Genomic DNA, 72089 nt, shown 5'->3' on the forward strand with positions numbered 1-72089 from the left:
GAACCTCTACTTGCTGCCTACGCACAGACTATTCACAAACCCTGTTCTGTCAGTCCTGTTGTTAAAGCTGTGAGGGTACCTCCCTCTCCAAAAAATGTCCAAACCACCCCACTATCACTGCCCCCTAAGGTAGAAGCTGCCATGATTTCTAACCCTGATTGCACCTCCCATTGCTTAATTCCCAAAGATATATCTGCGTTAACCCCTGCCAGTCAGGTCTGTGAGGTTCCCGTGGAGTTTACTTATATTTCAAAAGCTATGGCCCTAGTGTCTGAGAATCTACCCACACTTTCTAACTCAGAATCCCTAACTCCTGCCCTTGAGGTTTTTTCTGCTTTAACCCCTGATAGGCAGCTCTGCGTGCTCCCCATGTCAGAGAACCTTCTAAGTTAGAATCCCTAAGCTCTGTTCCCGAGCTCATTCCTATATTAACCCCTGCGGGTCAGCCCTATGAGCCTCCTTTGGTAATCCCCTGTTCGCCAGCTAAGGCCACATCCTTGGCTCCAGCGGAGGAACTCCTTGTATCCTCAATTTCAGAGGCAAATCTCCCTCTTTTTGACTCTCAGGTACTACCTGCATTGACCTCTGTAAATCCTTGCTGCCCCCAGGCTAATGCATCCTTTCTAGCATCAGAGAATGAATCCCTAAGTCTGACAGCAGAGGTTGCACTGAATGACTCCCCTAAGCTTGCAGAGTCCTTGAAATTTCTTTACTACAATCCCCCTGCTTCAGCTCAAATTTCCGTTGCCGTGTCCCCTGAAACTTCTGCTAATATACTGGTTCCAGTTAAAGGTATTCAGGATCCGGGTTTTTCCCAAAGCCTGTTCGCAGAATCCCCACTCCCAGGTATTTCGCTGACCCAGTCTGTCACTCAGAATGCTGAGATCCCTACTTCAGCACATAGTTCCCTTGTCATGGAATCTGTAGTCTTTTCTGATTTCCCAGACACTCCTTCCCAAGCAACCCCTCCAGAGATCAGCGTTTCTGTTGTCACCCCCTTAGTACAGTCAGAAACCACCCTGCCTACATTACAAATTCAGGTGTATAAATCTGAGCTATTTTGTCTTCCTTCACTTGCTAAACCTCAGTCCTTTAGCACTGCATCTAATTGTGCTCCAGCAACCGTTGGGTTATTCAGGGCTAAGATTAAAACCCCAGTGTTAAAGGGTACCTTCTCACATATATCCTGCAAACCTAGAACTTCCATGATTAGTCCTAAGTCACTTTCCACAGTATCTGATTTTCTTATTAGTGTAACCCAGACACGAACATCACTGGCTAGCAGTTCCGTTATCAGAATTTTTGCACTAGTATACATACCTATTTCTGATTTTGTCATGACAAGTACCCCAGTTAGGGCCCTTGCAGTTTTTGATAAAACTCTTTTTCCTACTAAGGTTTCTGCTGTTAAGAGTTTTTCCGGTTCCAACTTACCGCTTATTGACCCTCTAACTTCCCCAGTACCCGTCACTGATTCCCAAGCGTCAGCTTCAGACGCTAGTTCTCCTTCTACCAGTGTCCCTGTTACAGATTCTGAGCCTCCAGCTCCAGACACTAGCTCCCCTCCCTCCGCTGCCCCTGCACTGCCTGATTGTCAAGTTCCAGATATTAAAGCTCCAGAGCTTATTCCTACTACCACTCCTATGACAAGTACGATGCCCGTGGAGTTCGTTGCAGCACATAATACGCCTCATGCGGTTGCTCAAATCTCTGCAAGGCCCTGTATACCTTCCCCGAACTCTGGTGCCATATCCAAAGTAACCCTTGCCGCGCTCCAAATCCCCAGTGCGGGAGGGCAGTTTCTTTTCACAGACCATTCGGTGGCCCCTGAAGTACCTCAGTATGACTTTAACTATGGGGTTTCTCTCCCTGTTGTCTCTGGCTTGGACTCTGGGAAGTGGAGATCACAGACTATACTGTCTCTCTCTGAGCTTTCTACAGTATTTGGGAGTTCCACTACTGTTTGCTTCTCTGCCTCAGCGAACCCATGGTTATCCCACACAGAACCTTCTGTTGTGCCTGTGTCCTCTGTGTTGGAAATACTCAGTTCACACCTCAAGATTTCGGTCCCTAAGCCTGGTTTACTGTTCACCTTGTCATCTACTATACCCATACCTGGCAATGCACCCACCCACCCTATACCCTCGCTTACCACTACCTGGAAAACCTCTGGAGGAGAAGACCCTCTCAAATTCCCACGTGCTGATGTCAGCAAACACTTTGCCTGTCCGGAGGGTCTCCCTGTTATACCCGATCAATTATCGGTGCCTCTTGACCCGCACTCTGGTACGATTACTGGGGACCGGGCACCCAGCTGGGTCCCCTTTGCCGTTTCTATTCTGGAAACACCTTCTCCACAGCTCTGGATTTACAAGTCATTTCGCGTGGAGAGCCCCGTACCAAAAATGTCTGTGCCACCACTCTCTTATCCTAAGCTTGTACTCGCCCATGAACAGCTGGTTTACGGATCCCCTGCTCGCCTAAAACAATTTAGGAATAACTCCATGTCTCCAAGACCAATGAGTGCCCACGAGTCTCTGGACCACAACTCTACTCTCCATCCTAGACATTTCCGGAACAATTCCAGGTCCCCCAACTCTAGGAGTGGTTATGATCGCCCTGAGGTCGATCCTGAAGGGGGGTACTGTAAGGAATCGGGGGCCACGTCCCTTGTGGCGTGACCCCTCCTTACCCACTACCAGTACTGCAGCAGCTGCTGCCCCTGCCCCCCATTGCTACCCATGCCGCCGCCCAGTGCATACCTTGAACTCTGCCGTCGCCATCTTGGATTCTGGCACTGGTGTTACAGACTCTCAGCTGTGCTCCACTACTTCCTGGTCTCTCAGCCACTCATGAGCAGCTCCTCGACACGCCTCCGCCATGCCCCTCGTCCGGATTGGTCACTGTCGCTTTAAATATCCTGCTTTGGCTTCACTTCCTTGCCGAGCATAGATCCTTTGGGATGTTACCTGTGTTTCTGCCACAAGCCCTGTTCTTTCGTTACGTATCTCTGTTTTTGTTTCCAGTTCGTTGTACTCGTCCAGTTTCCTCCAGGCTTTCTGCTGCTATGCTGAGTTCCTGAGTTCCTGGTTCTTACAGACCTGCTTCGTTTGCGCTGTAACACTGGGTTACTAGTGCTGCCTGGTGGTGTGCCTATTGCGGTCAGTCTTCCCTCTCCTAGACCGGAGCCATGGGTCGTGGACGCCACTCGCGTAAACCTCGTTCCCGACCTGCAGCGATTGCGCTGACGCAAAAGGACCAGCTTGATTTCCTGTTGCCGACTCCCTGCTTGAACTACGACTACCCGGATATCTCCTACCCCGACTCTGGCTTGCCCAACAACTATGCTGTTATCTCCAGTCCTGAACCCGGCCTGTTTGACCATGAACTGCGTACTCCGGACCAGTCTGCGCGGTCTAAGGTCGGTGATTTCAAAACCCAGCCTCAGCCCAGCGGTCCGGTCCCGGTTTGTGGCGAGCACAATCGTGATAGATGGTAAAAGTCAAATGACTTTTCCGAATTTTGTCCTTTCTTTATCCTTTTTTTCCCACAGATACCCAAATTCACCTCTGCCCAATGTTACTTAGTTTATATTATATTGGGGGTGTACACCTTTTAAAAATTAAATTTCAACATGAGCAATTAATTATATTCTCTATTAAAAGCATTTGCAAGTCCCTGAATAGTAATTTTGTATACATACAATAAACCGGTATTCTTATTATACAATGCACATAAAACTTTCACATGGATAGAATTCACTCAGATTCTTACAAGCACACACAGGGATTACTCAATCAACTTTTTTTTTTTATATATTCATGCCTGAAAATGTAATAAAAACATTTAAGGGAAAAAGAAACCTATATCTGTTATAATCTTGTTTTTCCACTCAATTTTGTAATACATAAGACTCCCTGAACTTTTCAATCCAGACGGGGAAATATTATTAATTCAACTTAATATACACTCATACTTGGTTAATGTGGCACAAATAATTTGGGTTTGCATGTCTTAAAATTAGATTGGAAAGATTATATTTTTCTGTCTTTCTCTCTCTTAAGAGCTCTGCTGACTTGCTAACAACATTTCAACAAAAAGAAAACCATCTCTGTAACTTGTCCTATAAAACAAAATTCTTATTATTTCAACTTTTAATTCTTGTCTCTCTTTTTTTTTTCTTTTTCTTCTATGTCTACAACATTCCTGTGCGTTTCTTGTGTAACAAATCACTGGAGAGAAAAAAAAGGTGGGGGCTAGAGCGGCTTATACATGCAGGCAACTAGAGAGGGAGACAGAGCTCAGATTGTCAAAAGGAAGAAAAATATTTTATCTTCCCAGCTTTGTTGCTGTGCTTGAGTGTTAATTGAGGAACCTATGCCACACTGCATTCATCCATAGGGGTTATTTTAACTCATTCTACAGTACATTTCTTCATATACCTATAATCCCATAAACAACTTATAAAGGAATTTTATCTTAACAAAAATACAATAAGGTTAGTCTTATCATTCTTAATATCATCTTAACCTAAACAATTATTAGCTTATCCTAAATTACCATCATATCTGAGACACCATATACAGTACAGCCCGTTTCAATTAAACAATAGGGACTCCAACCCTTTGTTATATAAATCATGGACTCAAACCCTCGATTCTCAATTAAACAATAGGGACTCCAACCCTTTGTTATATAAATCAGGGACTTAAACCCTCGATTCTTCTGCCCTATAAAATTTAGGTTCTTTAGATTCGCAGAGAAAACGGTGAGAAACAATAAAATACGTTTTTTCTCACCTTTTTTCTGTGCAAATCCCACTTTTTCTGACACCATTTGTTAGGTCCATCTACCTTACCAGACCTTAGAGCAGGTACCTTCTTTTACTCGACCCGGGGAGATTCATCACGCAGCTGCTATATGCTTCTGTCTCAGATATGATAGTTACAAGCTCGGAGAAGCAAAGATTCAATGCACACAAGGTGGTTGAGTTCTCACTTCTGTTTTAATATGCTCACAGAGGAATCTTTTATACCAAAGGCAAGGACAATACGTTGTGTGTCAATTTCATACATCTGTTACAAACTGAGTTCCCATGTATAGATCATACATCTAAAATGACATATACCATTTGGCCTAAATTGGTGGAAATAGGGATAAAAGGTCAATAACTACTAATGGGGTCAGAAACAAGACTAGTGGTCTTGTTTCTTATAATCTTATTTCTTATGTAATATATATCCTGGGACAGCTGGTCCACAGCTAGAATACTTTTACCATTTGGTCTCTGAGAGAACAAAGCTTGACACATATTTATTTTAACCTGTTCAGTCCCTGAAAAGAACAGAGCTGACAGATACAGTTTTTAACCTTAAAACGTCTCTTACAGTGATGCTAAGTATGTCTTATCTAAAGGTAGCATTATCCCAAGTCAAACTCTGCAATAGGGATGTAGCTGGAGAGGACAGGAGGAGAGGGAGATACCTGGGAAACTTTTCATTTACCTGGAGTTCCAGCGACATGTCTCCATGGCAACTGGCATCACATGGACCCGCGACGTCATTTGATGCTGGAGTTGTGCAGGGGGGGGGGGGGCACGAGCGCGAGCTGGAGGAGAGTGGAGACAGGGGAGAGAAATGTTGCACATTATTAACCTTAACAGACCTTTTTGGACAGGCGCAGTTAGTGTGCACCTATTTTGCATAGAATTATTACTAATTTTCCATTATAGTTAACGCAATGCCTTTCTGGCTAAAATATAACGCAACATTACGGTTTTCAGCTTTGAAGACACACGTTAAGGCAGTAATGGGAGTAATTCACTTAACAGAGCTCTGCGGATCTGACATAGTGTAAAAGTCTGTCTTCTTTACACCAAAAACGTCTGTTGTCTTGTAAGATAATGAATACAATCTGTATCAAAGGGTCTTCTAAGAAGCCTTGGGTGTCCATTGAAAGTGTTGAGATGAAAATATATTTGATATATTATACTCTGTAAACCAGACTCTTCTTATTTCTTTTCTTCTCAAGTGACAACTGATTTCATTATTCTGCAAAAGGTGTAAACCGTGTTTGAGAACTCAATGTCATCACCATCTACTGGCAGCCTTAAGCTTTACACCTACAATAACTAGTCTCCTCCGGTGGGAATTAATGGCAATAGAGGGGAAAGTACATTTACTTTGCAGAAGTTTTACACATCATTAATTCTTGTCAAGTGGAGCTGGAACATCTGGTAGAGGCTCGGTTTCAAGCTCCCCATTGCTTTTTACAATTAGAACCCATCTAAATATCTGCTTTTTGTCATGGAAAAAATAGAGTTTACCTACATTTTCTGGTGAAGTATTAGGCTTCCATGGGAACTGTAATGCAGTTTAAAAGTGAAGTAAAACCCTTAACATGACATACAGTAGAAATAGCTTTCCCTACCTTTCCTGAAACAGTATGGTCTCCCATAATACAGTTGCCCAGATGTTAACTCCCAGAAAACTAATATTTGTCTCCAGTTGGTCTCATTATTTTCAGATGAATAATAAAAAAACATTCAATAGAGGAATGTCGCATGTGGACCTAATGTTATCATGGAAACCCAAAGGAGAGTTGATTGCAATCTACAATACATGTGATCAGTGATGTCCTATGCCGTTTCTGGATCTACAGAGGCCACGTGTAGGCAAAGTGTTGCCTTTGTGACCAAACTGAGAATGGCATGTAGTTTCCCTCCACTCAGATCACGGAAAATGTCCATGCATGTACAAAGAGAGAATAAAACATGCCATTAGAGTAACACTCTACTTTTAGCTTCAAAATATATGCTGATTATGTACAAGCTTAACTAAACAATGTCTAAAATATTCTCCCAGTGTTAATAACAAATATAGGCACATTCCTTTTTTTGGAATCACATTCCTCCCCTTTAAGGTGATGTCACATTACCCAAAAAAGGGAAGGCATCAGATGGCACATCTACCAATCAGGTTATTTGATGTACCATGTGATGTGCTCAAAGTTGGTTGAGAGGTCATTCTCAACCAAATTGATGGCTGATCACATGGTACATCAACCACTAGGATTGGTGGATGTACCATGTGACTGTAAATGTGATGCCACAAGCCTTACTGCATATAAGGCCTGCCCCATCTCATTTGATATGAAGTGGATGACGAGTTGATGGATGTTGTAGCGGGTGCCCCTGACGATGAAGAGGACGAACTTCATCCTGGCAGGGGTAAATAACACTTTTATTTAGGGTGTTTCTTGATTGGCAATGTGAGTGTGTAGGCCCCCATTAAGGGCTTAGGTAGGGTTTAAGGACTTATGTAGGGTTTAAAAGCTTAGGTAGGGCTCAAGGGCTTAGGTAGGAATTAAGGGTTTAGGTACAGTAGGCACAGTGTCAATCAATGGATTTAATGCCTTATTAGTTAATTTGTAATGTAATGTATATTTTGTTTAATGTTTACTTGTATGCTTTTCAATTAGAAAAAGTCCTATTAGGCACATTTGCCTAATAGGACTTGCTCATTACGGTATCTGTATGTGTGTGTTTGTTGATGGGGGTAATTGCCCCTGGTAGGGATGGAAGGGGTTAAACCCTTGATTAACTTAACGTTAGGCACTAAGGTAAGGAAGGGGAATTATTGCTGTATATTAATGTAACGGTGTTTCCCCCAACCTGTGGTGCGTGCTACCTGTTGGCTCACAGGATGCTGAGTGGTCCTCCGATGGCTGGGGACGTCTGGACAGGCTTCTGGGTACATTACCATTGTTTATTTCTGGGTACACAGCGCCTCCATCTTGTGACGGTTCAGGGGATTCCTTCCCCTTCTTATGCTCCTGACATCACCCTCTCTGTCCCTTCCCCTGCCAACCTCCCTTCGCTTACCTACTCCGGTCCCGCTCCGGCAACCTCTGACGCCATTCCCTTGCCTCAGCGCGTGCCCCGCAAGCCTGGCGCACCCGCACGTTCCCCGAGCACCTACGGCGACACTCCCAGCTCTCAAACCCCCTCAGTGTCCGCTTCCATTCCCTCACCTCTGGTAGCTATCCCCTCCGTTCCTCCGTTCCCCTCCGCAGGTGTGTCCGTGGCGCGGTGCTCCGCGCGTCTCGTGATGCAGCCTGTGCGCGAGCACTCTCAGTTTACAGAGGGCGCGCGCACACGCTCCTTTTCTAAAGCCTGTCAGCCTCTGAACTCCTCCTCCCATGCCCTGCAAGCTATCTCTCTGTCTGACTCCTCTGTCTCCTCCTCTTCTCCTCCTGACCTATCCCTGCTGTCTCCCACTTCTCCCTCTGCTCCTCCTCTCTCTCCTATTGGTGTTCCCTCCTTTATAATCCCTGTCTGTCCTCTCTATCGTTGCACTGCATAGTTCCTGTTATCCCTGTGTGTGCAGTCCTATGCTTTGCTCTCTCTGTGTTCCAGCCTGTACCTGCTCCTACTTTGCTGACCTCTGGAACCCTTGGACTTGGCTTACAAACTTGACTACTCTGCTTTCTGGATCCCTGGACTTTGGCGCACGGACACTACCATTCTTACGTTATACCACCAAGACGTTGCAAGTATTCTAACTATTTTCCAACAGGCCCAGGAACGCCATACCACACTCCGGGCTTGCCCCCACTGCTGTGGGTGTGTGGTAATATCGTTCCCACCTCAGTATTGGGGTCTTGCCAGGTCTGCGGGCACACAGGCGTGACATTATGCAGATCCCAACAAACACAGACCCCCTGAGGTGGGTACAGGTATTTCAATAGAGGCCTTACAATGTGTGAGCAACCAGATGTCCACAGTCTCCCAGCAATTGGCTAAAATCTCCCTTCCGGAGACCCCATGGCTCCAGCACCCTCGGTTGCCACAACCTATGCCAGCTCTGGACCCCGTATTGCTTCACCTAATCGCTATGATGGGGACCACCTCGCCTGCCGCGGTTTCTTAAACCAATGTGAGGTGCAATTCGAGATGTCCCCCTCCCTGTTTCCCACTGGCCGTTCTAAGGTAGCGTACATCTACGCCTTGCTCACCGGAGACGCCCTCGCCTGGGCTTCCCCCCACTGGGAACGTAAAAGCGAATTAACGCAAGATTACCCTTTGTTCAGACGCGAGTTTCAACAAGTGTTTGATACTCCTGCACGGCGCGAGACAGCCGCATTCTCTCTCTTCCATATTTCACAGGCCCGAAGATCTGCTGCCAAATACGCCATTGAGTTCCGCACTCTTGCTGCTGAGAACCAATGGAATGATGAGGCACTCGCCGCCGCATACTGGCACGGACTCTCAGATTCCTTGAAAGACGATCTTGCTACTCATGCCCGGCCTTCGTCCCTGGAGATTATTACCTTGAGCGTACGCATGGATCAGCGTACTCAGGAGCGACGCCACGAGAGGCACTGTTCTCGCTCTCTTTCTTCCTCTGTTGTCTCTCACAGGTCGCCTACAACACCTTTCCTGGCACTAGAGGCTCCAGAGCTGATGCAAGTCGGCAGTCAGCAACTTCGGGCCACGGAAAGAACATGACGCCGTCTGAATAGACTCTGTTTCTACTGTGCTTCTCCGGAACATCGTCTGGGAAGCCGGCACACCCAGTAAAGGTAGAGGGGCTTCTACTGGGTACTGTCTCTCCTTGCCCCTCTCTCCCCGAAACTCTCCCAAAGAAGTTTTTGCTTCCTGCCACTCTGGAGGGTCCTAACCTTTTCCTGCAGGTAAAAGCTTTCATCGATTCTGGATCTGGTGGTAATTTCCTGGGCCAGAACTTCGCTTCGGAGAATCAAATTCCTATGGTCAGAAGGAAAACCACTCCAGCCAGCGTTTATCATTTGGGAGTCTATTCCTCTCACACTGACCTTGGCCGACGGTCATAAGGAGGTAATAATCTTTGATATTTTTCAATCTCCTACTGTCCAACTTATTTTAGGATTGCCTTGGCTTCAACTCCACAATCCGCGCATTGATTGGACCGGTACCATGCCCATCCAGAGGCCTTCATCCGCGGATTCTGCTCCTGCAGTGTCTCCTGTTGCGGTGCTTGCCGGCCTGGATTCCGTTCCTTCTAATCTATCGATCCTGCCAACCGTGTATCATGAGTACTTGGATGTGTTCAACAAGGTACAAGCTGAGGTTCTGCCTCCCCATTGCCCGTATGATTGCCCTATCGATTTGATTCCTGGGACCATCCTGCCTAAGTCTAAGTCATACCCTCTGTCCGTTCTGGAAACCGAGGCCATGACGTCCTACATTCAAGAAAATTTTGAAAAAGGATTCATCCGCAACTCTACCTCCCCTGCCGGGGCTGGCTTCTTCTTTGTGAAGAAGAAGGATGGATCACTTAGGCCGTGCATTGACTTTCGCGGACTCAATAAGATCACGGTAAAGAATCGGTATCCCCTTCCTTTAATCTCTGAACTGTTCGACCGTCTCCAAGGGGCCTCTATATTCTCAAAGCTCGACTTAAGAGGTGCCTATAATCTCATTCGCATAAGGGAGGGGGACGAGTGGAAAACAGCATTTAATACACGGTCAGGACACTATGAGTATCTTGTTATGCCCTTTGGTTTATGCAATGCTCCTGCCGTCTTTCAAGAATTCATGAACGACATCTTCCACGATGTGTTGGGAACTTTTGTCATAGTACACTGGCGACACACTTTATTCGAGCTCGGCTAGTCCCACGAATTCGGGTATACCCGGGTGTATTGAGGTTTGTGACTGTTTTCTGCCCGAGTGCATTGAGGTATTTTTCAGGCAGGGATTGAAGCATTTTATTCCTGCTGGCTGCAATACTGCACAGTATATATATATATACTGCATTACAATTCATGAATTTATGCCATCTGGTAGACACGCTAAGCATTGCAGCCTATTAAATCCTAATCATTATCATTTAACAGATCAGCCGCCCGTCAGCCAGGCATGAACCCAGGCTGGGAAGGCAAACGCAACGGGGCTTGTCAGAGGTGAGGAGCGGCGCATTCCAGGTATCTGCCAGGTACATACTGGGCATTTGCTCGGATAAAGTGTGTCGGTGCAGTATATCTGGATGACATTCTCATTTTTTTCTAAAAACCTGGAGGAACACATGCAACATACCAAACTAGTGCTGTCTAGGCTCCATTCTAACTGCCTATATGCCAAGATGGAGAAATCTTTGTTCCACCAGACCTCTACTGCCTTCTCTATGGATCCAGAAAAACTAAAAGCTGTTCTCGATTGGCCGCTGCCTAATTCGCTCAAGGTTGTGCAGCGTTTTCTCGGCTTTGCCAACTATTACAGGAAATTCATAAAAAAAATTTCTTCTATTGCTCTTCCCATCACCGCATTGACCAAGAAGGGCGCTGATACCACCTCCTGGTCCCCAGAGCCTATTCTTGCTTTTGAGGTGCTCAATAAAGCTTTTGTGTCCGCACCCATGTTACGTCATCCGGACACCTCCCTCCCCTTCACTTTGGAGGTCGACGCCTCAGACGTGGGAGCTGGTTCTTTCCCAGAGGTCTTCTCCCCAAGAAAAACTCCATCCCTGTGGTTTTTTTTCACGGAAATTTTCTCCTGCCGAAAGGAATTATGATGTCGGTAATCGTGAACTTTTGGCCATTAGACTGGCTCTCCAAGCATGGAACAATAGGGGAGCCCCTGCTACTGCCACAGAATAGTGATTGGTGAACGGTGCTTTGGGTATATACACGGGTAGAAATGAGGAAGAGAGAGAACCCAAATGTAGCACTCAGGCTCACCCTCTGGTGATGAGTGAGATAATTAATACATAAACTTTATTAATCTGCAACATATAAATAAAATAATGGGTGTTAAAACAAAACGACGACCTGAAGGTAATCAGATCTCAATACTGAAAGCCATATAGGCTCAGGATCTAAGGTAACAGTGTGTGCTAGGTGATCCAGGTAACATACTAAACAACAGTCCTTATAAGGATCTGTGTGAAGAACAGATCATACAGGGTGTTCTCTAAGGTAAGTACTGAGAACTACAGATCACTAATGGCAGGAACTGCCTAAACCAAATAGTGAATAAATAAATATGGTAGGACTTGTAGTAGCTGGTGCATTGAGGTATCTGGGAGCATGTGCAATATTGTACCAGATTGATGCCAGCGTGCACTAAGGATCTCATCTTATACCTCTCTGTGATAAATATAGCATACACAGTGCTGTGTCAGGTTGACCTAAAGTGACCTGGTGAGGTTTACAGTATTGAGGTGAGTATGTCCTCAAGTAACCTTAGTGACAGAAGTTGGAGATAGTGTATTCTGTGTCACAGACTGATACAGGATTGTAATATCCTTTATCAGGGGAAGCATGACACAAGTGAGAATCACAGATATGGAGGCTGTTAAGGAATCTCTGTTAGTAACCCTTAGACTGCTGTCAGGGAGATCCCTGAGTAGTAGCAGTACTAACCAGCGCAACCTAAATTAGTTGCTATTACCAGGGAAACTAAACTGAGTACTTAGCCCTACATAGAGCACTTCCCTGTATTTGATCTTTTAAATGAGGCTCACAGTGTCTGTCGGGGCACATTAGAAGCCTGTATCGATCGCGTGTGTTTAGCTCTTTTATAGGCTTTTTTAATGCTCCTTTTGCTATAGCCCCTGTCCACAAAGCGTTGGGTCATATTTTGAGATTTTAATTCAAACTCCTGGTCAGTGTTACAATTTCTTCTTAGCCGTAGGAATTGACCAGTAGGTATACCCTGGACCTGGGCTCTTGGATGGTGACTACTCGCTTCCAGAATGTTATTCGTGGCTGTGGCTTTCCTGTATATGGTGGTATTGAGGATGCCATCGGTACCCCTTGAGATCCGTAGATCTAGGAAAGACATGGTGTCTCCATTGTGTTCCAGGGTCAGGTGGAGGTTGTACACATTAGTGTTTAGTGTTCTAATGAACTCTTTAAGAGCTGCCTCTGAGCCTCGCCACAGGACAAGCACATCGTCGATGTAGCGGACCCAGAGGTCAATATGCTCAGTGTGTACCTCCATTTTCTCTGTGAATACTACCTGGGATTCCCACCATCCCAGGTAGAGGTTAGCGTATGTAGGAGCACACTTGGTTCCCATTGCAGTGCCCCTCAGCTGATGGTACAGTTTTTTGTCAAAGAGGAAATAGTTCCTTGTTAACACGAATTTAAGGAGTTCCAAGATAAAAGTGTTGTGTTTAGTATGCCAGCCACCTCTTGTATTCAGAAAGTGTGAGACCGCTCTTAGGCCATGATCATGGTCTATACTTGTGTATAGTCTCTCTACGTCCAGACTCACAAGTATAGTGTCATCACTGATGCATATGTAGCGGTCATGTAAAATGCCTACAGTCATCTCTCCTGCTGGCAGTAAGGCCTGGTAAGTGTGGGCATGCCAGCAGTAATCATGGAGGTTTTCCTTCACACCCTGGTGGGGTGCTCTGTGTATGGCTGGGACTGGTCACATGCTCTGACTCCATGGTTAGTGATGTCAGAGATGTGTCAGCCTCAGAAGCTTACATAAGGCACAGCACTGTGTCTAAAAGTTAGTTGCTGGAAAGTTGCTGTTGCTGGTTAGTAGTTGTTCTGCTGAGGAAGGAGTTCCAGCTCTTGTCAGAGCTGAGGAAGGAGTTAAAGTTCTATTAGAGTGTCAGTTATGTTATAGTAACTCCATGGGAGGCTGTGTCCAGGGACCTGGCACAGGACAGTGATTCCTGCGGGAATAGTGAATCCCTGATCTAGGTGATATACCTATCAAAAGGGAGCACTGGCGGGATGAGCGGCTGAAGATACTACTTGTGGAGGGCAGTTGCCCTGCCGTGTCAATAAAGATGAGTTCAGCCAGAAACCCTCTCGTGTATCTATCAAGAATGAGTGTACAGAGAGGAGCACCACGGAGGAGTTCCTCGCCAGGATCATCCCTTTGCGGACGCAGGGACCCTGGTGAGGTGGAGGCGCTGCACTGGAACTAGGTGAGACTCAGCACACTACCTCAGCTGCCTGTCTGACGGGTCCTCCCCACACACCATCATGCGGGAGACTCAGGAGTCCTGTAGCCAGCAGGTGCACCATATGACATATCCACACTGTAATGGGGTCCGGTTAGACCACAGGGGCCAATGTGAGATTGGGTGGGTCAGGCCGGGCCAGAAATACCGTTACATTTGGAGGCGCTGCTGAGATCAGATCCGTCAACAGGACAGGCTTTTAGCTAGGTCACTGGGAAACAGGGAGAGTGTCTTCTGCCACTTTGTGCTGCGTAGGGACGGACCTAGGGGTGGTCAGGGGGCTGACGGGATATTGTCAGTTCGCAGGGACAACCTAGGGGCCTGAAAGGAGTGAGGGGTCTGGAGCGGGCTATAGCTGACCGAGTCACCTTGAGGCAGTGCTAGTTGGTAGGATGCCAGAAGGGACAGCCTGTTAACTTGGTCAGGAGTCCTGGAGAGGGTCTGCGCTAGGCTGACCAAGACAGGTAGACGCCCCAAGTACTGCATGGCAGAGCCAGCCAGAGTACCTAGCCATTCCAGACACTCACCGTAGGGAGCACAGACTGGGAGGAAGGAGTCACAGCAGACACTGAGAGAGTGAGCCTAGCCTGAGGTAGTGCAACACTGAGTCACACCTAGATAAGGTACACATGTGGTGGTGCATCTGAGCTAATCTTTATTGTACCGGTGTGGTGGCTGCCCCGCAGAGTGGAGCCTCATGTACGACAACTGTTATGAGAGAGTGGAGGAGCCGCGTGGCGCGGAGAACATAAAATGGCGGACAGAGGCTGATGGGGAGGGCACCCGTGGCGTGCAACCCACTGAAGAGCAGACTGTCGCCGAGTTGTCATTGACCAGGCTGCTCTGGAGCGGAGCGAAGGCTATGGCTGCCCCGTTTTTATCCTGTATGGGACAGCGAGGGGCCACCCTTGAAGAGTGTGAAGAAATTGTTATAATTGGGGGAGAACCCCGTGAGGAGAGCGAACGAATGGACTTTTTGGGCGCAAAAAACAACCAAAATGGCGGCTCCCGCTTGCTAGGGAAACCGCATGGGCCAGGCGCAGAAAAAATGGCTGCTGCAGGACTTGCACAGAGCTGGCCGGGAATGGCGCGAACAGCAGAGCCCCGCCCTGAAGGGGGGCATGGCGCGAAAGCTATGGCTGCGCCGGGATGGACAGTGACTAATTCAGCCCCTGTGCTGAGTCAACCGTTGAGTTTATGGGACCCTCCCCTGATTTCTACCAGGGGGAGTGACTTTCAACTATGGCCTGTGGGAATGCACCCACTGGGCCCAGGGACTGATATCCAGACGGCGCCACTACAAAAAGTAGTTCCGGCCGTGGAGGTGATTTGCAAGCAAAGGTACCTTGTGCAAAAAGCTGCTGCAAGGAGAAGGCGGGAACTAGCCGCGGGAAAAGACTCCAGCTCTGAGGAGGAAATTGGCGCGAAAACGCAGACCGCGCCCACCAGGACTGAGAGAGGTGCGGCCTTAATTAAGGGGCATGATATTCCCCTGTGGGACCCGCCCATTATTGCAACCCCTGGGGGCGGGTTCCAACTCTGTCAGAGAAGGGAGGAGCAGAAGCAGGGAGTGGCGGATCCAGCAACTTCCACCAGTCAGTTGCGAGGAACCACAGAGAAGGAGAGACCTGTACAGGAAGTGACTCCTGTACCAAGAATGGCCTGCTCCTCCACTGTGGGCACTATGGTCTCCACCCAGCCCTACTCAGTGCCCGGCGGGGTGCTGGTGGTGAGGGTGGCCAATACAGAGACGGTAGTCGGGCTCTGCCTACAATGCGGGCTGCCCGGAGGTACAGTGAATACGATGGCACGTTGCCCTCATTGCGGGACTTTGTATCTGTGGCCTATGCCCACATTCGTCCCAATACAGCCTGCTGACCCCCCGGTGGATGTGACACGGCGCTCTGCTGAGTCCCAGGGCGCGCTGTGGATCAACCGCGCGAGTCCCGGAGACAGGGGACTGGAGCCGGTCAAGTCGGCTGGGTCACTGGCCATTGAGGCGGCTGGATTAAACCCCGCGACAGGGGCAAAGAGACTTTCACCCCGCCCCGAGACCCCTAGGTCGGGGCGAGGGGACTACTCTGATGAGGACCTCCGTGAGCTGGCGGTAGCAAGAACGGAGCGGAAAAGACAGACGGGGAGAACGACGCCCCGTGGGGTGAGTGACCGGACGTCCCCCGCAGATCGGCGATCCGACCGACGGAGTCCCGCCATCCCAGGACCTGGCGGAGATGGGAGAGAGACGCCTACACCCCTGCGGATGGGTAAGCCAAAAAGCCCTATCTCTTACCTGGTCACAACAGACGGCGAAGCGCTGGAAGGGCCGCGCCAGGCCCCACGCGCACGTGGAGGGACGGCATCACTTCCGGTGGCGACGGCGGAGCAACCGGATGTCGTGGGAGAAGAGATCCCGCATGGGGGTCCAACGCGAGATGGCGACGCTTCCGGTTCCGGGGAGGACGTCACTTCCGGTGGCGACGGCGGAACCCAGGAAGGGGAAGCAGCGACGCTTTGGCGATTGGGGGAAGGTCCCCGACCGCTCGTATTGCCCAGAAAATGGAGAGACGATCTCAGGACTGAGGAGGGTGAGACATCATCCTTGGACCAGTCCACGGACAGTCAAGAGCGGGTAATAACCCCGTGGGGTCCTGTTCCATGCCCCTATACCCAACCCCATGCCCTAGCTAATGCCCCTACCCCTGTCACACGGTCACCGGGTTCACCGCCCAGCTTGGAACTTGTGGACATACCTTTGGGGGGGGGAGGAAAAACGGACTGGGGAGAAGCAGCTCAGTGGAGCTACGGAGGGTGATTCACGGGGAGGAGGAGAATTGAGGGTGGCGGATACAGCACCCCAACCGGCAGTAAAGGCTCCGGGGTCCTCGAGGTAGTTCAACTCGCGATCCACAAGGTCGTCAGGGGTATTTTCATTTGATGACGACCGGGAACCAGGGCCTAATCCCTTTAAGGAGACCCGGTGGTGGGCTCCACTATTTGAGGGGTACTCCGCATGGATGGACCGTACTCGGTTCCTCATCCGGCGGGAGGACGTGGTAGATTTCTGGTGGAAAGAGGGAGAGTTTACACCCGAGCAGAGGGACAGGGAACTACAGAAGAGGTGGTTCCAGCTGGAGCGTAGAGACATAGCGCCCATGGGTCCCGACACACTGTCAGATCCAGTAGATTCTGATGAGCCCCTATCATGGGTGTTACCTGGGAGGGCAGGTAATGCTGATCTGACCCGGGTCAGTAGGGCGGAGAGGGCTATAATAGCCAGATATAAAAAATCCCATGGGTTGGAGTATCCCTATGTTCCGGAGCCCCTGATGGATGAAATTGAGGACAATAGGGAAACGTGGCTCCAAGAAACTATAGAGCTGTACTTAACCAATAGGGGGAGCGACATTGTAGGCAAGAAGGCGGAAGAAAGAATAGACACCCTGATGCGAGTGTGGAGCATAGGGAGAAATGTTCACAAACATAGGGTGACCTATGTGCCAGAGAGAGGATCACCTAGGCATTATTATGTTACGGTCCTGGATATGGGTAACCGGGAAGTGAGGAAACCTGACCCAGATCACTATTATTAAGGGGGTACTGAGACATTACGCGGGTTCGTGGCTGCTGGTCGGGGCGGGCTTGGCGGATGACTGTATTCATGTGTACTGTATTATGAGGAAATTTGTGTGATGTTAATTATGTTTTCCGTTACAGTGCTTCCTGGAAAGAGGTATACAAATTTAGGTCCCAGCGAGGTCGATGGGATTCACCAGGGGGAGAATGTAGCGGGCATGTAAAATGCCTACAGTCATCTCTCCTGCTGGCAGTAAGGCCTGGTAAGTGTGGGCATGCCAGCAGTAATCATGGAGGTTTTCCTTCACACCCTGGTGGGGTGCTCTGTGTATGGCTGGGACTGGTCACATGCTCTGACTCCATGGTTAGTGATGTCAGAGATGTGTCAGCCTCAGAAGCTTACATAAGGCACAGCACTGTGTCTAAAAGTTAGTTGCTGGAAAGTTGCTGTTGCTGGTTAGTAGTTGTTCTGCTGAGGAAGGAGTTCCAGCTCTTGTCAGAGCTGAGGAAGGAGTTAAAGTTCTATTAGAGTGTCAGTTATGTTATAGTAACTCCATGGGAGGCTGTGTCCAGGGACCTGGCACAGGACAGTGATTCCTGCGGGAATAGTGAATCCCTGATCTAGGTGATATACCTATCAAAAGGGAGCACTGGCGGGATGAGCGGCTGAAGATACTACTTGTGGAGGGCAGTTGCCCTGCCGTGTCAATAAAGATGAGTTCAGCCAGAAACCCTCTCGTGTATCTATCAAGAATGAGTGTACAGAGAGGAGCACCACGGAGGAGTTCCTCGCCAGGATCATCCCTTTGCGGACGCAGGGACCCTGGTGAGGTGGAGGCGCTGCACTGGAACTAGGTGAGACTCAGCACACTACCTCAGCTGCCTGTCTGACGGGTCCTCCCCACACACCATCATGCGGGAGACTCAGGAGTCCTGTAGCCAGCAGGTGCACCATATGACATATCCACACTGTAATGGGGTCCGGTTAGACCACAGGGGCCAATGTGAGATTGGGTGGGTCAGGCCGGGCCAGAAATACCGTTACACATACATCATCCAATCTTTTGAGGACATCTTTTGTGTCCTTAAAATATGATGGTAGGGTCATTTCAAAAGGTCTTAGTACTTTGTCAATGTAGGAGTTGGCCCGTTCGGTCAAATTTCCTATCCCTGACACAATCGGTCTGCCGGGTGGGGGAGTCTTGTTTTTGTGCAGTTTGGGCAGGCTATAAAATGTGGCAATCTTAGGGAACTTAACCCAAATGTAGGCATATTCATTTTTGTTAATGACCTTATCTTCAAGGCCTTTCTGAAGGATGGTGTTCAGTTCATTGTTGTAGATCGTGGTTGGGTCTCCCTCCAGTATTTCATAGCATTTGGGGTCCTCTAAGAGTCTCAGATTTTCTTTTTTGTAATCGCAACTGCGTAGGATCACCAAATTGCCCCCTTTGTCTGAGGGTTTGATGACTATGTCATCATTCGTGCCCAGTTCTTTGAGTGCTTTCCTTTCGTGAACAGTAAGGTTGTCCGGTAGTTGGCCCAGGGTCAGATGTTCCAGATCTCTGGTAACCAGATCAACGAACACATCAATGTTAGCAAAATTTTCACTAAACGGTATAAATTTAGAATTGATGCGTAAATCAGTGTACGGGCCCTCCCCCGGTGTTCTGTTACTTTCTTCCAGTAATGCTTCAAGATTATGGTATACCTCCATATCTCATGTGTCGAGAGGTGTAACTTCGAGAGAGTTGGCTATTCTAATTTCTCTCATGCGAAAGAACTTGTGCAGTTTAAGGCCTCGGCCATGTTGCCTGCTTGCTGGCGTAAGCGCGCTGACACGCGCTCCCGCTCAGCACTGAGCCCCTACAGCCGCAATTAGAGCGGCTTTAGTAGGGGCTCACCTGAAGCGCAGGTCTTAGGGGAATTTAAAATTCCCCCGCTTGCCGGAGCGACAGGCCGGTCACGTGAGCGGTTCGCCCAATGAGGGCGAACCAGCTCCGTGACGTCACTGGCCCGCCCCCAGCCAGTGACGTGCCCGCCCCCGGCCTGCCCCCTTACGGCGAGAAGGACAAGCAACCGTAAGGCCAGGGAAAGCACCTGCTTTCCCTGAGCCTCAGCGCGTATCAGCACGCCAGCGGTAAGCATGTCCGAGGCCTTAGTTTCCTCCCGAATAAGTTGGTATCTTTGACCCATTCAAATAGGTCCATGCTTTCTAGGGGTGAGTAAGACAGGCCTTTACTGAGTAGTTTCAAGTGATGTTCGTTCATGATCATATTGGACAGGTTCACTACTTGTAGTTTAGCATTGTCTAGTATCTCGGGGGCTTCCCCCTCTTCTTGGGATATTGTGACCCTGTTGCTCGACTCCTTAGTATCCAGACCTTTCCCTCTTCTGGTTTTCCTCTTCCTCTTTGGCCTGATGCTGTCCTTTGTTGTTCTAAAAAAGGAACCTGAGGAGGGAGGTGAGAGGTGGAGATTTGTCATGCCCTCAGTGAGGAGTGAGTTCGGTCTTTCCTCCTCACTGTCTGATTTTTCCCATTCAGTGGATGAGGCCTGATCTGGTACACTGGTTTTAGATTTCTTTTTGGCAAATTTATAGCGAAAGATCTTGTTTTCTTGGAAATCTTTTTTATCCCTAGCGTACTTCAGTCGCTTACGTTCCCTGAGTTCACTGGCGAACTTATCTAGGTTAGTTTCTAGTTTACCCTCAAGTTCAGTAAATTTAGGGTTAGATCTCCAAGTATCGACCTCTGATAACTTAAGCTCAAGCTCATTTTCTATGGTCTTCAGTTTATCTTTCTGATACTCTAGTAATAAATTCATCAGCATGATTGAACATTGTTTTAAAACCAGTTCTCAAGACCTAATAAAGTCCTCATCCACTATATTGTGCGCTGGGGCAACATTTTCATGTAGGCCTCTAGGGATAAGTTCAGCCATCAGGTAATTTTCAAAGCTGAAGATTTCCCACCACGCCCTCATACGTTGTCTATAGGTGTTGTCAAGCTCTGTAAAGTATTTTGAGATATCTGGTTGTGCTGAAGTATCTTCTCCCTCAAACTCGCTAGAGAAAACATTATCTGCCTCTTTCTGCCATGTTTGGAAATCAGATACACCAGACAGAAATATACAAGGAGGGAATGGGGTACAGAGAGAGTAAACCAACAAGAACCTATTTGCACTCGCTATCTCAAATAAATGGTTAGGAACAATTGAATCCTTCGGTGGAGCCCATACACCATTTAATAATACATATAAAATATTTTATTCAACATCTATGCAAAGACACATAACAACTAGTAGGTTAAAAATTGATCAGGGGGTAGGTGGGGACAGAGGGTGTCTCCTATGTGCATTTGTAGTAGTTTCACACAGGTAATCCTATAGCACCAATGGATGGGTCTGGTAGATACAGTACTATATCTATTCCCATAGTGGGCTGTGTATGCCTCCTTATAGCTCATATGAAAGCAGTGGAGCGGGTATGTAATGTTTACTACCGCTCGTGCATACACTGCACAGAAACACACTTAACCTGCTGTATAATGCAGATATTATACAGGCCTCCCAGTTATCAGTTACACAATAAATGCTTCTCATGTGATGTTGTATTTCAAACGGTTGGTATATCATCAGCATATATATTGTACAACGTGTGTACAGATCTATTCCTTAGTACAATATGCGGCAGGGAAAACCAGCGGATATAAGCAGTCTGCTGCGTCAACCAGTATATGTAGTAAACAACCCAGTCTTAATAAAGGCTAACAATAGGCTCGATCGCACACAGTAACTGCTTCTTATGTAATATTGTATCCCAGCTGGTTGGTATACCATCTGCCACAGCATATATATAGTACCAAATGTGTACAGATATGTCCCTTAGTATAGTGTGGGACAGGGAAAACAGACCGACTCCAGTGGATATAGGCAGCTAGCTGCGTCACCCAGTATATGCAGTATACAACCCAGTCTTAATAAAGGCCTACAGTAGGCTCGATCGCCAGCTTGCGATTCTGCTGGGGAGATGGCATACAACCTGGTCTCTCCGTGTCTCAGTCACGACTCCGACCCCGCGCCACCTGATGACGTCATGGTTGCGACATCTTAAAAGGAAACCGATGTACGTTTCGCGCCACCTGGCGCTTTCTCAAGGTAATGCAGGCACTGCTAGGGCGTCATTTCCCCGGTATTTTATCTTGGTTGGCTGGGGGTACGTCTTTCTTAATGGCCAATCAGATTCGGCGGGGAAGCATGACGCGGGCATATAGAGACCTGCCCATTATTAGTTTGACATTTGTGATGCTCATAATGCCCTATTAAAGGGATATTCCTTAAATGTGGTCCAGTTAATATAGCATAGTAAATGAACCTCATAGGTGTAAGTACACCCATGTTTCAATGAACAGAAGTGGTATGCCATGGATACAGCTGAAGGATTATGTGCTACATGCACAGGTAACAAAATGAAGTGGGGCTAAGATGTATTGAAACAACACTGTGGATGGTGGAACCTATATATATCTATCTATCCTATCTATCTATCTATCTATCTATCTATCTATCTATCTATCTATCTATATATATATATATATACATATCGCATATATATATATACACAAATGCGTGTGTTGGTCGTTTGAATGTATGATCCTTAAATCGGCCGCCTCTAATAGTCAAAACGACCAAAGGGAGTTTTAGAAACTCCGACTGTATACCCAGAGCCCCCAAACTAAAAAACGAGCATGTACACCGTTGCGTGCATATGTAGGAGTGTGAGATCTTAGTATCGCCGCCTCTAACAGTCAATACGGCTATAGTGAGTTTAATACTCAGACTGTATTCCCCGAGCCCCAGAATGTTGAGGTACATTAATATACTTGTGTATATGCAGAGTCAATATGCAGAACATGTACTAATGGTGGAATAAAGTCGTATTGAACTATAAAAACGGGGAATAAATGTACCCCTCATTAAGGCCGCGTGGCTGAAGGGTCTGGAGGATGAATATATATTGGCAATCGTGTTGTAATAGACGCTTATCCCAATTACCTTTTTGGGGGCCCCATGGGAGATGTTCAATCCCACAGAATGTTAAATATTTCGGGTCCCCATTGTGGAGTTCGTTGATGTGGCGCGCGACCGGGGTATCAAAAGTATTACTTATCGCCCCCAGATGTTCCAGGACCCTCACCTTCTGAGCCCTGTGGGTTTTCCCTACTTACCGCATGCCACATCTACAGGTGATAAGATATATAACTCCCACTGTAAGGCAATTGATAAAGCTCGTAATAGTATGTTCTGTTGTATCTATCTTGTCGGGAATGCTCTTCGTAACCCCCATAAAGGGGCACGCTCGGCAGTGACCACAAGGGTATGATCCCACTGGTCTCCTGTCGCCTAGCCATGTACCGGGAGTTACAGTTTGATAATGGCTATGTACTAACCTATCTTTAAGGTTCCTTGCCCTCCTGCAGGTCATTGTCGGTCTGTCCTGCAGTACATGCCTCAAGTCGGGGTCATTCATCAAGACATGCCAGTGTTTTCCGAAAATGCCCTTCAGATCATTCCACTGTTTATTAAAGTTACCAATAAACCGTATGATCTTTGTTTCTTGTGTATTGGTATTTTGTCTCTCAGCGAGTAGGGGTGTACGTGACGTGTCTCTAGCTCGTGTGTATGCCCTCCGAATGGAGTTCTTAGAGTACCCACGATTAATGAATCTTTGCTTCATGTCCACTGCTTGGTCTTCGAACTCTTGTGCCGTACTAAAGTTCCTTCGTAACCTCAGGAATTGTCCCGTAGGTATATTCCTGGTTATGTGTAATGGATGATGGCTATCCGCACGTAGTAAACTATTGGTCGCAGTGGTTTTGCGAAAAATAGTTGTGCACAGCCTACCATCCATTTGTTTGGAGATGGTCAAGTCCAAAAAGTTAAGGACACTTTCATTAACTTCCATGGTCAACTTTAGATTATGGTTATTGTTGTTGAGTATACTAATGAACTCGTTTAGCAATGGTTTGGGACCGCTCCACAACATGATGATATCATCAATGTAGCGGCCCCACCACTCGACGTGTCCTGTGTACTCCTCCAGGGCATCGCTGAAAACCACCGTTTCCTCCCACCAGCCAAGATATAAGTTGGCATATGTGGGGGCACAGGCGGTTCCCATCGCGGTGCCCTGGATTTGATGGTAAACTTTTTGGTCAAACAGGAAGTAGTTTCGTGTCAGTACGAAGTCCAGTAATTGTACTATAAACTCATTATGTTTGTAGCAGCTTATGTCGCGTTGGGAGAGAAAATGTGTCACAGCCTTAAGTCCCACATGGTGGGGTATACTGATGTATAGCCCCTCCACGTCCAATCCCACCAAGAACGTGTCAGGGGCTACCACCATGTCCTCCAACCTCAGGAGCACATCTTTTGTGTCTCTTAAAAAGGACGGTAGTGCATTAACGAAGGGGCGGAGCACAGTGTCAAGGTATTTACTCGCGTTCCCTGTTAAGTTACCGATCCCCGAAACAATCGGTCTTCCTGGGGGTGGCATCTTATTTTTGTGTACCTTAGGTAGGTGGTAAAAGGTGGCAAGTTGGGGACACTACACCATAATGAATTCAGATTCCTTCTTAGAGATCACTTTGTTATCCACACCTGCAGCTACAGTAGTATAGTTGTCAGTTGTGTTTTAAATAGAGTAGTAGGATCCTCAGATAAAACTCTATAGCTCCTGCGGTCAGATAATAAGCGTCGACCAGACAGAAACCCTGACATCGTCAGTGGGTGTAGGGCGAGCAAGGGACAGAATAAGGTAAAGACCACCTTAATATACTGAATGAAACAATAGGGGAGCCCCTGCTACTGCCACAGAATAGTGATTGGTGAACGGTGCTTTGGATATATACACGGGTAGAAATGAGGTGGCTGGCATACTAAACACAACACTTTTATCTTGGAACTCCTTAAATTCGTGTTAACAAGGAACTATTTCCTCTTTGACAAAAAACTGCTGAGGGGCACAGCAATGGGAACCAAGTGTGCTCCTACATATGCTAACCTCTACCTGGGATGGTGGGAATCCGAGGTAGTATTCACAGAGGAAATGGAGGTACACACTGAGCATTTTGACCTCTGGGTCCGCTACATCGACGATGTGCTTGTCCTGTGGCGAGGCTCGGAGGCAGCTCTTAAAGAGTTCATTAGAACACTAAACACTAACGTGTACAACCTCCACCTGACCCTGGAACACAATAAAGACACCATGTGTTTCCTAGATCTACAGATCTCAAGGGGTACCGATGGCATCCTCAATACCACCATATACAGGAAAGCCACAGCCACGAATAACATTCTGGAAGCGAGTAGTCACCATCCAAGAGCCCAGGTCCAGGGTATACCTACTGGTCAATTCCTACGGCTAAGAAGAAATTGTAACACTGACCAGGAGTTTGAATTACAATCTCAAAATATGACCCAACGCTTTGTGGACAGGGGCTATAGCAAAAGGAGCATTAAAAAAGCCTATAAAAGAGCTAAACACACTACGCGGAGATCACTTATCATGGACAAACCACCTAGTCTACAAGATAGAGTGATACGCTTTATAGGCACTTTCAATAGAGAATGGCCTCAGGCACGTAAAATCCTCCAGAAACATTGGCACATCCTGAGAGCCGATGAGCTACTAACAGGGGTTACCAAGGACTATCCATCCATGACCAGTAGACGAGCAAGGAATCTGGGAGATCTACTGGTCCACAGTCATTTCACGGAAGAGGAACCAAGGACATGGCTTCCACCCAAACCCACTGGATCATACACCTGTCAAAGATGCAAAGCATGTCAATACATGAAAATCACCAAACAATTCAACAACTGGAACAGTACTAAAACATACCAAATACGCAGCTTCATAAACTGCTTAAGCACAGGTGTCATATACCAAGGTATATGTAAATGTGGGAAAATCTATGTTGGGAAAACCAAACGATGTCTCAAACAGAGAGTGCTGGAGCATATCGGCACCATCAGGAACAAGGCTGATAAACCTCTGTCTACACATGTTAACCTATGCCATGACGGAGATCTGAAGGCTGTGGCTTTCTGTGGTATTGACCATCTTATCCGAGGACAGAGAAAGGGGGCTCAAAGAGAGTGTAATGTCACCTCTCTCTGTGTAAGTCTGACCAACATACACTCTTATACAAAACAAGTAAATCAGTCAGACCTTATTACCTTCATTGTGCTAGTTATGCAGTCATATATTAGGATATACTCACTGTGCACATTAGCACAGCTTCCCGCATGCCCCAGCACATCAAGGGTTACTCGTGATGTCATAATCCTGGAGGACCTATATATACCTGCTGACCGGCAGGGTACTCTCATGATTACTTACCATTTTCGCCTTGAGAAAGCTTCTCACGAAACGCGCGCGTCAGCGGCTCTGTTTCCACACGTGCACACGCAGGGCTCTGATTTTCACTGCATTCATAGTCTCACACCGCGAGTTGATGCGGTACTCTGCCCGTGCGATCGATACAGGCTTCTAATGTGCCCCGACGGACACTGTGAGCCTCATTTAAAAGATCAAATACAGGGAAGTGCTCTATGTAGGGCTAAGTACTCAGTTTAGTTTCCCTGGTAATAGCAACTAATTTAGGTTGCGCTGGTTAGTACTGCTACTACTCAGGGATCTCCCTGACAGCAGTCTAAGGGTTACTAACAGAGGATCCTTAACAGCCTCCATATCTGTGATTCTCACTTGTGTCATGCTTCCCCTGATAAAGGATATTACAATCCTGTATCAGTCTGTGACACAGAATACACTATCTCCAACTTCTGTCACTAAGGTTACTTAAGGACATACCTCAATACTGTAGACCTCACCAGGTCACTTTAGGTCAACCTGACACAGCACTGTGTATGCTATATTTATCACAGAGCGGTATAAGCTGAGATCCTTAGTGCACGCTGGCATCAATCTGGTACAATATTGCACATGCTCCCAGATACCTCAATGCACCAGCTACTACAAGTCCTACCATATTTATTTATTCACTATTTGGTTTAGGCAGTTCCTGCCATTAGTGATCTGTAGTTCTCAGTACTTACCTTAGAGAACACCCTGTATGATCTGTTCTTCACACAGATCCTTATAAGGACTGCTGTTTAGTATGTTACCTGGATCACCTAGCACACACTGTTACCTTAGATCCTGAGCCTATACACTGGCGACCAACTTTATTCTTACTTGGCTAGCTCCGCGAATTTCAGAAGATCCCAGTAATGTGCGGTTTTGTGTCGTTTTCTCCCGGGGTATATAGCGTTATTTTCGCGGCTGTGATTTAAGCATTTTATTCCCGCTGGCTGCAATACTGCAATGCCGTGTAAAAACGCATGGGGGCGTTTGCGAGCTGTTGTCTTTGAAGCCGAGTAATTCATGAATTGTAATGCAGTATATACTGTATATATACAGTATATACTGTATAACAACAACCCCTATAACCCCTAACATACACATACAGTACTGTATATGCACATCAATGATACTATAGGCCGTCCCCTGGCGAGATGTGTTTGCAGCAGAGAGAGAACCGCTGCTCTCTCTGCGCAAACATCGGCACATTAAAAATTATTTAAAATACATTTTTATTCAGTGTAGATGTGCAGGGGGTCTCCGGAGCAGAACCGCATTGGTTTCAGGTCCGGGGACCCCCTGCTCCCCGAGATACGGCCCCCTTTATGAGGTGCCAGTATCCCTCTGCATTTAAAGGTCCCGATCACATGACCGCGGCGTGTAAACAAAGCAGAGGGATACCGGCACACCCTAAAGGCGCCTGTATCTCGGGGAGCAGGGGGTCCCCGGACCTAAAACAAAAACGTTTCTGCTCCGGAGACCCTCTGCACATGTACAGTATAAATAAAACACATATATAAATAAACACTCGTTCCTTACCTTAGCGGCTATGTGCTATGGTAACGAAGCAGCATTTCTGTATTTTAATAATATTGTACAGTGAGCAGGGGGTTCCCTGAGCCAGAAATTAATGCTCAGGGGACCCCCTGCTCCTGCACAATATTATTAAAATACAGAAATGCTGCTTTATTACCATAGCTGATAGCCGCTAAGGCAATGAAGGGGTTAACACACCGTGCCCACTTTATTGTGGGTAGCGGGGGAGGGTGAAGGGGGTATTTGGCCCTTGGTGTGAGTTTAGGACTTGTGGTGGGGTTGCGGGTGCACTTAACCCCTTCACGGCCGTAGCAGTTAATTCTGTTATGGTCATGAAGGGGTTAACCCCTCCCGCTACCCCCCCCCGCAAGCCCTAAACAACCACCGTTGGGGCTAATACCCCCTTCACCCACTCCCGCTACCCACAATAAAAAAAAACTCACACACAGCAGCCGCCCAAAAAATAAATAAATCTAAATAAATAAATAAATAAATGAATATAAATAAATACATTTAAAATACATTTTTATTCATAGTGTAGATGTGCAGGGGGTCTCCGGAGCTGAACCGCGTTGGTTTCAGGTCTGGGGACCACCTGCTCCCCGAGATACAGGCCCCTTTATGAGGTGCCGGTATCCCTCTGCATTTCAAGGTCCTGATCACGTGACCGCGGCATGTAACCCAAGCAGAGGGATACCGGCACCCCCTAAAGGGGCCTGTATCTCGGGGAGCAGGGGGTCCCCAGACCTAAAACCACAGCGGTTCAGCTCCGGAGACCCCCTGCACATCTACACTATGAATAAAAATGTATTTTAAATGTATTTATTTATATTCATTTATTTATTTATTTATATTTATTTATTAATTGTGCTGCTGCTGCTGTGTGTGAATTTTTTTATTGTGGGTAGTGGGGGTGGGTGAAGGGGGTATTAGCCCCATCGGTGGTTGTTTAGGGCTTGCGGGGGGGTAGCGGGTGCACTTAACCCCTTCACGACCATAGCGGTATTAACTGCTACGGTCGTGAAGGGGTTAAGTGATCCCGCAACCCCCCCGCAAGTCCTAAATTCACACCAAGGGCCAAACACCCCCTTCACCCACCCCCGCTACCCACAATAAAAAAAATTCACGCACAGCAGCCCCACAATTAATAAATAAATCTAAATAAATAAATAAATACATGAAGATAAATAAATATATATGTGTATATATATATATATACAGCCTCGGGTGGTTCCCACGGGGGTCTGGGGAACTCACGGGTGCTCACTACGGGTCCGCGGTGCCCCCACAGAAGTGGGACCACACAGCTTCATCCCCGCAGACTACGAGTCCGCGGTGCCCCCACAGAAGTGGGACCATATATATATACAGTATATACACACACATGATGAACCAATATACAAATAAAAATATAAGGGTTATCAAAACCATACTGTACTACAAATAACACTTCTCCATACAGACACACTACATTACAATGAATTTCCTTTAATAATCCTAACTGATCTTACAATCTAAAACCTCACATTCCAATCCATAGATTGCATTTACATTGTATAAATGATGCATACAATCTATGCACCATATACATTCTGCAAATGAATGTTAACAATATCATTGCATCGCGGACCCGTAGTGAGCACCCGTGAGTTCCCCAGACCCCCGTGGGAACCACCCGAGGCCCCACAGACACCTGTGGGTCTGACCCGGGGCTCCCAGACATCCTTGGGCCTACCGAGGGGACCCAATTGTGGCCCACGGTGCCCAAGGAGACCACCTGGGGGCCATGGTGCTGGCGGGATCCACCAGCAGGCCTCCAGAACCTGTTTGAAAAGGGCTGCGGGTACCCGGTAGGTCTGTCCAGGTGCCCCGCCAGCCCACCGGGGACTCGCGTGGGGCTGCATTATGAACCCTGTTTGTAAAATAATAAATCATGTATTTATGGGGGGGCACAGGGGGTGGGTAATGTATTTAATAAATAGAATGATGTTTATTGGGGGTCACTGTTGTTTTAATTGTGGGTACTGGGGGTGGGGGGGGTGTTTCCCCAACGGTATGTGGGTAGGCCTCCCTTGTGGGTACTGGGTGAGGGTGGTTAGGCCTCACGGGGGGGGGGGGGTTAGTGTGGGAGGGTATGTAGGCATCCCGAGTGGTGGGTGAGGGTGGGTTAACCCCTTCATGACTGTAGCGGTTAATAACCGCTATGGTGATTAAGGGGTTAGGGGACATTACTTTGGATGTTTTAATTTTTTGTGTCTGTTTTGCAGAAGCGGAGGGGCCATGGCCAGGATGGGGGGGGGTAACGGTATGTGGGTAGGGGGTGAGGGTAGTTAGACCTCACAGTATGCACATCGGGTCCCGCCCCCTCCCCACATTTACATACACTGCACTCACAGCAACACAGGCAGGGAGGGAGATTTAACAGAAACATTAGGGGGGAGGTGGCTTTAAACAGATTACACTGAAGGCAGAGAGATTTAACAGAAACATTAGGGGGAGGGGGCTTTAAACAGATTACACTCAAGGCAGAGAGATTTAACAGAAACATTAGGGGGGAGGGGGCTTTACACAGACCACAGTCAAGGAGGTGGGGTTAAAACCCACTCCCCCTCCCCACATTTACATAAACTGCACTCACAGCAACAAAGGCAGATAGATTTAACAGAAACATTAGGGGGGAGGGGGCTTTAAACAGATTACACTGAAGGCAGAGAGATTTAACAGAAACATTAGGGGGGAGGGGGCTTTACACAGATTACACTCAAGGCAGGGAGATACAGGGGATGTACTGCACCGACACACTTTATTCGAGCAAATACCCAGTATGTACCTGGCAGATACCTGGAATGCGCCGCTCCTCACCTCTGACAAGCCCCGTTGTGTTTGCCTTCCCAGCCTGGGTTCATGCCTGGCTGACGGGCGGCTGATCTGTTAAATGATAATGATTAGGATTTAATAGGCTGCAATGCTTCGCGTGTCTACCAGATGGCATAAATTCATGAATTGTAATGCAGTATATATATATATACTGTGCAGTATTGCAGCCAGCGGGAATAAAATGCTTCAATCCCTGCCTGGAAAATACCTCAATGCACTCGGGCAGAAAACAGTCACAAACCTCAATACACCCGGGTATACCCGAATTCGTGGGACTAGCCGAGCTCGAATAAAGTGTGTCGCCAGTGTACTGTACTGTATGTTGTTTATTGCAATGCTTCAATGTGTGTATAATGTATAATGTTTTTTACAATTAGATAGATGTAATCCTTGGTATTGTAAGGGTTAGCTTTGGTTTTAAATTGTGTTTTCTGGTTGGTACTTACAGTATATATTGATTTTTGTTTACTTGATTGGTTAAAATAGTTGACTTGTTTGGAAATGTTTGTATTTAGCTTGCAATGATATTGTTAACATTCATTTGCAGAATGTATATGGTGCATAGATTTTATGCATCATTTATACAATGTAAATGCAATGTATGGATTGGAATGTGAGGTTTTAGATTGTAAGATCAGTTAGGATTATTAAAGGAAATTCATTGTAATGTAGTGTGTCTGTATGGAGAAGTGTTATTTGTAGTACAGTATGGTTTTGATAACCCTTCTACATTTATTTGTATATTGGTTCATCATGTGTGTGTATATACTGTGTATATATATATATATATATATATATATATATATATATATACATATACATATATATATATACAGTATACAGTTTATATATATATATATATATATATATATATATATATATATATATATAGTATATACTGTATATGTATAGGGATTGTTATTATATATATACTGTATATATATATATATATACACATATATTTATTTATCTTCATGTATTTATTTATTTATTTAGATTTATTTATTAATTGTGGGGCTGCTGTGCGTGAATTTTTTTTATTGTGGGTAGCGGGGGTGGGTGAAGGGGGTGTTTGGCCCTTGGTGTGAGTTTAGGACTTGCGGGGGGGTTGCGGGTGCACTTAACCCCTTCACGACCATAGCAGTTAATACCGCTACGGTCGTGAAGGGGTTAAGTGCACCCGCTACCCCCCCGCAAGCCCTAAACAACCACCTATGGGGCTAATACCACTTTCACCCACCCCCACTACCCACAATAAAAAAATTCACACACAGCAGCAGCACAATTAATAAATAAATAAATAAATGAATATAAATAAATACATTTAAAATACATTTTTATTCATAGTGTAGATGTGCAGGGGGGTCTCAGGAGCTGAACCGCTGTGGTTTTAGGTCTGGGGACCCCCAGGTTCCCGAGATACAGGCCCCTTTAGGGGGTGCCGGTATCCCTCTGCTTGGGTTACATGCCGCGGTCACGTGATCGGGACCTTTAAATGCAGAGGTATACCGGCACCTCATAAAGGGGCCTGTATCTCGGGGAGCAGGGGGTCCCCGGACCTGAAACCAACGCATTTATTTATTTTGATTTATTTATTTATTTTTTGGGCGGCTGCTGTGTGTGAGTTTTTTTTTATTGTGGGTAGCGGGAGTGGGTGAAGGGGGTGTTAGCCCCAACGGTGGTTGTTTAGGGCTTGCGGGGGGTAGCGGGAGGGGTTAACCCCTTCATGAAGGGGTTAAGTGCACCCGCAACCCCCCCGCAAGTCCTAAACTCACACCAAGGGCCAAATACCCCCTTCACCCACCCTCGCTACCCACAATAAAGCGGGCACGGTGGGTTAACCCCTTTATTGCCTTAGCGGCTATCAGCTATGGTAATGAAGCAGCATTTCTGTATTTTTAATAATATTGTGCAGGAACAGGGGGTCTCCTGAGCATTAATTTCTGGCTCAGGGAACCCCCTGCTCAGTGTACAATATTATTAAAATACAAAAATGCTGCTTCGTTACCATAGCACATAGCCGCTAAGGTAAGGAACGAGTGTTTATTTATATATGTGTTTTATTTATACTGTACATGTGCAGAGGGTCTCCGGAGCAGAAACGTTTTGGTTTTAGGTCTGGGGACCCCCATCTTCCCGAGATACAGGCCCCTTTATGGGGTGTCGGTATCCCTCTGCATTGTTTACATGCCGCGGTCACGTGATCGGGACCTTTAAATGTAGAGGGATACCGGCACCTCATAAAGGGGGCCGTATCTCGGGGAGCAGGGGGTCCCCAAACCTGAAACCAACGCGGTTCAGCTCCGAAGACCCCCTGCACATCTACACTGAATAAAAATGTATTTTAAATAATTTTTAATGTGCCGATGTTTGCGCAGAGAGAGCAGCGGTTCTCTCTCTGCTGCAAACACATCTCACCCCCGCCGGCCTATAGTATCATTGATGTGCATATACAGTACTGTATGTGTATGTTAGGGGTTATAGGGGTTGTTGTTATACAGTATATATATATACATATACATATATATACTGCATTACAATTCATGAATTTATGCCATCTGGCGGACACGCGAAGAATTGCAGCCTAGTAAATCCTGAACCATTATCAATTAACACATCAACCGCGCGTCAGCCGGGCATGCGCCTGGCTTGGAAGGCAAAAGGAGCCTGGCATGCTCCGGGTGAACAGTGTGGCCTTCCAGGAACATGCCAGGTACAAGCCGGTGATTAGTAAGAATAAAAGCTGCCGCAGTAGTATGGCTTTCAGAATTGAGATCTGATTACCTTCAGGTCGTCGTTTTGTTTTAACACCCATTATTTTATTTATATGTTGCAGATTAATAAAGTTTATGTATTAATTAACTCACTCCTCACCAGAGGGTGAGCCTGAGTGCTACATTTGGGTTCTCTCTCTTCCTCATTTCTCTCCAAGAATGGAGGCATCTTTTGGAAGGTACCAAGGAACCGGTTGCTATCCTCACCGACCACAAAAATTTGCTGTATATCGAGGGGGCCCGACGTCTGGGATCCCGCCAAGCTCGGTGGGCTCTCTTCTTTTCCTGCTTTAACTATACCATTTCATACATTCCTGGTACCAAAAATGTCAAAGAGGACGCTCTCTCCCGCCAGTTCGCCACAGAAACCGAAGCTGTTGAAACTACGGAACCTATCCTTCCTACCAAATGTATAATTTCCGCTAACAACTTCGATGTGTTGGACGAAATCAACATGCCGGTATCCCTCTGCATTTCAAGGTCCTGATCACGTGACCGCGGCATGTAACCCAAGCAGAGGGATACCGGCACCCCCTAAAGGGGCCTGTATCTCGGGGAGCAGGGGGTCCCCAGACCTAAAACCACAGCGGTTCAGCTCCGGAGACCCCCTGCACATCTACACTATGAATAAAAATGTATTTTAAATGTATTTATTTATATTCATTTATTTATTTATTTATATTTATTTATTAATTGTGCTGCTGCTGCTGTGTGTGAATTTTTTTATTGTGGGTAGTGGGGGTGGGTGAAGGGGGTATTAGCCCCATCGGTGGTTGTTTAGGGCTTGCGGGGGGGTAGCGGGTGCACTTAACCCCTTCACGACCATAGCGGTATTAACTGCTACGGTCGTGAAGGGGTTAAGTGATCCCGCAACCCCCCCGCAAGTCCTAAATTCACACCAAGGGCCAAACACCCCCTTCACCCACCCCCGCTACCCACAATAAAAAAAATTCACGCACAGCAGCCCCACAATTAATAAATAAATCTAAATAAATAAATAAATACATGAAGATAAATAAATATATATGTGTATATATATATATATACAGCCTCGGGTGGTTCCCACGGGGGTCTGGGGAACTCACGGGTGCTCACTACGGGTCCGCGGTGCCCCCACAGAAGTGGGACCACACAGCTTCATCCCCGCAGACTACGAGTCCGCGGTGCCCCCACAGAAGTGGGACCATATATATATACAGTATATACACACACATGATGAACCAATATACAAATAAAAATATAAGGGTTATCAAAACCATACTGTACTACAAATAACACTTCTCCATACAGACACACTACATTACAATGAATTTCCTTTAATAATCCTAACTGATCTTACAATCTAAAACCTCACATTCCAATCCATAGATTGCATTTACATTGTATAAATGATGCATACAATCTATGCACCATATACATTCTGCAAATGAATGTTAACAATATCATTGCATCGCGGACCCGTAGTGAGCACCCGTGAGTTCCCCAGACCCCCGTGGGAACCACCCGAGGCCCCACAGACACCTGTGGGTCTGACCCGGGGCTCCCAGACATCCTTGGGCCTACCGAGGGGACCCAATTGTGGCCCACGGTGCCCAAGGAGACCACCTGGGGGCCATGGTGCTGGCGGGATCCACCAGCAGGCCTCCAGAACCTGTTTGAAAAGGGCTGCGGGTACCCGGTAGGTCTGTCCAGGTGCCCCGCCAGCCCACCGGGGACTCGCGTGGGGCTGCATTATGAACCCTGTTTGTAAAATAATAAATCATGTATTTATGGGGGGGCACAGGGGGTGGGTAATGTATTTAATAAATAGAATGATGTTTATTGGGGGTCACTGTTGTTTTAATTGTGGGTACTGGGGGTGGGGGGGGTGTTTCCCCAACGGTATGTGGGTAGGCCTCCCTTGTGGGTACTGGGTGAGGGTGGTTAGGCCTCACGGGGGGGGGGGGGTTAGTGTGGGAGGGTATGTAGGCATCCCGAGTGGTGGGTGAGGGTGGGTTAACCCCTTCATGACTGTAGCGGTTAATAACCGCTATGGTGATTAAGGGGTTAGGGGACATTACTTTGGATGTTTTAATTTTTTGTGTCTGTTTTGCAGAAGCGGAGGGGCCATGGCCAGGATGGGGGGGGGTAACGGTATGTGGGTAGGGGGTGAGGGTAGTTAGACCTCACAGTATGCACATCGGGTCCCGCCCCCTCCCCACATTTACATACACTGCACTCACAGCAACACAGGCAGGGAGGGAGATTTAACAGAAACATTAGGGGGGAGGGGGCTTTAAACAGATTACACTGAAGGCAGAGAGATTTAACAGAAACATTAGGGGGAGGGGGCTTTAAACAGATTACACTCAAGGCAGAGAGATTTAACAGAAACATTAGGGGGGAGGGGGCTTTACACAGACCACAGTCAAGGAGGTGGGGTTAAAACCCACTCCCCCTCCCCACATTTACATAAACTGCACTCACAGCAACAAAGGCAGATAGATTTAACAGAAACATTAGGGGGGAGGGGGCTTTAAACAGATTACACTGAAGGCAGAGAGATTTAACAGAAACATTAGGGGGGAGGGGGCTTTACACAGATTACACTCAAGGCAGGGAGATACAGGGGATGTACTGCACCGACACACTTTATTCGAGCAAATACCCAGTATGTACCTGGCAGATACCTGGAATGCGCCGCTCCTCACCTCTGACAAGCCCCGTTGTGTTTGCCTTCCCAGCCTGGGTTCATGCCTGGCTGACGGGCGGCTGATCTGTTAAATGATAATGATTAGGATTTAATAGGCTGCAATGCTTCGCGTGTCTACCAGATGGCATAAATTCATGAATTGTAATGCAGTATATATATATATACTGTGCAGTATTGCAGCCAGCGGGAATAAAATGCTTCAATCCCTGCCTGGAAAATACCTCAATGCACTCGGGCAGAAAACAGTCACAAACCTCAATACACCCGGGTATACCCGAATTCGTGGGACTAGCCGAGCTCGAATAAAGTGTGTCGCCAGTGTACTGTACTGTATGTTGTTTATTGCAATGCTTCAATGTGTGTATAATGTATAATGTTTTTTACAATTAGATAGATGTAATCCTTGGTATTGTAAGGGTTAGCTTTGGTTTTAAATTGTGTTTTCTGGTTGGTACTTACAGTATATATTGATTTTTGTTTACTTGATTGGTTAAAATAGTTGACTTGTTTGGAAATGTTTGTATTTAGCTTGCAATGATATTGTTAACATTCATTTGCAGAATGTATATGGTGCATAGATTTTATGCATCATTTATACAATGTAAATGCAATGTATGGATTGGAATGTGAGGTTTTAGATTGTAAGATCAGTTAGGATTATTAAAGGAAATTCATTGTAATGTAGTGTGTCTGTATGGAGAAGTGTTATTTGTAGTACAGTATGGTTTTGATAACCCTTCTACATTTATTTGTATATTGGTTCATCATGTGTGTGTATATACTGTGTATATATATATATATATATATATATATATATATATATATATATACATATACATATATATATATACAGTATACAGTTTATATATATATATATATATATATATATATATATATATAGTATATACTGTATATGTATAGGGATTGTTATTATATATATACTGTATATATATATATATATACACATATATTTATTTATCTTCATGTATTTATTTATTTATTTAGATTTATTTATTAATTGTGGGGCTGCTGTGCGTGAATTTTTTTTATTGTGGGTAGCGGGGGTGGGTGAAGGGGGTGTTTGGCCCTTGGTGTGAGTTTAGGACTTGCGGGGGGGTTGCGGGTGCACTTAACCCCTTCACGACCATAGCAGTTAATACCGCTACGGTCGTGAAGGGGTTAAGTGCACCCGCTACCCCCCCGCAAGCCCTAAACAACCACCTATGGGGCTAATACCACTTTCACCCACCCCCACTACCCACAATAAAAAAATTCACACACAGCAGCAGCACAATTAATAAATAAATAAATAAATGAATATAAATAAATACATTTAAAATACATTTTTATTCATAGTGTAGATGTGCAGGGGGGTCTCAGGAGCTGAACCGCTGTGGTTTTAGGTCTGGGGACCCCCAGGTTCCCGAGATACAGGCCCCTTTAGGGGGTGCCGGTATCCCTCTGCTTGGGTTACATGCCGCGGTCACGTGATCGGGACCTTTAAATGCAGAGGTATACCGGCACCTCATAAAGGGGCCTGTATCTCGGGGAGCAGGGGGTCCCCGGACCTGAAACCAACGCATTTATTTATTTTGATTTATTTATTTATTTTTTGGGCGGCTGCTGTGTGTGAGTTTTTTTTTATTGTGGGTAGCGGGAGTGGGTGAAGGGGGTGTTAGCCCCAACGGTGGTTGTTTAGGGCTTGCGGGGGGTAGCGGGAGGGGTTAACCCCTTCATGAAGGGGTTAAGTGCACCCGCAACCCCCTCGCAAGTCCTAAACTCACACCAAGGGCCAAATACCCCCTTCACCCACCCTCGCTACCCACAATAAAGCGGGCACGGTGGGTTAACCCCTTTATTGCCTTAGCGGCTATCAGCTATGGTAATGAAGCAGCATTTCTGTATTTTTAATAATATTGTGCAGGAACAGGGGGTCTCCTGAGCATTAATTTCTGGCTCAGGGAACCCCCTGCTCAGTGTACAATATTATTAAAATACAAAAATGCTGCTTCGTTACCATAGCACATAGCCGCTAAGGTAAGGAACGAGTGTTTATTTATATATGTGTTTTATTTATACTGTACATGTGCAGAGGGTCTCCGGAGCAGAAACGTTTTGGTTTTAGGTCTGGGGACCCCCATCTTCCCGAGATACAGGCCCCTTTATGGGGTGTCGGTATCCCTCTGCATTGTTTACATGCCGCGGTCACGTGATCGGGACCTTTAAATGTAGAGGGATACCGGCACCTCATAAAGGGGGCCGTATCTCGGGGAGCAGGGGGTCCCCAAACCTGAAACCAACGCGGTTCAGCTCCGAAGACCCCCTGCACATCTACACTGAATAAAAATGTATTTTAAATAATTTTTAATGTGCCGATGTTTGCGCAGAGAGAGCAGCGGTTCTCTCTCTGCTGCAAACACATCTCACCCCCGCCGGCCTATAGTATCATTGATGTGCATATACAGTACTGTATGTGTATGTTAGGGGTTATAGGGGTTGTTGTTATACAGTATATATATATACATATACATATATATACTGCATTACAATTCATGAATTTATGCCATCTGGCGGACACGCGAAGAATTGCAGCCTAGTAAATCCTGAACCATTATCAATTAACACATCAACCGCGCGTCAGCCGGGCATGCGCCTGGCTTGGAAGGCAAAAGGAGCCTGGCATGCTCCGGGTGAACAGTGTGGCCTTCCAGGAACATGCCAGGTACAAGCCGGTGATTAGTAAGAATAAAAGCTGCCGCAGTAGTATGGCTTTCAGAATTGAGATCTGATTACCTTCAGGTCGTCGTTTTGTTTTAACACCCATTATTTTATTTATATGTTGCAGATTAATAAAGTTTATGTATTAATTAACTCACTCCTCACCAGAGGGTGAGCCTGAGTGCTACATTTGGGTTCTCTCTCTTCCTCATTTCTCTCCAAGAATGGAGGCATCTTTTGGAAGGTACCAAGGAACCGGTTGCTATCCTCACCGACCACAAAAATTTGCTGTATATCGAGGGGGCCCGACGTCTGGGATCCCGCCAAGCTCGGTGGGCTCTCTTCTTTTCCTGCTTTAACTATACCATTTCATACATTCCTGGTACCAAAAATGTCAAAGAGGACGCTCTCTCCCGCCAGTTCGCCACAGAAACCGAAGCTGTTGAAACTACGGAACCTATCCTTCCTACCAAATGTATAATTTCCGCTAACAACTTCGATGTGTTGGACGAAATCAACAAAGCTCAAAGCTCAAGCTCACATTCCCAGCAGGTTCCGGGCGTTTATACGCAGCTCCACGCTTTCGCCATAAAATTTAACTTTGGGGTCATTCTTCTAGAGCTGCTAGTCATCCAGGCTTCAGAAGGACAGCAGATCTTATTAAACGGACATTTTGGTGGCCAAAGATGAACAAAGACATTTTCGACTTTACTGGTGCCTGTCCTTTATGTGCCCAGAGTAAAATGCTTCACCACAAACCTTCTGGCCTCCTCTTGCCTCTTCCCATTCCGGAACAACCCTTGAAACATATATCGATGGATTTCATTGTTGAATTGCCCAATTCCAAAGGAATGAACACAATTCTGGTCGTAGTAGACAGATTCTCGAAACATTCACACTTTATTCCCCTCAAGGGCCTTCCTAATTCTGCTACTCTGGCTGATGTTTTTTCCAAAGAAATTTTCAGATTACATGGCGTTCCCATTTCTATTGTCTCTGACCGTGGATCTCAATTCATCTCTAAGTTCTGGCGAGCATTTTCCCAGAGACTCGGAATTTCTCTCCTGTTCTCCTCTGGATACCATCCTCAGACCAATGGTCAGACCGAGAGAATGAATCAAACAATAGAGCAATATCTAAGATGCTTCGTATCTGACTCACAGGACAACTGGGTGGATCTCTTGCCATGGGCCGAATTTGCAATCAACTCCCTCAAAAATGAGTCTACCCAGGAGTCTCCCTTTTTTATTAATTTCCGCATCAACCCCAGTAGTCTTCCTCTCTCTTCTTCCCCTTCGGGCGTTCCTGCGGCCGACTCTCATGTTACGACTCTACAGGAATCTTGGAAAAGGATCTTCAAAACTCTACAATTTGCGGTTGCCAAACAAAAGATCAAGGCGGATCGTCATCGTCAACCGGGGCCTTCTTTCAAGCCTGGTGACAGGGTGTGGTTGTCCTCGAGGAATATCAGGCTCAAAACGCCATTGCCTAAACTATCTGCAAGATTTCTGGGCCCATTCAAGATCCTAGAGAAAATCAACCCAGTCGCTTATCGTCTTGACCTACCCCCCACCATGAGGTTTCCTTCCGTGTTTCACGTCTCCCTCCTTAAGCCCTTTGTACACAGTTCACACTTTCCGGATCCCTCTCGTAAACGTAGTCCAGTCTCCACCCTAGGACAACAGGAGTACGAGGCCCAATCCCTCGTTGATTCTCGCTGGTCTAAAAACAAACTCCAGTTCCTTAACCACTGGAAGGGCTATGGTCCGGAGTAACGTTCGTGGGTACCAGCACATCATATCCATGCCCCAAGATTACTCCAACAATTTCATCAAAAATTTCCGTGAAAACCTTGGCTGGATCGCTCGGAGATCGATCCTTAAGGGGGGGATACTGTGACGGTTCAGGGGATTCCTTCCCATTCTTATGCTCCTGACGTCACCCTCTCTGTCCCTTCCCCTGCCAACCTCCCTTTGCTTACCCACTCCGATCCCGCTCCGGCAACCTCTGACGCTGTTCCCTTGCCTCAGCGCGTGCCCCGCAAGTCTCGCGCACCCGTACGTTCCCCGAGCCCCTGCGGCGACACTCCCCGCTCTCAAACCCCCTCAGTGTTCGCTTCCATTCCCTCACCTCTGGTCGCTATCCCCTCCGTTCCTCCGTTCCCCTCCGCAGGTCTGTCCGCATCACGGCGCTCCGCGCGTCTCGTGATGCAGCCTGTGCATGCGCACTCTCAGTTTACAGAGGGCGCCCGTACACGCTCCTTTTCTAAAGCCTCTCAGCCTCTGAACTCCTCCTCCCATGCCCTGCAAGCAATCTTTCGGTCTGATCCCCCTGTCTCCTCCTCTTCTCCTCCTGACCTATCCCTGCTGTCTCCCACTTCTCCCTCTACTTCTCCTCTCTCTCCTATTGGTGTTCCCTCCTTTATAATCCCTGTCTGTCCTCTCTATCATTGCTCTGCATAGTTCCTGTTATCCCTGTGTGTGCAGTCCTATGCTTTGCTCTCTCTGTGTACCAGCCTGTACCTGCTCCTGCTTATCTTCGGATCCCCCTGGTTTTGACCCCTGCTCGTCCTGGACTACCCTGCTCTCTGTTACCCTTGAACCTTGCTACGAACTCTACTTTGCTGACCTCTGGAACCCTTGGACTTGGCTTACAAACTTGACTACTCTGCTTTCTGGATCCCTGGACTTTGGCGCACGGACACTACCATTCTTACGTTATACCACCAAGACGTTGCAAATATACTAACTATTTTCCAACAGCCCCAGCAACGCCATACCACACTCTGGGCTTGCCCCCACTGCTGTGGGTGTGTGGTAATACCGTTCCCACCTCAGTATTGGGGTCTTGCCAGGTCTGCGGGCATACAGGCGTGACACATCTGCTGCAGGCTCCAGATGTATGGAGGCAATCTCCTACAGTAGATACGAACTCCACTCCCCCAGAAAGATTTCTCACCAGGTAGGAGTTATAGTTAACTGGAACCGGTATATTGCTCCTCTGCATACACAGTATCACACAAGCTTCTGCCCAATACAGTTCACTGCACGTCTCCAACTTCCTGATGGTCCCTGGACATCCACTCCAGGTCAAGGGCCTCTGAAGCAGTCACTCTTCCCTGCCCCTTTAGCAGGGCAAGGGGTATGGTAATCACTTACTCTCCCCCATGGGGAAGAGGAACAGGGGATGACAATGCGCAGGCAATCCTGTGTGTTACCTGTCTCTCTCAACGGTAGAGACAACTGCCTAAATTTTGTGTTGCAACCCCTTAAGGATTGGGCAGAACACAGGCCTTGTCCCATCTCCTCCCCTTTCACTCAAGAGAGCTGCCTCTGTGGGGAAACCCCATAATTGGACCTGTCACTGCCTGCACTGTTACCAGGGCTTCCATGACAGGGAGGGAAGACTGGTAGCCAAACCAGGCATGGCTACAGTAATACTGTATGTCTAATGTATGTTTTTTTGTATTACAGCTTACCGCTGATTGGTAATGTGACTAGGCTCCCCATTGAGAGGGCCTAGTTATCCACAGTGACAATCTATGGTTATATGTGTAAAATCTATTTTTAATGTTATTATAATACTTTTTTTTTTTTTTTAATCGTGCATTTTTCATCCATAATGCCTCAAACCACTATTGGCCACATTTGGCTAATGGGAATCCTAGGCATTAGTTTAGAGGGGGTAGGTTTGTTTGTGGGTATGGGTGAGAAGATGGGGCTTCCGGGGAGGCAATTATTTCCTACACGCTTAGGTGGGCAAGAAGGGGATTATGTATTTTTTTTATGTATTAACCCCTTTGGTACCTTATTATAAACAGGCATCAAACAGGTTAGTGCTATTATCATATTACCTTAGGCTAGAAATAGGATTTTGATATGGGTTCATTAACGCATTTATTAACAGCCACGTTAATTCCCGCATTGCGATTTATTATTACTGCAATGTTAATGAATAACAACTTATCATTTAGGTAATAACGCTCATAATATTTTTTTAAGGAGTTTGATGTATTCGGCCGATAGAGTTTTAACAATAGAGCAAATTTAACACTCCAGACTGTTGACAAAATGAATGAAGTATTTAAATGATTTGCGCTGGCGCCACCGTTTCCTTAAATATTAACAGTGATAAAACAATATAAAACAAGATATAATAACCATGAAGTGATTACCCAACCGGATACTTCTCAACCTCTCCTGGAAATGTGCTAAGATTTCCCACGATAGAAGTCTTAGTTTGGATTGGAAAGGGAGCGCTCCAGTCAGTGACACATCATGTAAATAAAAAACATAAAAAACAATGATTGTGCAGCGTGTTAATTCAAATGTTGGTCTGATGTAGTTCTTGGCTCTTGGGGCAATTCTACTTACAGCAATAAAGAATATTTAAAGCCTGTATCTAACATAGTCAGAAGTTGTGTAGATTGTTGGTATTGATGTTATCAATTGTTCCCCAGACTTTTCTCCCACCGTTTGGGCTTTTCCAGAGTTGAAGAGACTCAGAATCCCATGTAGCAGTATAAAAGGGAAGAGATAAAAACCCAATGGTGCAGATTGCAGATAACAATGGCTTTTATAGAAGTAATGGGTAAAAGAATGTACTCACACTTTGTACATATACATTGTATACATAAAGGTATCTTTCGGTGTATAGTAAAGATGTTGGTAGTATTGTATTTGCTCTCCCGATCCTCCTGTGTGTCCAGCCGCGCCGTCGACAGTGGCGTCTGACGTCACTTCCCTCTCGCGATCGATCGCATCAGCTGGGAATGAATTGTGACGTGCCGGAGGGAGGTCTGTAGGGGAGTTCCAGCGTCTGGCGTCTTCTCGTGAAGGCAGCTGCAGCAAGGCTCTACGCGTTTCGCTGTTACTCACAGCTTCGTCAGGAGCAGTATAATGTGTCATAACTGTGTCTTATATTTATACCAGTATATCATTAATTGTATAATTGCTTAATTGCTCTGTCTAAAGTATTTTTGATTAAAACTTGCAATCCACATTACCATTACTAATTTTACTCCACAGGTTTGCCTTTACATAGGCACAGATAATCCTGTGGTCCAAAGAAAAATATATTTTATTTAAATCATTACACATAAATAATAATAGTTAAAAATACACACATGAACAACAAGAGTAGATTTAAAATCGAATGGATAAAATGTATACTATATCACCAATAAAAATTGGTCTTCATGTAATTAATACTCTCATTAATATTAAGTAGTTGGAGGGAGGAATAAGAGGAAAAAACACGAGGGAAAAAATGGAAAAAGGAAAAAAGAGAGTAAGTCAGAATTCTAAATATAATTAATTTGTCATACATAAGTGACAAGGACAAATATGAGTGAACATATAAGGGAGTGAGTTTTTGCTAAATTGCATAAATGGATATATAATATATGCCCATAAAAATGCTTATCAAAATAAATAGCATATTTCTTAAAAAATATCCATTTATTTTAAAAGGATTCGTATATAGATAGTGAAATATCATCTAAGATATTTAATTATTCAACTAGAATTTATCTTACTTTAAGTGTATAAAACCATGGTGAAACTTAAAAAATCTAAAAAATTACTACAAATTCTTACATAAAAATACACAATTATCTGAATAGAGGTTTACAGAATGAGGAGCATATTAAAAAGACATAGGCGGATCTAAGCATAAATGTGGGTGGGCTAGCAGAAATTAAAATAATTGTAAAAATTATTAAAATTAGTTACGTATGTAAAAAAGGTAAGATCTCGAAGTCTGAATTTAATCCATGTGGAATTAATGTATGTAATTTATGAATCCAGAACATTTCTCTTTTACTTAGATCTAATTCCCTGCTACGCCCCCTCCAATGTTGTTTTACTCTTTCGATGACAGTAAATTTAAGGCTCTCTGGATTAGACTGATGGTATTTCGCATAGTGTTTAGAAACACTATGAGTTAAAATGCCCCTTCTTATGTTGCTCAGATGTTCTATGATGCGGGTGCGTACGGGTCGTGATGTTTTCCCTACGTATTGTAACCCGCAAGGGCATTGAAGAACATAAATAACAAAATCAGTTGAACAGTTTATATATTGTTTAATTTTAAATGTTTCTTTGCTTTTAAAATTAATAAAACTTGTTTTATCTTTCATTTTATATTTGCAGGCTGTGCATGATCCACATCCATAAAAGCCTGTTAGATTTTTTAACCAGCTTTGATTATTATCTTTCTTATTCTTTAAAGCGCTTGGTGCTATTAAACTTTTAATATTTTGGGCTCTCTTAAAAATTATTTTTGGCCTATCCGGTAAGATTTCATTTAAAATAGTATCAGATTTTAAAATATGCCAATGCTTGCGTATAATTTTCCCTATATTTTTTGCTTCTTTATTAAAAGTTGTGAGAAAAGCTATATCGTATTTATTATGTTCTAAACTTGAAGGTTTTTTCTGTGGTTCTAAAAGATCTTTTCTTTTTAAAATTTTTGCCTTTGTTAATGCCAGATTTAAAGTTTCCTTACTATAATTTTTTTCTATAAAACGATTTTCTAAAATCTTACATTGGTCTTCAAAAATGTCATCTTCTGTGCAATTCCTACGTAGTCTCCTATACTGGCTGTAGGGAACTCCATCCATCCATTGATGGTGATGGCAGCTTGTTCTTAAAATAAAATTATTACAATCGACGTTTTTAAAATGTGTTTTTGTTTTTATTGCACCTCCTTCTATATATATGTTTAGATCCAGATATTCGATAAATGTATCGCTAATTGTATGTGTAAATTTCAAATTAAAATCATTTTGGTTTAAATTTAAAATGAATTGTTCTAGACTTATTCGATCTCCCTGCCAAATTAAAATAATGTCATCAATGTAGCGCCGCCATAGGACAAGGTTCTCCCCCAGCTCCCCCCTGGACCAGATGGTTTGGTCTTCCCAAAACCCCATGAAGAGATTTGCGTAGCTGGGGGCAAACCTCGTACCCATGGCGGTGCCACATTTCTGAACATAAAATGTATTGTCAAACAAAAAGAAATTCTTATCTAAAATGAATTTGATACTATCAAGGAGAAATTGGATTTGCAGATCTTGTAATTCTGAATCTTTCTTAAGAAAGTATTCAACGGCTTGAATTCCTAGATTGTGAGCTATAGAGGTATATAATGAACTCACATCTATAGTTGCCATTAGATAATCGTTTCTCCATACAAATGTGTCTAAAATTTTAATAATGTCAGAGGTGTCCTTTACGTATGAGTTCATCTCTTTTACATATCCCTGAAGAAAATTATCAATATATGCTGATAGGTTCGACGTCAGTGAATTTATTCCCGATATTATCGGCCTACCAGGTGGATTTTGAAGACACTTGTGAATTTTAGGCAGAATATAAAAGATTGGTATTTGTGGGTTCTTATTATGTAGAAATTTATATTCCGATTCCATTAGAATGCCCAAGTCTCTTCCTCTTTCTAATAAGACAGAAAGGTCTTTCTTAAATTCTTCTGTCGGATTTTTATTCACAATTCTATATGTGTCAGTGTCCCCTAAAAGACGGTTAATCTCACTTAGATAATCCTCTCTATTCATTATTACGGTTCCGCCACCTTTATCGGCTTGTTTAATAATTATATTTTCATTTTTAATAATTTCTTCTAATGCTTTTCTTTCCTCTAAGGACAAATTATTTTTTGTTGTAGTTTTTGAGTTTTTAGAAAGTGCTTCAAAGTCTTTCACAATGAGATCGTAAAAGACTTCCAGATGTTTTCCTTTGTAGTAAGTAGGATTGAATGTTGACTTATTTTTTAATGTGGTGTGTTTAAATTTGCTCTTATCTTGCTCTGTCCCTAAATTGCTGGTGTGTAATCTAGATTCTACATTTTTACTCTGAAAAAATCTTTTCACCGTAAGTTTACGTAAATAACGATTGGCGTCTAAAAATAGCTCAAAATTATTGGGCCCTATCGTGGGTGCAAATGAGAGTCCCTTTGAGATTAATTTTTGTTGAGGTATTGTTAGTTCAACTTTACTTAGATTAAAAATGTTTTTTATATCTGAACCGTTCCCTTTATTTACTCTTTCCCTTTTATTTCTTCTACCTCGTTTTCCTCTCTGATGTTTTCTCTTTTGTGGTATGGCTTTGGATCCCTCCTTTCTTTCGGAGGTGTGTATGAGTTCGGTATTTCCCAAACACTTATGGTTTTGTCCATTTCTAAAAAAGAATCATGTCCAGTGGCCCCAATTGGTGACCTAGATCTGCTTGTTTTATGCTGTTTATCCAAATGATGTCTATCTCTTTCTCTTTTTCTTTCATCTCTTTCTCTTTTCATCTCTCTCTCTCTTCTTGCCTCTTTTCCGAAAGAAGAATTTAAGAAAGACCTTTCTGTCTTATTAGAAAGAAGAAGAGACTTGGGCATTCTAATGGAATCGGAATATAAATTTCTACATAATAAGAACCCACAAATACCAATCTTTTATATTCTGCCTAAAATTCACAAGTGTCTTCAAAATCCACCTGGTAGGCCGATAATATCGGGAATAAATTCACTGACGTCGAACCTATCAGCATATATTGATAATTTTCTTCAGGGATATGTAAAAGAGATGAACTCATACGTAAAGGACACCTCTGACATTATTAAAATTTTAGACACATTTGTATGGAGAAACGATTATCTAATGGCAACTATAGATGTGAGTTCATTATATACCTCTATAGCTCACAATCTAGGAATTCAAGCCGTTGAATACTTTCTTAAGAAAGATTCAGAATTACAAGATCTGCAAATCCAATTTCTCCTTGATAGTATCAAATTCATTTTAGATAAGAATTTCTTTTTGTTTGACAATACATTTTATGTTCAGAAATGTGGCACCGCCATGGGTACGAGGTTTGCCCCCAGCTACGCAAATCTCTTCATGGGGTTTTGGGAAGACCAAACCATCTGGTCCAGGGGGGAGCTGGGGGAGAACCTTGTCTTATGGCGGCGCTACATTGATGACATTATTTTAATTTGGCAGGGAGATCGAATAAGTCTAGAACAATTCATTTTAAATTTAAACCAAAATGATTTTAATTTGAAATTTACACATACAATTAGCGATACATTTATCGAATATCTGGATCTAAACATATATATAGAAGGAGGTGCAATAAAAACAAAAACACATTTTAAAAACGTCGATTGTAATAATTTTATTTTAAGAACAAGCTGCCATCACCATCAATGGATGGATGGAGTTCCCTACAGCCAGTATAGGAGACTACGTAGGAATTGCACAGAAGATGACATTTTTGAAGACCAATGTAAGATTTTAGAAAATCGTTTTATAGAAAAAAATTATAGTAAGGAAACTTTAAATCTGGCATTAACAAAGGCAAAAAATTTAAAAAGAAAAGATCTTTTAGAACCACAGAAAAAACCTTCAAGTTTAGAACATAATAAATACGATATAGCTTTTCTCACAACTTTTAATAAAGAAGCAAAAAATATAGGGAAAATTATACGCAAGCATTGGCATATTTTAAAATCTGATACTATTTTAAATGAAATCTTACCGGATAGGCCAAAAATAATTTTTAAGAGAGCCCAAAATATTAAAAGTTTAATAGCACCAAGCGCTTTAAAGAATAAGAAAGATAATAATCAAAGCTGGTTAAAAAATCTAACAGGCTTTTATGGATGTGGATCATGCACAGCCTGCAAATATAAAATGAAAGATAAAACAAGTTTTATTAATTTTAAAAGCAAAGAAACATTTAAAATTAAACAATATATAAACTGTTCAACTGATTTTGTTATTTATGTTCTTCAATGCCCTTGCGGGTTACAATACGTAGGGAAAACATCACGACCCGTACGCACCCGCATCATAGAACATCTGAGCAACATAAGAAGGGGCATTTTAACTCATAGTGTTTCTAAACACTATGCGAAATACCATCAGTCTAATCCAGAGAGCCTTAAATTTACTGTCATCGAAAGAGTAAAACAACATTGGAGGGGGCGTAGCAGGGAATTAGATCTAAGTAAAAGAGAAATGTTCTGGATTCATAAATTACATACATTAATTCCACATGGATTAAATTCAGACTTTGAGATCTTACCTTTTTTACATACGTAACTAATTTTAATAATTTTTACAATTATTTTAATTTCTGTAGGCCACCCACATTTATGCTTAGATCTGCCTATGTCTTTTTAATATGCTCCTCATTCTGTAAACCTCTATTCAGATAATTGTGTATTTTTATGTAAGAATTTGTAGTAATTTTTTAGATTTTTTAAGTTTCACCATGGTTTTATACACTTAAAGTAAGATAAATTCTAGTTGAATAATTAAATATCTTAGATGATATTTCACTATCTATATACGAATCCTTTTAAAATAAATGGATATTTTTTAAGAAATATGCTATTTATTTTGATAAGCATTTTTATGGGCATATATTATATATCCATTTATGCAATTTAGCAAAAACTCACTCCCTTATATGTTCACTCATATTTGTCCTTGTCACTTATGTATGACAAATTAATTATATTTAGAATTCTGACTTACTCTCTTTTTTCCTTTTTCCATTTTTTCCCTCGTGTTTTTTCCTCTTATTCCTCCCTCCAACTACTTAATATTAATGAGAGTATTAATTACATGAAGACCAATTTTTATTGGTGATATAGTATACATTTTATCCATTCGATTTTAAATCTACTCTTGTTGTTCATGTGTGTATTTTTAACTATTATTATTTATGTGTAATGATTTAAATAAAATATATTTTTCTTTGGACCACAGGATTATCTGTGCCTATGTAAAGGCAAACCTGTGGAGTAAAATTAGTAATGGTAATGTGGATTGCAAGTTTTAATCAAAAATACTTTAGACAGAGCAATTAAGCAATTATACAATTAATGATATACTGGTATAAATATAAGACACAGTTATGACACATTATACTGCTCCTGACGAAGCTGTGAGTAACAGCGAAACGCGTAGAGCCTTGCTGCAGCTGCCTTCACGAGAAGACGCCAGACGCTGGAACTCCCCTACAGACCTCCCTCTGGCACGTCACAATTCATTCCCAGCTGATGCGATCGATCGCGAGAGGGAAGTGACGTCAGACGCCACTGTCGACGGCGCGGCTGGACACACAGGATGATCGGGAGAGCAAATACAATACTACCAACATCTTTACTATACACCGAAAGATACCTTTATGTATACAATGTATATGTACAAAGTGTGAGTACATTCTTTTACCCATTACTTCTATAAAAGCCATTGTTATCTGCAATCTGCACCATTGGGTTTTTATCTCTTCCCTTTTATACTGCTACATGGGATTCTGAGTCTCTTCAACTCTGGAAAAGCCCAAACGGTGGGAGAAAAGTCTGGGGAACAATTGATAACATCAATACCAACAATCTACACAACTTCTGACTATGTTAGATACAGGCTTTAAATATTCTTTATTGCTGTAAGTAGAATTGCCCCAAGAGCCAAGAACTACATCAGACCAACATTTGAATTAACACGCTGCACAATCATTGTTTTTTATGTTTTTTATTTACATGATGTGTCACTGACTGGAGCGCTCCCTTTCCAATCCAAACTAAGACTTCTATCGTGGGAAATCTTAGCACATTTCCAGGAGAGGTTGAGAAGTATCCGGTTGGGTAATCACTTCATGGTTATTATATCTTGTTTTATATTGTTTTATCACTGTTAATATTTAAGGAAACGGTGGCGCCAGCGCAAATCATTTAAATACTTCGTGTCTATTTGCTTTTGATTTGTAGGCTGCCTTTATTTTCCTAATCACACTTGAACACTTTTTATTAGATTAAGAAACACAAGTATGGATATCACTTCACCAAATATTTTTGCTAAACGTCATTCTAGACAATAACAATTTAATTATCATGATGTAGACACTACACACACACCAGTCGCATATGATTTATTAGAAGAGGAGTTTCACAAACTAGATAGATTATTAGTTAGGGACACAAAAAAATGGTTAGATCTTAGTTTTTTAAATAAATATATCAAATGCAATAGGATTCCAAGGGGACTGAGACTTTCGAAAGATCCGTCCTCTAATCAGGAAGATGAAGAATTTGTTAAAACGTGGTATAATATCATTGACAAATGCTCAGTAGATTTAATGCTAGCATTAGTCAATCAGCACAAGAAAAACATAAAAAAGATAGATGAAGAGGTAACAATAATAGAGGAAAAACTAGCCCATCTAGACGACACGCCAGAGTTTAGAATTAAAGACAGACAATTAAAGAAAAAAAATTGATAAATTAGAAAATGACCTATATATCAATAAAACAAATAAATTCCTACGAGATGAGGAGGATTATAAAAGAGGAGAACAGAGAGATTGGAAGAAAAAGCAAAATAATTACCATATAGAAAGAAAAAATGAGAATAGATATGGAAATACCAATCCTAGAACTGAAAAACCCTATTACATAAACAGCTCTTACCGCAGAGAAAGAGAATATATTCCAGCTCAAGATAAATCCCATCAAACTTATAGGGAATCAAGAGAGCAGATAAATAGAGACACAAAATATGTTCAAAATCTATCCCAAATACCTAGCAACACACGGATTGAAAAAACTATATTTGAGGAAAGGGATAAACGTAGAGAATTTGAATATCAAAGAGAGAGGGAAGGAGGAAGGGAGAGAGAATTTAAGATGGAGGAGGATAGAAGAAGAGAGAGAGAGAGACAGAGAGAGAGGGAAAGACAAAGAGAGAAGGAAATTAGAATAAAAGAAGAGAAGGAGAAATATCTTAAAGAAAGGGAAATTCTAAGACATAGAGAACAACAGAGAGATAGAGATTTCATCTATCAAAGAGAACAGAGAGAATTGGAACATAGAGAGAAAGAATTGAAAGATAAAGAATATCAAAAAGAAAAAGAGGCAAGAAGAGAGAGAGAGATGAAAAGAGAAAGAGATGAAAGAGAAAGAGATAGACATAATTTGGATAAATAGCATAAAACAAGCAGATCTAGGTCACCAATTGGGGCCACTGGACATGATTCTTTTTTAGAAATGGACAAAACCATAAGTGTTTGGGAAATACCGAACTCATACACACCTCCGAAAGAAAGGAGGGATCCAAAGCCATACCACAAAAGAGAAAACATCAGAGAGGAAAACGAGGTAGAAGAAAAAAAAGAGAAAGAGTAAATAAAGGGAACGGTTCAGATATAAAAAACATTTTTAATCTAAGTAAAGTTGAACTAACAATACCTCAACAAAAATTAATCTCAAAGGGACTCTCATTTGCACCCACGATAGGGCCCAATAATTTTGAGCTATTTTTAGACGCCAATCGTTATTTACGTAAACTTACGGTCAAAAGATTTTTTCAGAGTAAAAATGTAGAATCTAGATTACACACCAGCAATTTAGGGACAGAGCAAGATAAGAGCAAATTTAAACACACCACATTAAAAAATAAGTCAACATTCAATCCTACTTACTACAAAGGAAAACATCTGGAAGTCTTTTACGATCTCATTGTGAAAGACTTTGAAGCACTTTCTAAAAACTCAAAAACTACAACAAAAAATAATTTGTCCTTAGAGGAAAGAAAAGCATTAGAAGAAATTATTAAAAATGAAAATATAATTATTAAACAAGCCGATAAAGGTGGCGGAACCGTAATAATGAATAGAGAGGATTATCTAAGTGAGATTAACCGTCTTTTAGGGGACACTGACACATATAGAATTGTGAATAAAAATCCGACAGAAGAATTTAAGAAAGACCTTTCTGTCTTATTAGAAAGAGGAAGAGACTTGGGCATTCTAATGGAATCGGAATATAAATTTCTACATAATAAGAACCCACAAATACCAATCTTTTATATTCTGCCTAAAATTCACAAGTGTCTTCAAAATCCACCTGGTAGGCCGATAATATCGGGAATAAATTCACTGACGTCGAACCTATCAGCATATATTGATAATTTTCTTCAGGGATATGTAAAAGAGATGAACTCATACGTAAAGGACACCTCTGACATTATTAAAATTTTAGACACATTTGTATGGAGAAACGATTATCTAATGGCAACTATAGATGTGAGTTCATTATATACACTACCGACACACTTTATTGAAGTGTGGTCGGTACCGCAAGCCGGGAAATCTCCCGGCTTGCTAGTGGCCGCCCCTCGGCGTGCCGCGCGTCATAGACGCGCGGTCACGCGTCATCGGGAGAGTGCGCCCCCTGCACGCGTGTCCAGGGGCTCCCCGAGGGAGCCCTGGTGTCCCGCGATCGCGGGACAGCGGCAGGGGGTTCCGGGGGACCCGGCGGACCCGGCAGCGGTAGGGAGAGCGCCCCGATCGGAGGGCGCTCTTCCGCTGCTTCGGCGTGCGCCCGTCACACTCGGGCGCGCGCCAGGCTACTGCTGCGGCACAGAACGGGCAAATGCTCGAATAAACTGTGCCGCAGCAGTACCTCTATAGCTCACAATCTAGGAATTCAAGCCGTTGAATACTTTCTTAAGAAAGATTCAGAATTACAAGATCTGCAAATCCAATTTCTCCTTGATAGTATCAAATTCATTTTAGATAAGAATTTCTTTTTGTTTGACAATACATTTTATGTTCAGAAATGTGGCACCGCCATGGGTACGAGGTTTGCCCCCAGCTACGCAAATCTCTTCATGGGGTTTTGGGAAGACCAAACCATCTGGTCCAGGGGGGAGCTGGGGGAAAACCTTGTCCTATGGCGGCGCTACATTGATGACATTATTTTAATTTGGCAGGGAGATCGAATAAGTCTAGAACAATTCATTTTAAATTTAAACCAAAATGATTTTAATTTGAAATTTACACATACAATTAGCGATACATTTATCGAATATCTGGATCTAAACATATATATAGAAGGAGGTGCAATAAAAACAAAAACACATTTTAAAAACGTCGATTGTAATAATTTTATTTTAAGAACAAGCTGCCATCACCATCAATGGATGGATGGAGTTCCCTACAGCCAGTATAGGAGACTACGTAGGAATTGCACAGAAGATGACATTTTTGAAGACCAATGTAAGATTTTAGAAAATCGTTTTATAGAAAAAAATTATAGTAAGGAAACTTTAAATCTGGCATTAACAAAGGCAAAAAATTTAAAAAGAAAAGATCTTTTAGAACCACAGAAAAAACCTTCAAGTTTAGAACATAATAAATACGATATAGCTTTTCTCACAACTTTTAATAAAGAAGCAAAAAATATAGGGAAAATTATACGCAAGCATTGGCATATTTTAAAATCTGATACTATTTTAAATGAAATCTTACCGGATAGGCCAAAAATAATTTTTAAGAGAGCCCAAAATATTAAAAGTTTAATAGCACCAAGCGCTTTAAAGAATAAGAAAGATAATAATCAAAGCTGGTTAAAAAATCTAACAGGCTTTTATGGATGTGGATCATGCACAGCCTGCAAATATAAAATGAAAGATAAAACAAGTTTTATTAATTTTAAAAGCAAAGAAACATTTAAAATTAAACAATATATAAACTGTTCAACTGATTTTGTTATTTATGTTCTTCAATGCCCTTGCGGGTTACAATACGTAGGGAAAACATCACGACCCGTACGCACCCGCATCATAGAACATCTGAGCAACATAAGAAGGGGCATTTTAACTCATAGTGTTTCTAAACACTATGCGAAATACCATCAGTCTAATCCAGAGAGCCTTAAATTTACTGTCATCGAAAGAGTAAAACAACATTGGAGGGGGCGTAGCAGGGAATTAGATCTAAGTAAAAGAGAAATGTTCTGGATTCATAAATTACATACATTAATTCCACATGGATTAAATTCAGACTTCGAGATCTTACCTTTTTTACATACGTAACTAATTTTAATAATTTTTACAATTATTTTAATTTCTGCTAGCCCACCCACATTTATGCTTAGATCCGCCTATGTCTTTTTAATATGCTCCTCATTCTGTAAACCTCTATTCAGATAATTGTGTATTTTTATGTAAGAATTTGTAGTAATTTTTTAGATTTTTTAAGTTTCACCATGGTTTTATACACTTAAAGTAAGATAAATTCTAGTTGAATAATTAAATATCTTAGATGATATTTCACTATCTATATACGAATCCTTTTAAAATAAATGGATATTTTTTAAGAAATATGCTATTTATTTTGATAAGCATTTTTATGGGCATATATTATATATCCATTTATGCAATTTAGCAAAAACTCACTCCCTTATATGTTCACTCATATTTGTCCTTGTCACTTATGTATGACAAATTAATTATATTTAGAATTCTGACTTACTCTCTTTTTTCCTTTTTCCATTTTTTCCCTCGTGTTTTTTCCTCTTATTCCTCCCTCCAACTACTTAATATTAATGAGAGTATTAATTACATGAAGACCAATTTTTATTGGTGATATAGTATACATTTTATCCATTCGATTTTAAATCTACTCTTGTTGTTCATGTGTGTATTTTTAACTATTATTATTTATGTGTAATGATTTAAATAAAATATATTTTTCTTTGGACCACAGGATTATCTGTGCCTATGTAAAGGCAAACCTGTGGAGTAAAATTAGTAATGGTAATGTGGATTGCAAGTTTTAATCAAAAATACTTTAGACAGAGCAATTAAGCAATTATACAATTAATGATATACTGGTATAAATATAAGACACAGTTATGACACATTATACTGCTCCTGACGAAGCTGTGAGTAACAGCGAAACGCGTAGAGCCTTGCTGCAGCTGCCTTCACGAGAAGACGCCAGACGCTGGAACTCCCCTACTGTACAGACCTCCCTCCGGCACGTCACAATTCATTCCCAGCTGATGCGATCGATCGCGAGAGGGAAGTGACGTCAGACGCCACTGTCGACGGCGCGGCTGGACACACAGGAGGATCGGGAGAGCAAATACAATACTACCAACATCTTTACTATACACCGAAAGATACCTTTATGTATACAATGTATATGTACAAAGTGTGAGTACATTCTTTTACCCATTACTTCTATAAAAGCCATTGTTATCTGCAATCTGCACCATTGGGTTTTTATCTCTTCCCTTTTATACTGCTACATGGGATTCTGAGTCTCTTCAACTCTGGAAAAGCCCAAACGGTGGGAGAAAAGTCTGGGGAACAATTGATAACATCAATACCAACAATCTACACAACTTCTGACTAAGTCAGATACAGGCTTTAAATATTCTTTATTGCTGTAAGTAGAATTGCCCCAAGAGCCAAGAACTACATCAGACCAACATTTGAATTAACACGCTGCACAATCATTGTTTTTTATGTTTTTTATTTACATGATGTGTCACTGACTGGAGCGCTCCCTTTCCAATCCAAACTAAGACTTCTATCGTGGGAAATCTTAGCACATTTCCAGGAGAGGTTGAGAAGTATCCGGTTGGGTAATCACTTCATGGTTATTATATCTTGTTTTATATTGTTTTATCACTGTTAATATTTAAGGAAACGGTGGCGCCAGCGCAAATCATTTAAATACTTCGTGTCTATTTGCTTTTGATTTGTAGGCTGCCTTTATTTTCCTAATCACACTTGAACACTTTTTATTAGATTAAGAAACACAAGTATGGATATCACTTCACCAAATATTTTTGCTAAACGTCATTCTAGACAATCACAATTTAATTATCATGATGTAGACACTACACACACACCAGTCGCATATGATTTATTAGAAGAGGAGTTTCACAAACTAGATAGATTATTAGTTAGGGACACAAAAAAATGGTTAGATCTTAGTTTTTTAAATAAATATATCAAATGCAATAGGATTCCAAGGGGACTGAGACTTTCGAAAGATCCGTCCTCTAATCAGGAAGATGAAGAATTTGTTAAAACGTGGTATAATATCATTGACAAATGCTCAGTAGATTTAATGCTAGCATTAGTCAATCAGCACAAGAAAAACATAAAAAAGATAGATGAAGAGGTAACAATAATAGAGGAAAATCTAGCCCATCTAGACGACACGCCAGAGTTTAGAATTAAAGACAGAGAATTAAAGAAAAAAATTGATAAATTAGAAAATGACCTATATATCAATAAAACAAATAAATTCCTACGAGATGAGGAGGATTATAAAAGAGGAGAACAGAGAGATTGGAAGAAAAAGCAAAATAATTACCATATAGAAAGAAAAAATGAGAATAGATATGGAAATACCAATCCTAGAACTGAAAAACCCTATTACATAAACAGCTCTTACCGCAGAGAAAGAGAATATATTCCAGCTCAAGATAAATCCCATCAAACTTATAGGGAATCAAGAGAGCAGATAAATAGAGACACAAAATATGTTCAAAATATATCCCAAATACCTAGCAACACACGGATTGAAAAAACTATATTTGAGGAAAGGGATAAACGTAGAGAATTTGAATATCAAAGAGAGAGGGAAGGAGGAAGGGGGAGAGAATTTAAGATGGAGGAGGATAGAAGAAGAGAGAGAGAGAGACAGAGAGAGAGGGAAAGACAAAGAGAGAAGGAAATTAGAATAAAAGAAGAGAAGGAGAAATATCTTAAAGAAAGGGAAATTCTAAGACATAGAGAACAACAGAGAGATAGAGATTTCATCTATCAAAGAGAACAGAGAGAATTGGAACATAGAGAGAAAGAATTGAAAGATAAAGAATATCAAAAAGAAAAAGAGGCAAGAAGAGAGAGAGAGAGATGAAAAGAGAAAGAGATGAAAGAAAAAGAGAAAGAGATAGACATCATTTGGATAAACAGCATAAAACAAGCAGATCTAGGTCACCAATTGGGGCCACTGGACATGATTCTTTTTTAGAAATGGACAAAACCATAAGTGTTTGGGAAATACCGAACTCATACACACCTCCGAAAGAAAGGAGGGATCCAAAGCCATACCACAAAAGAGAAAACATCAGAGAGGAAAACGAGGTAGAAAAAAAAAAAGGGAAAGAGTAAATAAAGGGAACGTTTCAGATATAAAAAACATTTTTAATCTAAGTAAAGTTGAACTAACAATACCTCAACAAAAATTAATCTCAAAGGGACTCTCATTTGCACCCACGATAGGGCCCAATAATTTTGAGCTATTTTTAGACGCCAATCGTTATTTACGTAAACTTACGGTCAAAAGATTTTTTCAGAGTAAAAATGTAGAATCTAGATTACACACCAGCAATTTAGGGACAGAGCAAGATAAGAGCAAATTTAAACACACCACATTAAAAAATAAGTCAACATTCAATCCTACTTACTACAAAGGAAACATCTGGAAGTCTTTTACGATCTCATTGTGAAAGACTTTGAAGCACTTTCTAAAAACTCAAAAACTACAACAAAAAATAATTTGTCCTTAGAGGAAAGAAAAGCATTAGAAGAAATTATTAAAAATGAAAATATAATTATTAAACAAGCCGATAAAGGTGGCGGAACCGTAATAATGAATAGAGAGGATTATCTAAGTGAGATTAACCGTCTTTTAGGGGACACTGACACATATAGAATTGTGAATAAAAATCCGACAGAAGAATTTAAGAAAGACCTTTCTGTCTTATTAGAAAGAGGAAGAGACTTGGGCATTCTAATGGAATCGGAATATAAATTTCTACATAATAAGAACCCACAAATACCAATCTTTTATATTCTGCCTAAAATTCACAAGTGTCTTCAAAATCCACCTGGTAGGCCGATAATATCGGGAATAAATTCACTGACGTCGAACCTATCAGCATATATTGATAATTTTCTTCAGGGATATGTAAAAGAGATGAACTCATACGTAAAGGACACCTCTGACATTATTAAAATTTTAGACACATTTGTATGGAGAAACGATTATCTAATGGCAACTATAGATGTGAGTTCATTATATACCTCTATAGCTCACAATCTAGGAATTCAAGCCGTTGAATACTTTCTTAAGAAAGATTCAGAATTACAAGATCTGCAAATCCAATTTCTCCTTGATAGTATCAAATTCATTTTAGATAAGAATTTCTTTTTGTTTGACAATACATTTTATGTTCAGAAATGTGGCACCGCCATGGGTACGAGGTTTGCCCCCAGCTACGCAAATCTCTTCATGGGGTTTTGGGAAGACCAAACCATCTGGTCCAGGGGGGAGCTGGGGGAGAACCTTGTCCTATGGCGGCGCTACATTGATGACATTATTTTAATTTGGCAGGGAGATCGAATAAGTCTAGAACAATTCATTTTAAATTTAAACCAAAATGATTTTAATTTGAAATTTACACATACAATTAGCGATACATTTATCGAATATCTGGATCTAAACATATATATAGAAGGAGGTGCAATAAAAACAAAAACACATTTTAAAAACGTCGATTGTAATAATTTTATTTTAAGAACAAGCTGCCATCACCATCAATGGATGGATGGAGTTCCCTACAGCCAGTATAGGAGACTACGTAGGAATTGCACAGAAGATGACATTTTTGAAGACCAATGTAAGATTTTAGAAAATCGTTTTATAGAAAAAAATTATAGTAAGGAAACTTTAAATCTGGCATTAACAAAGGCAAAAATTTTAAAAAGAAAAGATCTTTTAGAACCACAGAAAAAACCTTCAAGTTTAGAACATAATAAATACGATATAGCTTTTCTCACAACTTTTAATAAAGAAGCAAAAAATATAGGGAAAATTATACGCAAGCATTGGCATATTTTAAAATCTGATACTATTTTAAATGAAATCTTACCGGATAGGCCAAAAATAATTTTTAAGAGAGCCCAAAATATTAAAAGTTTAATAGCACCAAGCGCTTTAAAGAATAAGAAAGATAATAATCAAAGCTGGTTAAAAAATCTAACAGGCTTTTATGGATGTGGATCATGCACAGCCTGCAAATATAAAATGAAAGATAAAACAAGTTTTATTAATTTTAAAAGCAAAGAAACATTTAAAATTAAACAATATATAAACTGTTCAACTGATTTTGTTATTTATGTTCTTCAATGCCCTTGCGGGTTACAATACGTAGGGAAAACATCACGACCCGTACGCACCCGCATCATAGAACATCTGAGCAACATAAGAAGGGGCATTTTAACTCATAGTGTTTCTAAACACTATGCGAAATACCATCAGTCTAATCCAGAGAGCCTTAAATTTACTGTCATCGAAAGAGTAAAACAACATTGGAGGGGGCGTAGCAGGGAATTAGATCTAAGTAAAAGAGAAATGTTCTGGATTCATAAATTACATACATTAATTCCACATGGATTAAATTCAGACTTCGAGATCTTACCTTTTTTACATACGTAACTAATTTTAATAATTTTTACAATTATTTTAATTTCTGCTAGCCCACCCACATTTATGCTTAGATCCGCCTATGTCTTTTTAATATGCTCCTCATTCTGTAAACCTCTATTCAGATAATTGTGTATTTTTATGTAAGAATTTGTAGTAATTTTTTAGATTTTTTAAGTTTCACCATGGTTTTATACACTTAAAGTAAGATAAATTCTAGTTGAATAATTAAATATCTTAGATGATATTTCACTATCTATATACGAATCCTTTTAAAATAAATGGATATTTTTTAAGAAATATGCTATTTATTTTGATAAGCATTTTTATGGGCATATATTATATATCCATTTATGCAATTTAGCAAAAACTCACTCCCTTATATGTTCACTCATATTTGTCCTTGTCACTTATGTATGACAAATTAATTATATTTAGAATTCTGACTTACTCTCTTTTTTCCTTTTTCCATTTTTTCCCTCGTGTTTTTTCCTCTTATTCCTCCCTCCAACTACTTAATATTAATGAGAGTATTAATTACATGAAGACCAATTTTTATTGGTGATATAGTATACATTTTATCCATTCGATTTTAAATCTACTCTTGTTGTTCATGTGTGTATTTTTAACTATTATTATTTATGTGTAATGATTTAAATAAAATATATTTTTCTTTGGACCACAGGATTATCTGTGCCTATGTAAAGGCAAACCTGTGGAGTAAAATTAGTAATGGTAATGTGGATTGCAAGTTTTAATCAAAAATACTTTAGACAGAGCAATTAAGCAATTATACAATTAATGATATACTGGTATAAATATAAGACACAGTTATGACACATTATACTGCTCCTGACGAAGCTGTGAGTAACAGCGAAACGCGTAGAGCCTTGCTGCAGCTGCCTTCACGAGAAGACGCCAGACGCTGGAACTCCCCTACAGACCTCCCTCCGGCACGTCACAATTCATTCCCAGCTGATGCGATCGATCGCGAGAGGGAAGTGACGTCAGACGCCACTGTCGACGGCGCGGCTGGACACACAGGAGGATCGGGAGAGCAAATACAATACTACCAACATCTTTACTATACACCGAAAGATACCTTTATGTATACAATGTATATGTACAAAGTGTGAGTACATTCTTTTACCCATTACTTCTATAAAAGCCATTGTTATCTGCAATCTGCACCATTGGGTTTTTATCTCTTCCCTTTTATACTGCTACATGGGATTCTGAGTCTCTTCAACTCTGGAAAAGCCCAAACGGTGGGAGAAAAGTCTGGGGAACAATTGATAACATCAATACCAACAATCTACACAACTTCTGACTAAGTCAGATACAGGCTTTAAATATTCTTTATTGCTGTAAGTAGAATTGCCCCAAGAGCCAAGAACTACATCAGACCAACATTTGAATTAACACGCTGCACAATCATTGTTTTTTATGTTTTTTATTTACATGATGTGTCACTGACTGGAGCGCTCCCTTTCCAATCCAAACTAAGACAAAATGAATGAGCCATATATCCTTCCTAGGACTCATCCAGTTCTTAATACCCCATTTAAATAGAATTATCATGTTCAGTAATTTAATGTTGTTACTTGTTTATGTCTCTGAAGTACAACTTATTGATGAAATCAATATAGGGGTCAATATCTTAATAAGGGATCAGTGCCTATACTGGTAGGTTAAAATAAACTACCTGCACCTATTTTGAAAAGTCATGGGGGCGATGCACTAAGCAGTGATAACTGCTTTTAAGAACGCAAAGTGGCTTTTAAGGCCAATACAGCCTGCTGCGCGATTCACTAAGCAGTGATAACAGCACTTTATCGGCCTTAAAAGACATTTTTCAGCCCTGTGAGCAAAGCACATCCAATCAGGCAAAAAACGGCAAACGCGCCGTTTTTTGCCAGTCCGCGTGATTCACTAAGCAGTGATATCTCAATCTTGCTTTAAAAGCACGCCAGAATAATGCACCAGCTAAAGGCTGGCGCAAAAGAAGTGAACACAGTCAAAAAATCTTTGTTTACATTTTTTCCAGCACACAATTTATACAACAGGCCAGCGGGTGTCCCCAGGTCCACAGGAGTCCGGGGGTCCCCGCTGGCCTGCGGTACCAATAGTGTGCCCCCCCCCCCAAACAATACTTTAAAATAAATAGACCTCCCCTCCCCCCGCTCCCTAGCACATACAGTACAGTAATGGGCAAAATTACTATTATCCAGATATGGATAATAGTGCTTTTGCCCATATAAAATACAATATTAAGCAGCATAAATGTAGTAAATAAATCTAGCACTCATCCCTGCCAGGTTGCCACGATGAAGGCTGTCCTCATCCTCATCACCGTTCATGTCCTCCATTGCTACAAACAATACAGAACAATAAAAAAAGACAATCTAATATCCCCTAACCCCTTAATCACCTTAGTAATTAAGGGGGTTAACCTACCCTCCCCCACTACCCACTCGGTAGGCCTAAACACCCATCCTTGGGGACAATACCCCCTTCACCCACCCCCGCTGCCCTCAATAAAAAAAAATACACACAACAGAACCACTTCCGACCTCCTAGGCCCCCAATAAACCATTACAATATTTAATGAACAACAATACACCCACCCACCCTGTGACCCTACATAAAACCATTATTTATTTATTTTACACTCAGAATTAATAGCACAGGCACGGGGGTTCCCAAGTGGTCCCCACGGGTGTCCGCAGGTCCCAAAGTGCACCCCAGGGGGTACCCACTGGTGTCTGGGGGCCCTTGAGTGGTCCTGCTAGGCTCCATGGCCTCCCAGTGGTCCCCGCAGGCCCCAATGGGGTCCACAGGTGGTCGCCGTGGGTGTCTGGGGGTCCACAGGTCATCCCCACGGGTGTCTGGGGGCCCTTGGGTGGTTCCTATGGGGATCTGAGGACCCTCAGATGGTTCCCACAGGGGTTTGGGGGTCCCCAAATTGTGGGTAGCCAGCGCATTAATAAAAGCAGTGTGCACGGCTGGTTACTCCTATTTCGCATTGGGGATGAAGGGGTTAATTTTCCATGCACTGTACATGTGTTATTTTTCCCTCTGTCCCTTGTTGTCCCCATTTTTCAGGATTATATGTGCCTCAAGTAGTGTATGCAATGGTAAACTGACATTCTTGGCTTTGGACACAAGATGCCGCTGTGAGCGCTGATCTATGAGTTAATTGGATACGCGTGGCACGGTCTCTTTGTTCCATTGCCAAGTATAGGTATTGTGACAAACGCCCCACTTTTGTAACGCTGACGCCTGTCTGGGATCTTCCCGACACATCTTCTAGGGTTAATTATACAAATAACAGGATAAAACAAAGTATAACGTTGTTTAACTCAGGCTTCTGCCTGCTTTATTTTCATCCCAGTTAGGGACTGCAGCTTTAAGATGTGTAGGCAGGAGGCACTCAGCTATTAACCTTCAGCGGTGACCTACTTCATGACAAGACCAGCATACTAAATTCATCTGTGGGTACGGCTCTCTTCCAGGGGCCACATACGAGTCGTCATCAACATCATCGTATGGCCTGAAGGGACACTGTTTTTCATGGTTATGTACATTACAAAACAAACGTTTCACGTCGGCCATTTTAGAAACCCGACAGTGACAACTTGCTAGCTGCAATTTTCACTTTCTTCAGCAAAACATTTTGGTTTTCTGTTTGGGTTCAGGGTGCTATTGCATCCACACTTCGCACATTCTCTGTGTATGCTGGAAGCACAACTGGTTATACACATTGGGACAGACTTCACTCATAGCATCTATACTTTTACTTCGGCTGGGAGGCCATTTTAAACCCCCGCATTTATTTGCAAACCCACAGACCTTTTAGTGGCGACCCACATTCTCCACCATATGTGACACTTGCCCTTCTTTTGTAGCGCTGACGTCTGTCTGGGATCTTCCCGACACAGTCTTCTAGGGTTAATTATACGAATAACAGGATCATACAAAGTATTACGTTGCTTAACTCAGGCTTCTGCCTGCTTTATTTTCATCCCAGTTAGGGACTGCAGCTTTAAGATGTGTAGGCAAGAGGCACTCAGCTATTAACCTTCAGCGGTTTACTCATATCACTGTTATAATATTTCCCACACTGTTACTTCAAGCGACAAAAACCAAATCATATAAATAAATCCTATCCCATTCAGGGATCTAACTACACAGCAGAATCAGCCTCTCTAACTGTAGCAGGGCCAACTAACCTGGTTCCCCAGCTTAAAACAATGCCCTCTCATTTAGGGTCACTAGATACGGCATACAGTCTTTTAGATACAGCAATAAACGTTTGTTTGTCTTATCTGTTCATGGTGGGAACTCGGTCCCACGTGTCCAAGCAAATCCTCTGGTACTGCGATACTTGAAGGGGGCGTCCTCCCCGAACTGGATGCAGGGGAGCAGCGAAACCCCCAGTCTCCAGGCTCTAAAAAGAGAGACTGAAATGCAACCCTCTCTGCTCTAAATACCTGTGCTAGTGATTAGGAAAGCAGGTAAGGGAGAACTAGATCATTTTGCACTATTCCTGCACTTTCTGACCTAAAAGGGGCAGAAAGCTGCCTAACATCTTTGGACTATGTCACATATCCCCCTCCCCAGCTCACACCTACTGGGGTGAGCGGCCATGGACCTCACTGGGATGAGCGTCCTACCTGAAATACTTGAGCTATCTCCCCAGTACAATATTAAGCATTCACATGACACAAATATTAACTTTTTTTTTTCCCACGGCAATTATGGACAATAGGTTTCGTCCTAAGAGACTATAGTTGGCAAACATATTTTGTTGCCCTCTATTAGGGAACTATTTTCAAAAAATATATTTCTAGCAACAAATTCCTATAACCCAGGATATGATAAATATACTCACAAAACCGGACAGTTTCTATCACCTGCCTGGGTTTTTTCTTTTCTACTCTAGAATATGAATCTCAATATATATTTACCAACCAAAAGGGCCATCAACCCTGTATAGTAATTTGTAGTTTAGCTACATTTTCAACACAGAGAAACAATATAACATTGCAATATTTACAAAAATGCTTATTCTAGAGGCCTAATATAGCATAACTACACTAACTTATTTGCTAAGTTAAGTGTCCGCGACATAGTCCACACATGTAACATAAAAATCAGTCAGTTCCCAAACATTTTTTTTCCTTCTTGACTTCCAGTCCATTACATCCTCTGACTTCATTTCAGCATCCTGCAAATGACTGGACTGTTTCTTCAGCCACTGACGAGACACCCGGACTGGATTTTCTTTGGCTCCACCCTGTGGTCCAGAGTGGCAAGATCTGGAACTATTCAGGCGCCGTGTTGACCTTCGTCGCTTTTTCTTTTCAATCTTTGATTTCCTTTTTGGGGCCATTACTAGGCCTTTGGGTTTTGGAGACCTAGTTGCCTCTGTATAAACGTAGAACATATTAACAACGTCATCAGTATCTGTCATCAAGTTTGTGTTTTCAGGAACTGCCACCCACTTGGCTAAAACATCTTCTGTGGTGGCCTGGGTGTGTTCACTAGTTTGATAATCTGGACAACGTAAATTAAATTGAGGATCTGGATTTTTGAATCCCAGATCAGGGAGTACATTCTCAGTATTCTCAGGAGGGTGCCTATCTGTTTCTGGAATAACAGCAGCACAATCAAAGTCAATTCTTTCTCTTTCCTCTTTGTCATCAGTGAGGGCATTGAGTTTACGTGTATAGGAACGTACAGCTTGATTGGTTAGGAGGTAGGGTTGATATTCCGACTGTACCACTCTAGCAGCTTCTCCCATGTCCTGGTAGCATCTTTGTTGCTGTCCTTCTGTATTTCTTTTTCCCCTCAGTGCGGCTGCTTTATTCCGGCGATTAAACTGATGAATTTTCATCCCTCTGTAGGCAGCCTGTAGGATGATAGTTGCGGCGCGTTTACGCATATAATTTTCTCTTTCCCTTCTTCCTTGGACAAGAGCTTTGCAGGGCTTCTGAATTATTCTAATGCTTTTCTCCCTTTTCAATATGTTAAGTTCCTCCGCGAGAGAATTCTGTTTTGTGCATACATCTCGCAATTCTGTTCTCAGAGCCTCCATCTCTTCCTGGTGCTGGCTCTGAGTATGCATCAATGCATTCTGTAGTGCTTCCTGCACTTCTAACTTTTCCTGAGTCAACTGTTCCATCACGTTTTCTGCTTGGCCAGTCAAATCTGATTTTTTAATTTTCAGACTCTCATTTTCTCGCTTTACAGTCTCTAAATCACTCAGGGCAATCTCATGGGTTTGTTTCAACATTCCAAGCTCTGTGTTCAGACCGTGGCCCTCCAGGCATGAGTGTTGCACCTCTGTGCTGAGCACGTGAACCTCTTGTAGAGCCTTCCCGTATTTCTGTTTTAGGATAGCAATCAATTTGTCAGACGTAATCTGTTTTTCATCCATGGTGGCAATTACGGTGTTGGCCTTTTCCAGACTAGTCGTCACCTCTTCCAACTCACTCCGTAAGAGACACTCTGTTTTCTTCAAAGCCTCGTACTCTTGTAAAGCTGGAGTATACACCTCTGTAACTCGGCGTTCACTTCTCGCTCCTTCATCAATCCCTGCCACAGGACTTCATAATCATGGCGGGCAGCTTGGAGTGCAGAAATTAAAGCCTCTTTATCCTGGATCAAGGATTCAGCATCCCTATGCTCCTCCATTTCCTTTGTCACCGCTCCGATGACAATTTTGCCTGTCACTCCGGTCTGCAGCACATCTCGGCACCTTTCTTACGCATGTCCTGACGGCGCAGGTTCAAGTGACTCGGTCACTTCCCCTGTGACTTGAGAAATAGTTTTCTTTTTATTCTTCTTTCTTTTTGCTTTATTAGCTCCAGAGATATCAGTGGTACTGGGCACACACACTGGTATCAGCTTCCACATCTTGCTTGCACTCACAGGGCGTTGCTTGCTTTTGCAGCTGTTTGTCTTTGAAAATTTGGGGGCACACATCTTCCATGTGACCTACTTCATGACAGGCCCAGCATACTAAATTCATCTGTGGGTACGGCTCTCTTCCAGGGGCCACATACGAGTCGTCGTCAACATCATCGTATGGCCTGAAGGGACACTGTTTTTCATGGTTATGTACATTACAAAACAAACATTTCACGTCGGCCATTTTAGAAACCTGACAGTGACAACTTGCTAGCTGCAATTTTCACTTTCTTCAGCAAAACATTTTGGTTTTCTGTTTGGGTTCAGGGTGCTATTGCATCCACACTTCGCACATTCTCTGTGTATGCTGGAAGCACAACTGGTTATACACAGTGGGACAGACTTCACTGATAGCATCTATACTTTTACTTCGGCTGGGCGGCCATTTTAAACCCCCGCATTTATTTGCAAACCTACAGACCTTTTAGTGTCGACCCACATTCTCCACCATATGTGACACTTGCCCCTCTTTTGTAGCGCTGACGTCTGTCTGGGATCTTCCCGACACAGTCTTCTAGGGTTAATTATACGAATAACAGGATCATACAAAGTATTACGTTGCTTAACTCAGGCTTCTGCCTGCTTTATTTTCATCCCAGTTAGGGACTGCAGCTTTAAGATGTGTAGGCAGGAGGCATTCAGCTATTAACCTTCAGCGGTTTACTCAAATCAGTGTTTTAATATTTCCCACATTGTTACTTCAAGAGACAAAAACCAAATCATATAAAGAAATCCTATCCCATTCAAGGATCTAACTACACAGCAGAATCAGCCTCTCTAACTGCTGCTGGGCCAACTAACCTGGTTCCCCAGCTTAAAACAATGCCCTCTCATTTAGGGTCACTAGATACAGCATACAGTCTTTTAGATACAGCAATAAACGTTTGTTTGTCTTATCTGTTCGTGGTGGGAACTCGGTCCCACGTGTCCAGGCAAATCCTCTGGTACTGCGATACTTGAAGGGGGCGTCCTCCCCGAACTGGATGCAGGGGAGCAGCGAAACCCCTAGCCTCCAGGGCTCTAAGAAGAGAGACTGAAATGCAACCCTCTCTGCTCTAAATACCTGTGCTAGTGATTAGGAGAGCAGGTGAGGGAGAACTAGACACTTTGTAATCTGTGGTCTGAACTTTCCATCCACCAGCCTGAGTAAATGTGAAGCTGTGGAATGGATCATTTTGCACTATTACTGCACTTTCTGACCTAAAAGGGGCAGAAAGCTGCCTAACATCTTTGGACTATGTCACAGTATCCATTACTGAGACTGGAAGCCGTAACCGCAGAGTCAATTGAATCAAAGGGCTGCGGTTTCCAATCTCAAGTGGTACCCGGATACAATGTATTTCCCTCCCGGTTAGTCAGCATAACTAGAATGGCGGCTGTTCAATTGGCTTGGGAACTCGGTCAATTGACGTGAGAGCCCGTAACTGCAAGTCATAGTCTAGCATTGCCAGTTCAAGGAGAAGCCATAAATCGGGAAGGAAATGTGCCAGCAACCTGAAACTTGGTGTGCATCCCCTGTGTAACATTCCAAGCACACATATATAAAAATTATAAATGTGGGATAAGGAGAACACATATTTTTAATAAAGTGGATTTTAGTTGCAGATTTAAAAGGACAGGCAGGATGCCTTTTTTTCTATCTGCCTTTGATAGTCAACTAGCCACCAAATGTTTTGACACCTATGAGCTGGGTCACTTTGCTATGCAAGCTTCATAGATCACTTGTGTGGCCAATGCCTGGAATTCTAGGGAAGTGTTGCACATGAAAGCCCCAGAGTCAGAATGTGTGAATTAGCCAGGATGGTTGCTAAATAGGAAATCCTGTTAGCCATCTGGGCTAGCTCACACCCCGAGTCCCCCTCCCCAGCCAGGGAGACGCCAGGTAGAAAGGGGAGTACACATATGCTAAGCAAGCCAGGTAGCAATGTCACACAGGCACTGTGTTAGCAGGAAATCCTAAGAGTGCCCACTCTGCAAACTGTGGGCAAGTAAGGGATTGGGGAATGAGAAAATTCCCACAAGGGGGATTGGGTGGGCATGTTGGAGATAGGCTCCCAAACCCTATATATATATGCTGCCCAAGCTATCCCCGTTGTCTTTCGTTTTTCATTTAACCATGTGAGCGGACTTCCATCATGCTTCTAATAGCGGATAAGAGCAGCACCAGTGGATTCAGAACGCAACAAAATCTTTCCATCGGAACCAAGTACAGAACTCTGCTTCAGGATTTCGTGAGTGCTGGGGTTTATCTAACAAACCCCAACGGACCAGAATGAACTTTGCCATTTTCACGGAGATATTGAATTTACAGTGTGCGCCCCTCGCAACAGGACTGCATGTTAAAGAGACAATATTCCGGGGCTTTGTTTTATTTATTTTATTTTTTATTTTATTTCTGGACATTCTCTCCTGTTCTCTGTTCAGTAAGTGTTTTTATTAAGTGTATTCTAAGGTTGTCGTGTGTCTGTCTATCAAGGAAATAAATGACAATTTATTTTGCTCAACTTGTATGCTCAATCTAAACCCAAAATATAAATGTGTTGATAATAGTTGTGTCCATCGTGACAGGCCCCGGTTCTTCCCCACAGGTGTCCCTTTGGATGATGTCACATCCTTTCCCCAAAAAACTCTGTCACATGGTCTACTACAACCAATCAGATTGGGGATATAGTTCCCACAATCTGATTGACTGAAATACCATGTGACGACAGCCATGTTGCTTTTGATAACGTCATGTTAAAGGGAAAGGAAGCACAGCCATTCTGATTGGCTGGCTTCATTTCCTTAACATGACGTCACCAAAAAAAAAAAAGGGGCACATGGTTTTCCCTGGCCAATCAGAGTCGAGGAACCATTTGCCGAAAATGTGACATCATAGGCGTATAAAAGTCTATGCAGCCTCATTCCACGGCAAGCAGCCGAGGAGGAAGGACCTCCACCAATAGAAGGACAAGGGCATGCCTACCGAAGATACAGATGAAGAAGAAGACCCCCGAAGACTCCAAAATTGGATTACAAATTACAGATGAAGAAAAAGAAAAGAAGAAAAAGACTTTGGATTTTTTTTACCTGTGGCCTGTTCCTGTTCATGGATTGGTTTGAGAGCTTGCGGTGTCCCCGGGAATCAGAGGTAAGTAAATAAATTGAATGTATGTGTAACATACAGGCATGTGTGGTGCATGCCTGCTTGTAACAAGAGGGCTGAGTCGTAAGCGATGACTTTGGGACACTGGAAAAGGCTTCTGGGGTCCATACCCTACATAATACTTAGCAGTACAGCACCTCCATCTGCCGTAGGATCCAGGAATATGGAAATGATCTCCCACGGTAGAACTTGTACCACTCCCCCCAGTTAGATCACACAGCAGGCCGGAGGTATATTGTAAACAGGAACGGTTTATTACTACGGTCTGCAGAAACACAACAGGTACTCAGCTGTCTTCTGACGGATATAGTCTCTTGGCTCAGTTATCACTGAATATGGTCCCTGGACCGCCACTACAAGCCAGGGCACCCACAGCTGTCCTAGCTCTTTTCCACCTCCCTAGCGGAGGCAGAGGTATTAGTTCATACTCACTCATCCCCGTAGGGAAGAGCACATGGGTAGGCTCCCAGACGTGTGACCTGCCTTCCTCGGGGTGAATGGAACAACCTCCAAATTTAGGGCGACCCTGCCCTTAAGTGCAGCCAGAATTTGGGCACCCCTTTGTCCCAGCAACAACAGGATGTACCACCCCCTGCTGTAACTCAAGTGCAGTTCCAAAGGTGAAAACCCCATACCAACTACTGGCAACCTGATAGTACCAGGGTTTACTGCAAGCCCTAGGGCAGAATAGTAGCCAGGGGGTACCCCGCTACACTCTCTGTTGGATTCCCAACGACCCCGCTTGGGTCCTAAATTTTCGGGTACCATCTCTGATGAAACCTGAACAAACAAAATAACATTTTACATGATCATCCATTACTATTTTTAATGGGAAAAATAGCATGTCATATATTCACTAAACACATATAAAATGCTGTAAATGTTAACATAGGTTGCTCCAACATGGAGAACCCTTCCTTCAGTAATAGTGCTCAGGATCAGGCTTTCACACTAGCGCTCCTGACTCATCAGTGACTGTAATAGAGAACACCCTTTTAGGATTTCTTTCTGAGATGTACTCTACCCTGTCCAAATACACTGAACGCCCAACCTTCCAAACTTGTACGAGATAGGCTATCCTCTCATGTATATTATGAAAGGTACTTCTGTTGTGCTCTAGTACATAATCTTTTACAGCTTCCACTAGCCATTGTTCCCGATTGGCATCAATTTCCCTCATTATCGGCTCAGGGACGTATGGATACTCAAACCCACAAGCTCCGATATTTCTGTAAAATATGCCATTCAGCTCGACTAATCTTGGTGAGCCGACGACCTTCAGTTCTACCTGGCAATACCCAGTACAAGGGTTCTTGCACCGTAGGTACATACGTTGCAGCAACATCTGTGAGCTGTATATGACCCGCTATAGTGTCTGCTTCTACTTTTCTCATCTCTTGTGCAGCTGCTTCAAGACTAAACACTCCTACCACCCACCAATCATGCACTACAGTATATCCTCGATTTCAAGTAAGAACCTTGTGCGGTCCATAAAGGGTACATATCCATGGATCACATAATGCCAGCATGGATAAGAACTAGCGGACTTTGTGGCAACAACCCCAGTATGTGCGGTAGTGTCGGTGGATATGGAAATATCAGATGTGACAGACATAGTATGATGACTAAATCCACTGACAAAGTGAGAATATGACGTAAGGGGGGGGGGGGGGTCTGACATAATAGCACTGGGATCTAAGCAACCATTTTAAGTCAGCATCCATCTTAGGTGCCTGATATTGTCTATTGTCTGTATGAAAGTTGGTATGGAAGTTAGTTTAAAATACATTTTTTCTGCTGAAGTTCCAATTGATATTGAGCGGTTCACTTAAGCCACAAGACCTTGAGCAGAAGAGGAAAGTGCCAATGTTATGAAAATAAGAGACAGATAGGCACTGTCTCGCATTCCGAGGGGGGGCATGAAGTTCCGTATGTAGAGGAAAGGTCAACGGCTTGTATAAGGAATATTGCTGAATCATTTCATTTAGGCATCCCATAATAATGCTTTAACTCAATGTGTTCATATTCATATTTTGTTTAGGTAGTGACGACACGCAATCTCGTATAGGGGGCGTGGCTTAGTATTTTGTGTATAAATAA

This window comes from Ascaphus truei, chromosome 1 (genome assembly GCF_040206685.1).
Source record: "Ascaphus truei isolate aAscTru1 chromosome 1, aAscTru1.hap1, whole genome shotgun sequence".
Classification (NCBI taxonomy): domain Eukaryota; kingdom Metazoa; phylum Chordata; class Amphibia; order Anura; family Ascaphidae; genus Ascaphus; species Ascaphus truei.